The 72,089-nt window shown below is 24.7% G+C and overlaps 2 protein-coding genes and 1 long non-coding RNA gene across 3 annotated transcripts in view; all 3 read right to left on the reverse strand.

Annotated features, from left to right (window-relative positions):
- Window positions 1–212: 212 nt before the first annotated feature.
- On the reverse strand, window positions 213–39,385 carry LOC145849728 (myotubularin-related protein 12-like). The gene is made up of 25 exons (XM_082954767.1): window positions 39,298–39,385; window positions 38,692–38,787; window positions 37,887–37,981; window positions 36,855–37,129; window positions 36,174–36,328; window positions 34,456–34,619; window positions 27,302–27,358; window positions 23,268–23,387; window positions 21,813–21,926; window positions 21,411–21,480; window positions 20,237–20,376; window positions 19,197–19,299; window positions 13,948–14,080; window positions 10,376–10,463; window positions 10,078–10,214; window positions 9,820–9,905; window positions 8,145–8,294; window positions 7,356–7,494; window positions 6,506–6,626; window positions 5,828–6,007; window positions 4,817–4,995; window positions 3,039–3,292; window positions 1,889–2,070; window positions 1,406–1,577; window positions 213–364 (listed from the first exon to the last, which is right to left on the reverse strand). Exons 1-25 carry the CDS (start codon window positions 39,383–39,385, stop codon window positions 213–215), a joined length of 3,450 nt encoding a protein of 1,149 aa, XP_082810893.1.
- A 10,548-nt stretch (window positions 39,386–49,933) lies between these two features.
- LOC145849002 (uncharacterized) lies at window positions 49,934–51,462 on the reverse strand. Its single transcript, XR_014372271.1, has 3 exons — window positions 51,378–51,462; window positions 50,717–50,898; window positions 49,934–50,199 (listed from the first exon to the last, which is right to left on the reverse strand). It is a non-coding gene; the product is annotated as an uncharacterized LOC145849002 (long non-coding RNA).
- A 2,287-nt stretch (window positions 51,463–53,749) lies between these two features.
- LOC145841138 (uncharacterized) overlaps window positions 53,750–72,089 on the reverse strand; it is an 18,635-nt gene continuing 295 nt past the window's right edge. The window contains exons 2-10 of the mRNA XM_082948513.1: window positions 64,552–64,616; window positions 62,458–62,674; window positions 61,141–62,018; window positions 60,855–60,965; window positions 60,525–60,659; window positions 59,858–59,955; window positions 58,660–58,757; window positions 57,672–57,804; window positions 53,750–54,574 (exon numbers count right to left, since the gene is read on the reverse strand). Coding sequence (XP_082804639.1) covers window positions 54,467–54,574; window positions 57,672–57,804; window positions 58,660–58,757; window positions 59,858–59,955; window positions 60,525–60,659; window positions 60,855–60,965; window positions 61,141–62,018; window positions 62,458–62,674; window positions 64,552–64,600 — 1,827 coding nt within the window. The 5' untranslated portion in view covers window positions 64,601–64,616 and the 3' untranslated portion in view covers window positions 53,750–54,466. The remainder of the gene's footprint in view (window positions 54,575–57,671; window positions 57,805–58,659; window positions 58,758–59,857; window positions 59,956–60,524; window positions 60,660–60,854; window positions 60,966–61,140; window positions 62,019–62,457; window positions 62,675–64,551; window positions 64,617–72,089) is intronic.

The raw sequence follows: 72,089 nt of genomic DNA on the forward strand, positions 1-72,089 counted from the left end.
AAACTTTGGTAAATTAAAAAAGTACGTCACAGTTAAAAATTTGTAAATTAAAAAAAACAAAACTCTAGTATGTTTAAAACTGAATTAAGAATATAATAATTAAAAGTATAAAAACAATATAAAAACTCAAAACTAAAAAGTACTTCAAAATATAATGAAATCTTGTTATAAACTCTAATTAAATATTTTGAAAATTTTACTGTATGTATTATCTACACAGCAGACAGATAGGTGGTGTTTCTTTTAGTGGAATTACTATCGGTAGGTGGCGTAGTTGTCAACACTATTTGGTTGTTAAGGTGATTACTTGTTGTTAGGGAGTCCCTTTTGCGGTGCTTCGAATGTATTATGCTGGCTACACGACCTTTTAAGAAATAACTTTAAATTTATAATATATATAAACAAAACTCTAAATTAAACTTTTTTTGATATTATGACTTCTAGAAAGAATATTTTAGTTTTAAGTGTCTCAAATCTTCCCTTGGTTGTGTGAAGTTCTTTGTGATTTTTTTGCCTTTATCGATCGTTTTAAATAAAAAAGTTATTTTTATTTATCAAAAAAATCTACAAATTTATTAGTAAACGTTATATTGCCTAAAGTACTTTCAAAATCTTCTTCAGTAGACAATTAGAACTGATTAATTCAAAATTTTCTTGCATATAAAAGTTCAAAAAAGGACATTATTACGTAACTATAAATCAAGTTTTAAGGTAAACTATGTTTTAAAAGTCTGTCTTTCAAAAGTTTTTCAAATAGTAAATCTTATTAGTATCTCTAGTTTAAACTCGCAAAAACTAATTGAAATAAAATAAATAAATAAATATGAAATAAAATCAAAGACAAAGAACTAAAAGAAATTACATTGTTCTTTGTCTTTGATTTTATTTCATATTTATTTATTTATTTTATTTCAATTAGTTTTTGCGAGTTTAAACTAGAGATACTAATAAGATTTACTATTTGAAAAACTTTTGAAAGACAGACTTTTAAAACATAGTTTACCTTAAAACTTGATTTATAGTTACGTAATAATGTCCTTTTTTGAACTTTTATATGCAAGAAAATTTTGAATTAATCAGTTCTAATTGTCTACTGAAGAAGATTTTGAAAGTACTTTAGGCAATATAACGTTTACTAATAAATTTGTAGATTTTTTTGATAAATAAAAATAACTTTTTTATTTAAAAAGACTTCTAGAAAGATCAAACACTTTCAGAGAAACTTGACTAAAATAAGATAAAATTTTTTCAGGGTCAAACTAAACTTAATTCTGAAAAAATCTTGAAACATACACTGGAATATTTTTACTTAACCTAAAATGTACTTCAAACTGAATATTTACAACTAAAAGCTAAATTGTAATCTACCAAATAGCAAATAAGTAATTGAAAGTAATATTTTTACCAATTTTTCTGGATTTCTTCAATCTGGTCAGTGTTTGCGCGATGTAAGGAAAATATGCTGACGTCACGTCATATCTGCTTAGTGATTGTGACGTAATAAAACTGTTTTCCACGTCATCATCTGAAGGAAGTTGATCCAAATCTCCTCTCAATATCAGTTCCAAGTTGGTTATCTGAATAGAAATTATGAGTTGAGTTATAAGTTTTATTTATGATTCTTAATGTTTAATGATTGGATCTGAGAAATTGATCTTCAACTTAACAACCGTTTATACTAGAACAGATGTTTTAAAAGGTTTGTACTAAAAATTAAAAAAAAGTTGCAAAAATAAATCAATTCATTAAAAATTTGATTTATAAACAAATTAGTGCTTAATACAATAGAATATTGTTTTACAACTTAAAAAACTATAATTAAAAACAGTTTTATAACAAATGTAACTTTTTTATCTATTTGTAAAGAAGAACTGATACAAGATCTAACTTTATCTTCCAATTTTTTAATCTCATTCATAATCTCCCCAGTTCTTCTCACAACAGGTAAACTCCCGCAATCGCAACCTTGCAAATGTGGGTTCCACCTGTAGTAAGCCTCGCCCCAAATACTAAGTTGCGATTGTTGCGTCATCAACGTGATTACGTCATCATTGTTTGGTGGCGTGTCGTCTGTTAATGTTCTTTGTTAGAAACAAGAAAAAGATACATTATTAGCATTTTAATAACACAACAAATCAAATTTGCTATATTGAAGTTTTTATTTTTATGTTTGGTCTCAATTGAATACAAACAATAAATAAAGATTGAATTGTTGAAGGTTGTTTATCTTAGCTTAGTTTTGAACCTGTACTTTATAAACAAATATATATATAAATTAGTGTAGAAATGGTTTCAAATATGCTGAAGAACTTGAGCAACAAAAAAAATATTTTTTAAGTCAATACTTTACAGTTTACAAATTATTTGTGCTCTAATTAAAAAAATCATTATTTTTTCGCTAAACATTTCAAAAATAAAGAAATTATAGTATGAATTGTAAAGCCTTAGAGAAATAATGTATGATAACTTTATTTGAATGAAACTTAATAGATAACAATATTATTAAAAGATTCATTTTACACTTAAAAAGAAACAAAAACTATAAAAAGTCTCTATAAGTTTGTTTAGGTCCTTAATAAATAAAATTTCAAAGTGACTGGGCATTCCTAACTCTTCATAAAACGTTTGGAATTTTGATCCTGTATAAACCTCTGTTGTTGTTGCAACTTTGTAATTTTATCATATCAAATATTCCACATTTATTAGTTCGATATTCGCGATTAACTTTCGGGTAATTTCCCTGACTAAGATAAAACATAGACCTACCCACTAAAGTACAATACAGAAATTCTTAACAAACTATCTGACAATGAAAATATTACAAGAACTATAAAGATATGGGGTATACGACTTAATCTTTTAAAACAAAAGAGATGAGATAAAATGATGGTAGTTTTGACTCTTTGGCTAGAATAAACTAATTTTTTAAACTAAACAGCTTTTTGTTAAAATCTATTGTTAACTATAATATTTACTTGAAAATCTTTTTTGTAAATACTTTAAAAGGGTTTACAATATATTAAGCTAAATAATTAAACCTTCAATATCAAAAACTTGATCATGCATTTTGACCACTTCAGAAGCTCCACATTTGATTGGTCGATATTCCCTACTTTCATTTTTCCCGCCATTTTTGTTGTTGACGTAGAAAGTGGACCGGCCCTGCTTTTGTGATGACGTGTCAACTTGCTTCACTGTTACGTCATTGCTAGTTGTGACGTCATCATTGTTGTTAGGTATTTGTTGTTGTTTGTCAGGTGATGTGTTGTGCTTTGCGAGTTTTTCGTCCCATCTAAAAATTAAAATTGTTAAAAGAATTTACAAAAAGTTAAAATTTCATGTTAAACAAATTTAATTTAAACTGATTTCTAATATAAAGTTTATACAGTAAAACGTTTTTACAATTTAAGAGTATTCTCTCTTTTAACCCACATGGTGTATGTTACTTATAAACTGAACGGTAGTAAAGTACAAGATATGAAAATGCAAGATAAGCTAATTCATAATTTAATCATGTAAATGTTATGAATTTGACTTTGTACTATAAGATTGATACTTTAAAATAATTGATATAAACTATACAAAATAATTGATATAACTTCTTTCATAGTAGTAAGTTTGTTTGTACTTACTAAAATAAACTTCATGTTCTAAATTTGCATCTAACTTTTTACAGTTTTGCATGTATTTAACCTTTTAAAATATAAACTTTTGATTATTTTTCTACTTTTAAAGGAAAATGTTAAGGCATTATTAAGCTGTATTAAACTAGTATTAAAAACACTATTTAAAAAGCTATAGTTGTTTGTTTATTATATGAAATCAAAACTTCAGTGATAAAATCTAAAGTATTCATACAAACATTTTTGACTTTATTGGGTGTTAAATTTTAAAAACCTCTGTACTAAATGAACAGAAACATGAAACAATTACGTATTTTAATCTATTTCAATGCCAATTTTAAATATGTATACTTCGTTCACATACAAAGTGCCTATGATGAAACTAATAAACTTTAAATAAATTATTTAAAAGCAATTTGAAAGTTCAAGTTCACATAACTTATTTATGTGCAGAGAAGTTTTGTTCATCGTAAACTTTACTGCATTTTATAGAAGTACGATACTTGATAAAACAGAGTTGTTAATAGTTGTTTTAAAAAAATTAAATCTCGTGAATTTTAAAATATTTTTTAGTTCCAAAAATATAAAATGGCAGTATAAACTTGTAAATTTACATTTGATGTTTTAAAGATATTTTTTCAATTTGACTATTGTGAGTAAAGCCTAAGATTACATTTATTTATCAAATATTGATATTTTAAATTAAGTCTAATTAGTGTGTAAATTGATAAAAAAAAACTAATGAAAATAAATATAAGTTGTTATGCATATAGAAAATAGCACAAGATTAACATTTTATTTATATTCTACTTATAGACAATTTTTAAATTAAAATTAATCAGTAATTTGACCTGTTTTCTCAACCAAGTAAACTATAATTTTTTGTTTGTAAACTTTCGCCTTAATTTATATTATTATTCAACCAAACAAATTCGTTAAGTTCAAATTGATTTCATAATTTTACAACTTCAATAAACGAAACAAACTTGTCAAGCGTAATTTATTTAAAGATGTAAATTCAATAAGTAATTGTAACACATATATTTCTATTCGTTGACTAAAAACTTATAAAATCATAAAAAAATATTATCTTTGCTTTAGTTAAAAAAAAAAATAATCAAACAACTTTTTAAAAAAACTATGATGCATTTTCAAAAAGGTCATTTACTATTTTACAACTTCAATAAACAAACCTGTAAAGCGTGTTCTTGAACATGTTTATGACGTCACAATCGTACTGATGCTTCCAACACCAGATGGGGAGGGTTTCTACCACGCGGTGTCGCTGTTTCACGAACCCCGTTATTATGACGTGATTGTTCACTTGATTGTCGTCATTTTGTTGAGAGGTTTCAGTGTCTTGCAACTGGCTCTGTTTTGGTAGATAAAAAATATTTTTTATTCAGATCATAGTTGTTTCTTAAATTAAACGTTTTTATTTATCTTTAAATTAAAAAAATTTTAAGGAAGTTAGTATAACTAAATTATTATTATTGTTATTATCTATTTGGTTTTGTCTTCGTATAAAAAATAGTATAATGGGTTTGATGAGATTATAGTGCAAGTACTTTTAAGATAACTTAAATTTTATTTAAAAACATTTTTTTGGTAAATACAAAAAATAATGGTATACTAAGAGTTTTTATTAGTTATGATTACAATATTTTACTCGTACAATTAATATGTTTTGGCCTTATACACAATACCCTTGAGCTTTGTTCTAACCAAAATTACACTTTAGATATTACAACTTTCTGACATAATAGCCTTAAAGTATTTTAACCTTTTACTTATTAAGGCTTTATTTAGCTTAAGAATAAAAAGCAATTTTTAAGAAAAGCACAAACAAAACAAAAAGTACGCTTAAAACACAAAAAACATACAAGGTATAATAAATTAATTATATGTAACAAGTTACCAAGAAAGCTTAAGTAATAGCATGACTAAAGGTTTTTTAACTTAGTAAAGATATAGACTGTCAAAATTTATTCAGGTATTTTAACACTAATAGGGTTAAAATCTACAGATATTATTAAAAATAAAAACAAACAAATTTGTATGCATATTTTTTGAAAATAAATGAGTTATTTTGTTATTAAGGTTTGTATCAAAAAATATATTAATATTACATAACAATTACAAACCATACTTGGAAAATGAAAACATATTAGAAAAAGTAAAACCAATTTTATCAATTAACAAACTTGTGTGCGCTGTAGATTAGTGAACCTATCTCTCTCATGATTAAATACAAACGAATCAAACACAGGAACATACAATCCGTCCAACAAAGAAGTAAGAAAGAACGAAGTGTATTCAACTTTGCTGGGTTGTTGCGTTAGTATTTGGTATAAACAATCCAAAAATAATGTGTATACTGGTGACTGTAAATAAAATTAAAATATTGTTAAATATATTACAATCCATAAATGTGTATACTGGTGACTGTGAAAATTAATAACAATTATTATAACATTATTAGTATTTGGTACAAACAATCCAAAAATAATGTGTATACTGGCGACTGTAAATAAAATTAAGACTTGTAAACTGTTGTTCGTATTAATTATTAATTCTTGGTAGATAAAAAAACACTTTCCTAAAGTTTGTCAAATTTAAATCTATAAGATAATAGTCTTCAAAATTAGTTATAAATTTAATAATATAAATTGTATGGTTTTTATTAAAAGTTTATATACATTTTTAACAAAACTAAAAAAATCTGCTGTAACTATAGTAAATTTAATTCTGTAGTAGCAAAAAAAAAATTATAATTTTAGGCGAGCATAACAAAAAATCTTGAAACTTTGAGTTAAATTTACACTAGTTAATGTATTAAAAACATTGTTGAAAATCAGGATAAAATACAAATAAAATCACACCTTTCCATTCATATGGTGTTGATTAGCAGCTTGCATTATTGAATTTGCAGTATAATAGCTATTAACACTTCCAAACTTATTAAAAGTGTTTTGTTTTACTGGCTGGTCTAAAGTTCCCAATCTGAAATTAATTTAATTTTTTAGAGTATAAACAATACCTTATAACATTTTAGGTGTCATTTTGACCCTATTTCTAACAAGGTTCAATTTAAACAAAAGTATTATATTAGAATTAGTTTGGTTTTGAAATTATTCGAAAATTATGACTAGATTCCTTGGATCACACTTTTTATTATAGTTTTAAGGTAAAGATTGTTATTATAGATGTATAAGATACCTTGTAAAATAAATAAGAATATAACCAAAATAAAAAATACAACATTTCAAAAAATATTATATCAAATTAATACTTGTTAAAAATGGTGTCGATTAACAACTCATTAGCACAATTAATAATTCAATAATTAAAAAAATACTGATTGAGCTTTGTAAAAAAGAGTGGAAATTAAACACTCCTTTGCACTAGTTATAAACTTAAAAGTAATAAAAGTGTAAAAACAAATACAGAAAATTGTTTTAAGACAAAAAAAAAAAGATGTACATACATAGTAGAAAAGGAGTGACAATTAATTATATACTATTTCAGTAATATTTTAACGAAAACGAACCTAATAGAAAAAGGATGAAAATAAATAGTTCATTAAAATATATATAAATATAATAAACATTATAACACGTACTTAAAACAAAGCATACCTAGTTGGTAAAACGCGACAATTTACAACCATGTAAAGTAATTGTAATTTATTTGGTAATAAATAATATAAATAAATTTTAAAACAAATTAAACCTAGTAGAAAAAGGATGACAATTAACAATCCATTCTCTTTGTATTATTTCGCTCACACCTTTTACAGTTCTCTTTGTTGGATCTAACATTATCTGGGTAAGTGAAGATATTAAACAAGTGAAATCTACTCCATTGGTTTCTGTAATTAATATTAAGTTTTGTTTTTACAAAAGTAGAACATTATTTGGATCAGTGAAGAAATTAAAGAATAAAAATTTACTTCATTTGTTTCTGTATAAACAATTTAATTTTATATTAAAAAAATTAAATATTATCCGGGTTAGTAAAAATATTAAATAAGTGAAATCTACTCCGCTTGGTGTAATCAATACTTGGTTCTATAAAAATTACAATATGTACTACGAAAAATGATAAACCATAAACAACCAAAAAATATCGAAAAAGTACTATCTAGCTTTAAAGTTATTTATAGGAGGCTGTAATTAGTTAAAAAATATTAAATTTAGCATTGCAAATAAAACTGAAACTTTAAAAACCTTGCAGTAATAAATTACACATACTAATGTTAAAAGTACTTAAAATTTAATTTTTGACTGTTGAAATTAGTCTTTTAACTAATTATAGTTTGTTTAAGCGTGTGGTGTATGACTCAATAACCGAGAGGTCTCAACAGATACTTAGACTTAATTTCTTTGAGTGTTTTTATTTTTAATAAACTTATTATTCTTAATATGAACCTTGAAATAACAGGTTAATTCTATTAACATTTATTGTTACGAACCTTGTAATAATCTATTACTTTTACTACTAATTTTAATTAATAAAAACCTTGAAGTAGTAGATTACTCCTATTGTTGTTTATATGTTCCACACAACTGTTAGCCACTTGAAGGCAAGTACTTATGTGTTGGTAGTATTTACTAGATTGTACTTCTGACAGATATTTATTATCGCTATCATCAAACTCTTTGTTTGTACCTATGAAATAAAGTTTTAAAATATGTACTATTAGTACTACGTGGAATGATTAAGCTTTCTTTCGAAAAAAATCGAACTAAAAAAAAACATGTTAGTCTTATACACAGGGTTGCCAAAGGTTTTGAATATATTCCAGACTTTTTGTCCATTTTCAATATGAAACTAAATTTAAGGTGAAAAGCTGTCTAAAAAAGTGTAATTAGTAAAAATTATTGTTTTTGATACATTTTCGTATCTATCAATATTTTATTATACTATATATAAATATTGTTTGAAATTTAAAGTTTTTTCAGGTTTTTAAAAGATTTCTTAACTTCAAGGTTTTTTGCCTGAATTTTCAAATTCCAACAGGTTTTTTGGCAAACCTGTTTATGTATATATATATATATATATATATATATATATATGTGTGTTTGTCATGAAAAAAAGTTAGTTTTTATTAGTACAGTGCTTAATAACTTATCCGGACTTCACTTATCCGGACAGTTTCGGTCAGAAGAAAATTAAAAAAAATTTCAGTATTAAACACTAACATTTTTATATGATACAAGTATTTAAGCTTCATGCTATTAGAAAATTTTAAGTTATTATATAAGTTCTTCAATCTTGTTCATTTTTATTACGTAATAATACTACTAAAGATTACATTTTATTTTTGTTTAAAACTAGTATAGTTATCAAAAAACATTTACCTGTAAAGTAATTCAGTTTAAAAATTTCTAAAACAATGTTATTTAAAACATAACTTTTAGTTTTTTATTTAAGCTTTCAAAGTTTTTTTTATAGGTAATTAATTTCTGATTTTTAAGAAAATGAGTTTATAACAGTTATTTTATGTTTGATTTTAAATTCAAACAACATTACAAAAGTTGTTAATTCAAACATTTTTTGTTTAAGGTAAGATGCATGACTAAATATATATTTTTTTTAAATAATATAAGTTTGATACACTTAACATACCAAGTTTTAGAAATGGACAAGAGTTCTAAAAAAAGAAAACGAGTTGCACTAACCATTAAAAACAAACCAGAAGTTTGTAAAACGGTAAAAACCAATGTGCCAAAGTCTTTTATAATCAAGCAGTACAGTATAGGCAGGTCGACTTTGAGCAAAGTTTAAAGCAGAAAAGGAGGAGCTGGGATAAATCAAAGCCAAAAAAACAAATAAAAAAGTAGAGGGAGGCTGGTTTTAAAAGTTGGACAGCGCCCTTTATATCTGGTTTTGTCAGGAACGTGAGAAGGGTTCCATAACTTGTTCAATAACTGGTCAAGCAATCTTAGAAAATACCTCTGAATTACACCTCTTAATTTACAGTTAACATTCCAGGTAATTTTTAGCAAGCATTGTTCAAATTCATATTAATATATAAAAAAATGATTAATTGTACTTATCCGGAAATTTGGTTATCCGGACATGTTTACGGAAAAATCTTGCCCAACGTGTCCGGATAAGTGAATAAGCACTGTAGATATATACTTTACAATTTATCAAAACACTACTTTAATAACTATAAAATAATACTAACCATTAGACATATTTAAGCTTTTGAACTTTTTGAAACTTTGTTCAACTTGATAAATGCTCGGACATAATTCTGATAAGTCAAAAGTTCTGTAGACAATAAAAACGGGTTAAAATTCTCTATTTAAACTTTGGTAGCTGAAAGATCTTTGAAAATAAACATTTAGCTTAAAGTATAGTAGTATAGGTTCTTTTCCAAAGACGTTTTAAGAATGAGGTTTTTATTTGGCATATCTATTTTCAATCGTAGTCAGCAACTAACTTGGATGGTTTACCATAGGGAGATGTTTTGTTAATAGCATTTTTAATTGTGGCATCTATTTTTAATTGGACTGCTTCCTCTCTAAATGGAGTACATCTTATTATACTGCATTTATTTGTATGTGTGTAACTCCAAATCTGTAAAATACAACATTGTAAGTTTATAAAATTCAATAACAATTGTTAATTAATAATAAATTTTTATAACATAATATTTCTTAGTTATAATAAAAAAAAAATTCTTTGAGTTATTGTTTTGATGTTTGATAAAACATAACAATATTTAATAATTAACTAACAGGTAGTCTGTCATTATTATATTGGTGAACAGCTTCTTTTAATTGGTAATCAGATAATGAAGCTGGTACAATGAAATAACCGGGCATTCTGTAGAAATTTATAATTATGCTACAAGTTTTTACAAACTGAAGAAAAAGTCGTGTCTTAGAGTAGTCTTTAAAAATGTTAAAAAAAATTTGTTACATAAATTGCAATAAAAAATCTAAAAAAACAACAAGCTTTAGAATTTAAATATGTAATACAAGTTTAAAAATACAACTAATTACTAAGTGAAGTCGAAATGGTACGCACCCATGTAATCTCTAAATCTCGAAAATGAGTGGAACCAAATAGTTGGTAAAAAGAAACTTTTCATGATATCATATTAAGCAAAAAATTTAATAAGCAAAAAAAGAATGTAAAACGGTTAATTCAATTAAAATACAATAGTAATATTTAATGATTTTACCGTATGTAACAAAACAAGTAAACACTTATTATTGCTCAATTTGAAACGTGCAAAATTATCTTAAAACTTTGAGGTACTTAATTTCAATTGGATTAAAGGTCGTACCTTATCGATGTCCTAGGTATTAATTGTACTTAAAACTTTAGTTTTATTCATCTAGTAAAAGATATTCTCATTTATTATAAGATTCATCACAATTCAACATTTACTTATACAGTAATAGTTTAAACATGTTTAGAACTTTGAAACTGTAGTTAAATGTTGAAAACATTTTTACTTTACTATGAATGTAAATAAATAATCTAGACTTAAACAAGAAAATGATAGAAAATCGGTTAAAATATCAGAATAGTTCGCCATAGGTGTTTTATATATAAAATTACACTATATTTTCTTGTAACAACATCAATTACTTTAAATGTCGATTTTTTAATATTTACAATATTTTACTTCATTCTATAAGTTGAAAATATATTTGCAGTGTTAAACATATAACAATTTACTTCAAACTTAATTCGTTTTTAAGTGTATAAGTTTTAAGATTAACTTAACAATTTAATAGCTTAGTTTTAGTTAGTTTTTAACTTAAAAATACAAACGATTTTAATAAAAATTTAATTATCTCGCGATGTAAGTAATTCATCTGTTTCTTCACAGTAAAGACATTTGAAACTTAACCTTTGATGACTACAAGTTTTCAAAACACAACAAAATTATATAAACCAAATGAAAAATATAAATATCTTAGTATATAAAATTATACACAATACAAAAATATGAATAAATCACAACTTCAAAATAAAATTCAACATTTAAATAATTTGAAGTAGATTTCACAATTTACATCTTTCTAAACAGTTATAAAATCACTCATTCACTTGGAAGTCGCAGAATCTTTTTCAAATATCAAAATGGTTTTCATCTGACTTGGACTGAACATTTTTTGAAATTTCAAGTTTACTTTAAGCAGTTGCAATGTGGCTAACTACCGATCCCGAGACAATGTTCTCTCGAGAATGTCGGTCTTTATCAGCTACTTTCTCCTTCTTGTTTTCCTTTGCAGAAAGAACCTTATCAAGCCTCTTCTGTCTTGTTTCAACCCACTCCTTAGACCTTTTTTTAGACTTTTTCTTCCTAGGTTCAGTCGGAGACCTTTTCTTCGAACTTTTTTTTGAAATTTTTCTCGGAAATTTTTTTAACTGAGACCTGTCAGGATGAAATGTCACCAGGATTGTTTTGGTCGGGGATTTCGTAACCACTTCGTCCAAAGGGTACTTATGGACGCATTTGAAAGCTGACATTAAATCGTCCCTCAAACTTTCAAGATTTCTTCCAATTTCCTCTTCACATTGACAGCAACTTAATCTTTTTGGTGTAGAATTTCTTGAAGTGTTTTTTGAAGCAACTTCTGAATCAGTAATTAGCGCAACTGCAGGTCCAGCTTTTTCCAGAGAATTTTCTTTGTTTTCACCTGCAGCTGACACAGTTTGAGAACCTTGAAACTTTTCAGTATTGCATCCATTATCAGTATGTGAATCTGGATTTTCAAACTCAAATGTTGTTTGATTTTCTGGAATTTGCTCATTTGGACGGTTTTACGCAGTGTTATCGAACAACTTAGGTCTGATGTTTGAGAACATTTTGCTCGATTACTACCGTCAGAGATCACATTAGGGAGTTTTTTGTCTAAAAAACCAAATTGTTCTCTTCGTAGCTTCTTAGAATTTTTAAATTTATTTTCACTTGCAACATTTTGATCTGGTTTATGAGAATGTTCTGCTTGCTTCTCAAGGGTGAGATCATATAGCTTTCGGACGAGAAAATCAACTTTTTTTGTTTTATTTTTAACATCACTACCTTCACTTGAAATTAAAGCTGGTGTTTCATCTTTTGGAGACATATACGGATTCATGACTCAAAATTAACAAAAACACTAAAAATAAAAAAACACAAAAAAGGTTTTGAAATAAAAAGTTCCATCAATAATTCAAATACTTTAAAATGTTATGTTAATACTTTACAACTATGAATTTTAATATAGATTTTACTACTATATTCTAGTCAGCCGTGTGTTTAAGTTAGTTTTAAGAAAAAAATCTTTTATATATCCAAACATAATGGTTGTTATTATTATCAATGCTACACTACTTGCAGTTTATATTATTACATAAATATTTTTAAATAAAAACATGCAAAACATTATCTTTATAATTTTATTTGGTCAAATATTTATTTGAATGTAGAGTTAATAAACTATGTTATAAATTTTTGTGAGCTAGTTAACATTTATTTAAAAACTTATAATAAAAAATAAAATCAATAAATTTAATGAAGAATACTTTTTATCAAATAAGTTTTTTTTATTAGTTCAGTAATTAACAAAACTCAATTAAATATTTTGGTATTTATTAATCTTTCTACAATAGTGTAATTAAAGCAATAATATTTTAGTATAAAAAATATAGTTTTACAAATTAAATAAACTGTAGCAAATATTTACTTTAAATTAAATACTGAAATATTGCATGTAACTACATAAGGATTACTTTACAAAGAAATCAAGTAACTATCAAATAACTTTGTTAGTAATCAAGTATTTTGTGTTTACACTAGAGTGAAAATATTTTAAATTAATAGTTTTTTATATTGGTAGTTTGCTACATGCAACTAAATAAAGTTATACAAATACTTAAAAAGACTTTAACTAATGTAATTTATTTTGATAAGCTTATTTCACTAAACAATTGTGGGAAAAATTAAAGTATTAGAGACAGTAAAATAAAAAGAAAACAATAAGTTTTACTTATAAAACTTTGTTGACTAGCTTAAAAGAAGCACTTAATTGGTATACTTTAACTAAGAAAAAATAATTAAACTTAATACATTTTTATATACCAGAATGTGTTATTTATGTTACAAATTTATTAAAATAATTCAACTAAGGAAGCTGAATGTCTGAAAGTGTTGTTTATAATACAATTTAATTAAAATAATTTAACTAACGAAGCTGAATATCTGAATGTGTGATTTATATTACAAATTATATAAAATAATTCAAGTAACGAAGCTGAATATCTAAATGTGTGATTTATATTACAATTTATATAAAAAAATTGAACTAACGAAGCTGAATATCTGAATGTATTGTTTATGTTACAGACTCTCCATCTACCATTCATTTTATGTTCATTAATCAGTTCGTTCAAATCTTGTTCGTTTCTAAACATTCGAATGTCTGTAGTATTCATTTCTTCTACTGTAAAATATAAATTGTTATTAATATATTAATTTGTACTTAATTAATTAGCATATTTTAATTTTGTTTGTTCATAAATATTCGTATATATGTACTGTTCATTTCTTCTACTGTTATATATATATATATATATTCAAATATTGAATAAGGTTTTGTAATATAAAAAAGTAAATGTCTGTTGAAGCTGAAATTAAAGCATTGGTTGAGTCCTCCAAAATTGGGAAACAGCTGAAAGAAAAACTGATTGCCATTGGAAGTAAGAAGGACAATGAATTTAGTTGTTTTCAAGCTGAGATGCTTAAATTGAAGGAAGATTATAATGAAAAAAGTAGAATTATTGAAAATAACATTGATCAGATTCAAAAAGATGAATTCAGCAGTAAGAGAATAGACAATATAGAAAATAGAATTACAGAGTTACAAAAAAGTTTCTCAGAATTTAAGTCTGATTTTTCTTCTAAATTTAACAAGTTTGAAACTAAATTCTCCAAATATGCTGATGCTATGCAGAAAAGTGAACCAACAGAAATTATCACAAACATTAGTACCAAATTAAATTTAGTAGCAGAAAAAATAGATGCTGAAAATGAACAAAAACTGAAAGAAAAAAAAGGCTTTAAATGTAATAATATTTAACATCCAGAAAGTAAAAATCCAACTCATAATGCACTAGAAAGTTGCAAAAATGATCTAAAAGTTATTCAACAAATATTAGGAGAAAATAAAATGAAAAAAGAAGAGTTTAAGTCACTTTATCGAGTTGGTAAAATTGCAGCTAACAAAATCAGACCATTTATAGTCAAATTAAACAATTTAGCATCCAAACACAGACTGTTATGACTGAGAGATTTGAAAATGTTTAATGGTGAAATTGAATCAAAAATCTACATCAACCCTGACAGAACTCTCTTGGAAATTGAAGCTTTCAGAACATTGAGAAAAGAAGTTAAAATAAAGCAAGCCATCGCTGATGAGAATAAATTGGACATAAAATATGTTATAAGGAACAACAAGATAGTTGAACTGACAAAACAGCCCTTTCGTTACCGCTTCCAGGACATCTGGGATTAGTGGAGGAAATCGTGAGTCAACGGGTATAAACTATATATAGGATTAATTTTAACACTAACAAGTTTTCCTATATAAATTGTAACAACAACTATTTAAAAGTTTGTTACACTAATATAAGATCTGTCTTAAATAAATTTTATATTTTAGAGAAGTATATTAATTTGAATAACATTGATTTATTTTTTTGACTGAAACATGGTTGACTAATAAGGTCAACGATGCCACAGTGTGTCCTTTTAACTATAACATTTACCGAAGTGATAGGTCTAGTAGGGGTGGAGGTGTTGCTATCCTTTTCAAAAATTCGCTTAAAGTTATTAAAGTTAAAAACGATTCTATCTCTACTAGCAACATCAATTTTGAATACCTATGTGTAGATGTAATTTTAAAAAAGATGAAATTAAGATTTTGTTGTGTCTACCTTCCTCCACTGTCTGCTAGGTGCGCACTGACTGTTCAAAATGTAATCAAAATGATTAAAATGGTTTTTCCAAAAGAGTGTTCTTTTTATGTTCTTGGTGATTTCAATATGCCAAATATAGATTGGAGGATTCCTAGCACAGATTTCAATAAACCCCATGAGTGTTTTCTTAATTTTTGTACAGACAATTTTTTAACCCAAGTAATTGAAAATCCAACCCATAAGAATGGTAACATTCTCGATCTCATAATTTGCAATCATTTTGGTCTAGATAGAATCATATCACACTCAACTAATTTTCCATTAACAAACACTTGTGATCATAACTTGCTTTCACTAACAATTAAAATTGAAAACAAAATAATACCTATTGCTAAAGAAGTCTCATATGACTATAAAAAAGCAGATTTTGAAAGCATCAATGATTTCCTGTCAAAAATTAATTGGACCTCTTTATTTAAAAATTCAGAAAATCTCCAGCATTTCTACGATCAATTCATTAGCTCAATCCAAATCTCAATCAAACGTTTTGTTCCAATTTTTTCTAAAAATAACAAAAGTAAAAAATATCCATCTCATATTAAAAAGTTATTAAAAGAAAAAGCGAATCTATACAAAAAAAGTAAGACAAATAAATCACTTTTGATAAAACACAAAAACAAGTCTAAAGAATATCAATTAGCTGTTAAAAAATACAACTTTGAATATGAAAACAAATTCTGCAAAAACCCAAATTTAAAAAAGTTTTATAGCTACGTGAAATCTAAACTTAAGTTAAATAATTCCATACATCTCTTATATGATAATGATTAAAACAAAACAGTAACCTCAGATTTTGAAATAGCAACACTTTTTAACATAATTTTTCAAAAAGTTTTTAAAAAAGACGAGAGTTACCAGTTTTTTAAGCTACCCCAAAAGAGTTGTAGTAAGATGCAAAATTTTTTCATAACCTATGAAGACATTATAAGTTCAATTAACCACTTAAAAGATAAAATCATAAGAACGCCAGAAAACATTCCACCCTATTATATCAAGCATGTTATCCAATCAATAATTTTTCCACTTTCATTAATATTTAATTGCTCTCTAGAACTATCTGATGTTCCTAAACAATGGAAAACATCTTTTATTATTCCTGTGCACAAGAAAGGTAATATACACGATGCATTAAATTACAGACCAATATCTCTAACAAGTCGCTTTTCAAGAATTTATGAACATATTGTATCTGTAAAAATTCTCAATCACCTCTTTGATAACAAATTATTAACTAACAAACAGTTTGGTTTTGTTCCAAACCGCTCATCAACCATTCAACTGTTAACATGCTTACATTCTTGGTTAGTTCCTTATCTCAAAAATGAATTTACTAAAGTAGTTTATACGGATATTCAAAAAGCCTTTGATTCAGTATCACACAAAAGATTATTAAAAATTTTAAATCAGTATGGGCTACATGAAAGCTTAATTGATTGGTTTGATAACTTTTTAAATAATAGATCACAAAGAGTACTCATCAATAATACGCTTTCTGACTCTTTAACAATCTACAGTGGAGTACCACAAGGTGGTGTAGTTGGTCCCCTTCTCTTTTTAATTTATATTAATGATATTTGTTTAAACATTGATATCAAAAGTGAGTTAAGCTTATTTGCAGATGATGCCAAAATCTTTAGTCAGTCAAATACTTCATTACAACTATCTTTAGATAATATTTACATATGGTTAAAAACAAGAAAACTAAACTTAAATCCTAGCAAATGTAAAATTCTAACCATTAACAAAAAAGAATCTTCTCCAACTGACCTCTTAATCAATAACATCAAGTTACCAGAAATTAAAGTTTTTAAAGATTTAGGAATTTATATTTCCAAAGATTTGAAATGGAATGAACATATCAACTATTTATATAAGATTGCAAAAACTACATGTTATCAAATATTGAAAAGTTTTAAAACTAATTCTGCTTCAATTCTGACAAAACTATTTAAAACATACGTTCGCCCTAAACTTGAGTTTAGTACCCAAATTTGGTCACCCCATTTAAAAAAGGATATTAACAAAATTGAATCTGTGCAAAGGAGTTTTACCCGTCATATTTGTAGTCGTTGCAACATATCTTACACGTCATATAATGATAGAATGATTAAATTTGGCTTGAAATCACTGGAATATAGAAGATGGGAATTTGATTTATTAATTCTTTACAAAATTATCAATGGCAAATATAAAAGTTTTTTTAACCAGTTTTTTAATTTTTCCCAAAATAAATATCAACTAAGAGGAAACAATTTGAAAATAAAATGTAAACATGATTTTCAAAACAGCCAGTGGCAAGGCGCATTTTTTCACAGAGCAAAAGCTATGTGGAACAGACTACCTCAGGATATAGTATCTTGTGAGAGGGTAGAACAATTTAGTTTAAAGCTAAAAAGATTTGATTTAAATACGATAAATACCAGTAAAATTCACTAATTTTCCACTGTAACAAAAGAAAAAATATTCGTTTCCCTACGCCTCCCCCCTACAAACTATTAGTTTACTTATATATTTTGTAGTTATGAATTTTGTTTTATAAGCCATGATTTTAGACAAACTTCTTTACTGTGTGTACTAAGTAATATATAAATTTGAATTTTTTGAACTGAATTTTCAATTTAGTTCATTTGTTTATCATATTGTGTTTAACTTTGTGTTTTCATTTAAGTTATGTTTGTATATATATATATATATAATTTATCTTAAAGTTTTGAATATAAGCTTATTTTCTTTTTCTCTTTTTGTGTGTCCTGTTTAAGTGGCTCAGGTTTTGATTCCTGAGTCCAACATTGCACAATAAACAATATAATAATAATAATAATATTCTATTATTTTACATAAATCTTCAAATATTTAAGTATCTCACAGCTAAAAACATTTTTGACTGTGAACTTTATACGAACATTTTAAATTCGTAGAAATAGTTGAAATAAAACAATCCAAATTCAAACTAAACAGATTTAAACATCATTGATGACAGTTGTAGACATAACAATTGATAAAAGTGTTATAAAAAGTCTAGAGGGTCGAAACTCACGGATTGACACTTTAATATAAAATATTAAAACTTAAAAGTTAAGGTCAAATATTAAAAGTAAGGGTTTAACTAAGGTCAAAGATATAACCTTATAATTTTTAGGATTTTGTAGAAATAAGTTTTATTGTAAATAAAGTACTAACGACTAAGAGTTAGAGACAAAGTAGTATTTAAAGGATTGAAGATTGGGGTTTTGAAGAAATTTGGGTTTAAACATCATGGGTATATACTAATAGGTGTTGTAAAATGATCACAATCATGATAACAGCAAACCTTAAATTGGGTTTGGTTTAAAACAATTTTAATAAAAAAAATTTAATGATAGTTAAAACTTTTTTTAAAACTCGATTAAAAACTTACAGCTCCTTTAAAGTAATATTAAATAAAACATTTTTGTTTTAAATGCAACTTTTTAGGTTTTCAATATTACTCAAAAGCTAAATATGAATATGTAAATATAAATTAAATAAATGTTTTCAATTAAATATATTTTTTAAAGTTTTTTATTAAAAACATTATACAATAAAACTAATATTAAAACAAACACTGTTGTGGGGAATGAAGTTTTTTAAGTTTTTCATTGTACTCAAGTGCAAATGACAAGGAACTTTTCTTCGGGTAGGAATGGTATAATAAGGCACGTACGATCTGTATATAGAAACAAAATAAATAAAAATAAATAAAATAAACAAAATATATATAAAGATAAGATTTTATAAAGAACATATAAAACATATTACCAATATATATATATATATATAAAGAAAGAAACTAAATAGTACAAAATTGTACGATAAAGGGCTTACAATCTGTTAACAACAATGTGGTTATAATATAACTGAAAGTGTACACAGTCAGTACTCTGTAATTTTCTCAAAACAATTTTTATTCGAAATTTTTTAATACATTCAGAAACTGCTATTCAATCTAAGTTTTATTTCATATACTTATAAACATACTTTTGCACAAACAAAATTATATAAACAAAATTTTTACTTGGAAGCTCTAATAACTAAACAAAATGTTAACCGACATTTAATTTTATTTGCTTTTTGAATAAATATAAACAAATGTAGTAGATATATCTATATACAATATTACCCTTAAGAAAATAAAAATAAGCTTCAAACCACAGTTTTACATTACTGTATTTTTCATGATGTTTAAGCCAACAATGTGTAAAGTTTACATTCTTTCAGTCAATAAAAATTTGTGTAACTATTTAAGAATGCACTATTTCAATTTATAAGAAATATCTAAAAAACTATATTTGAAAATATTAAAATGGACAATTGCAACGTAGAAAAATGTTAAGTAGATAAAATACCACAAACAATTAACTGCATACTAAGCTAAATTCAATGACTAAAATGAACAGAGTTTTAAAAGAACTTTGATATGTTACAAAGTATATATTAAACCAAATAATGAAAATATATTAACCCACAATGCACTTAAATGCAGCAAACTCATTAATAAGTCTTATAGGTTATTTTACAAGTTTGACAATGATTTTCTAAAAAAAAAATTATATAAAAAAAACTATATCTGTAAGAAATTTTTATTTAAAATACAACCAACTTACATTTTTACCTTCTCCTAATATGGAGAACTTGAAATTATACCTGACAATCCTGAAATCTTTGCAGTGAATATCAACTGCTTGTATGCCGTCTTTTACCGCGTAACTAGCAAATAATTTCTTCTTTTTTCCATTTTGTTTTTCTATAAAAAAAATGAAACAGCTTAGTTTATTAAATGTACTATAAATAAAAATTCAAAAATAAGAATTTGTTTTAAAGCTGTAAAAAATCTTGTTTGTTAAACTTTTTTTACTAAAAGGAATTTATTTTTCTAATTTTTTTTGAAACATTTGTTTGAAAAGTACCAAATTTAAAATATACTAAAGTTAGAAAGATATTTCTACATTTTATAATATTTAATAACCAATCTATGTATATATTTTTACTTATTTGCTGCATTGTTTAATTTATATTTTAAATAAAACGTTTTTTTGAAAGTTAGTTATCATAAACTTTCTAAAATAAATATTCAATATTAGAAAAATACACTGAGTTCAAACAATCTTTAAAAACTAGTCAAAAACGTAAAGTTTAATTTCATTTTTATTTATTTTAAAAGTACTGTTTTTCAGCTAAGCTTTTAGTTGAGTAAAAATACTTGGAATATTAAACTGTTAACTAAGAACAAGATTATTAATGATAGAACTTATCGAAAAATTGACAATTTTATTTCTAAAACTAAAACTTGTTATGAAAGCATAACTGAAAGTTGAACAACTTATATTATATTGCTTTTACGAGCTGATAAAATTTAAGGCATGTTTGTTTAACAAATACTACATCAATAATACATTGTTTAGCCATATTAGCATTTTAACAAAGTTTTGGGATGCTTGCTTTACGTATGAAAATTACATCTAAACACATGAGATTTAGCTATGTTAGCATTTTAACTTAATTCAAAGGTGCTTAAGTTTTAAAATTATTAATCTAATTTGTAAAAAAATACACCTAAAGATGATAATTTACTTAGCAATAGTAATTTATTAAGCCATTTTTTATAAACTTACTTTATTATTAGTATCAAAAAGTAATTTATATTACTTAAAGAACTATACAAATAGTAACTTACCAATATATATGGTTTCAATATTACTTAAGGTAATATAAAAATATTAACTTACCAATATAAATGGTTTCAATATTACTTAAGGTAATATAAAAACATTAACTTACCGATATAAATAGTTTCAATATTACTTAAGGTAATATCTTGAGGTCCTAGTAGTTTGTTCTTTACAGCCACCTGAAAACAAAAACACATATTTAAAAAAAATTTTAAAAATAAAATATCAAACAAAAAAAAGGCTATAGTAAAAATGTAAGTACATTAGTTTGTAAGAAGTATAGACATAAACAGTTTTTAATAAATTCAACTTAAAAAAAAGTATGCAAAATAAACTTAACATATATAAAACAATTCCATTTATTTTACAAATATAAGTGATATTTTTCCATATGTAGTAATTAAATATTAAAAAAGTTATTATTTTTTTTTAAATGTATTTATGAGTAAAAATGTATTAATAAACAAAATATGTACAAAAAATAGTTTATTTAACAAACAAAAAAACAAACCATGTTACAGTAGGGTGGGGATTTAGTTATAAACATCAATCTGAAATTAGTGCAAACTAATAAACCAGATGTTCCTTTGGTAGATGTTAGTTCTGGTAGGATGTAGTTTGTTACCTAGAAATAAACATAAAGTTTATTATTTGCTAAGTTAGTATTGATAAATTTTGATTACATAAAAAACTATAACAGACTTTCTTTGAAAGTTTATCAATTTATTTATTTTGGATAGTTTCAGAAACAAAGTAAAATGCTTTTCTTCTTACAGTTTTCCGCATATAGGATTTTTAATGACTAATAAGTTAGAACTTAACATATTTTAATTATTACGTTTAGTTTAAAAATTTATATTTGAGAACTTGAAGTAACCCATAAACTTAAATCAAACAGAGATTGTGAAACTTTAATACAAAAAAGTGTGTACTTTTTTATTGCAATATGTACTTTTTGCAACTAATCTTTTATTCTATTAGTTTATAGTTATGAGCAACAGACTGAAGTCAATGTTCTTTATTTACAATTTACTTTAGCAAAGTTAGCAGTATTTGCAAAACATATATGCTAGATAATCACATTTTTTGTTCATTAGTAATCAAACTTTACTTAATCTGATATTAGCAAGTATAAAATTAAATTAAAGATTAATGTTTTAGTTAAAATAAAAAGGATCAAACAACTACAACAGAAACTTGAATTGTAACAACTACTTTATAGCTATTAACAATATGCTACTTAAATAAATATGTAAACACACTTAATATATTTCAAAGTAATAAAAGTTTTTAAATGTTAAAATTACCACGTATTGAACGGAATTGCGTAAACATAAATTATATTTAAGATATTAAAAACGTGTATTTATAAACTTTAATTAATTTTTGATTGTTTTTAAGCTATTGCTTTATTAGTTTATATAAAAGGAAAGTGTGTTAACATGTTACTCTGTATTTAAGTAATTTTATACATTTTTTTTTCAAACAAGTAAAAATAAACTGAAATTGTTTTGTGAATTATGGTACAAACTAGTTACCAAAAAAATTTTAACAAATAATTTTATAAAAAAAAAAGAGATTTTAAAGCAATAAAAGTTTAATGATGACTTGTAACAAAGAAAGGACATCTTAAAAAACTAATCAAATTTCAACCGTTGACTAATTAAAGTAGAGTGACCTTAGAAAACTTCCTAAAAATAAAACAAAGTAGTAAAGGTAAAGTTTAAGTTTTGTAGATTTTTGATCATGAAAAGTAGCTTATTGCAGAATTACATACTAAAAACATATTGTGCTTATACTGGTGTAACCTAAAAAAACACTATATATTACTAAACTATACAAAAGACAATTGTATTGGAAAAACCTAAATTTGAAAAATAACAAAATAAAAATTATAAATATATAAAATTGATTTAAATCTAAATGTTGAAAACACAGTTTATTTGTATATTATTTTTTAACTAACGTTTTTGGCATGTCCAACAACTAATTCTCCTGGTAACAGTAGTCCTTCAACTTGTTTGGACAAACTTTCATCCATCTGATAAACTTGTTCATAAGAAGCTTCAGACAATTTTCTGTCTTTCTATTGGATGAAAAATACAACTCATAAAATTTAATTAATTAATAATGTATTTTATTAGTTTTTATTTGTTTAAAAAATTATTTTGTTAGTTTTTAGTCTTTGAAAAACAAACTAAATAATTATATATACAAATATACATTTGGTGATATTCATTGCTTCAAAATATGATGAGTTAGTTTATATGGTTGAAAAGTACATTTGGTTAGCTTTTATTAGCTTTATATATCTAAACTATTAGCCTTTGTTTTTTATTAGTTAAACAACAAAAGTGATTTTTATTTGACATAACAATTTTGATTAAATTTATCAACATAATGCTAATGTTACATTTGTTAATATATTTACAAAAATAACTTTTGTTGGTTTTTCTAGTAATTTTTTTTAAATATTTCAATAAGTAATTCAAAGAAGTGAATTTTTGTAAAAATGCTACAGCTGTTTGTGGCCAACCATAAAAATTCATTAAGTAATTAGAAAAATATGAATTTCAAAAATGAATTTCCATACTACCTTTTTATCAAAAATATGTAGAGAGCACCACATAATAAATCATTTATAAATAAAAACAAAAAGTCTGCAAAAAGTTCAAATCTGTTCAGAATACTTCGACTTATTTTATTTGCAGTATTTAAAACAAAAAAAAAAGTTAATTAAAGAAATTTTAGCTTTTGTGTAATATTTACACTTTAGTTAACAAAATAAAACATTTCAAATGAGAAGTATAAAAAGCTTTTTAAGATATAAAACAGTAAGCTTGTATTTAATTGAATTTTATTTATTATATAAGTAAGTCATAAGAGCTTTAATAATAAACAGAACTTAAAGACTTGTACAAAGCTACTTTGCTTTTATACATTCTTTTTACTATTACAATTTTGAACTATAAAACTTTAGATAAAATTAGTTCTGCAAAACATATTTTGTACTAAATTATAACAAACATTGCTAAAAATTTATACTCCAAGCCTTTTTCAAACAACTAAGAGACAAAAAAGAGACAATTTTAATATTTTGAACTGCTTTAAAACTACTAACAACTTATAAATCTAATAAACTTATGAAAGTACTCAAATTACAAAACACTAAAAGAAAGTTGAATTTAAAAACAAAAATAAACTTTAAACAAACTGAGTGCACAACAAAAAAAAACATGTAACCAAATGAACTATTAAAATGTGATTTATAAAACACAAGTATATTCTTTTATTGAAATACAGTTGTTTACTAATACAACTATTAAACACAATAAGAAAAGTAAGTAGTAAAAGTTTGTTGCAGATTTCAATTAAGTGGAAACCTAAAACACAAAATTAAAATTATAAGTATAAACATAATTACGTGATTAAATAGCAATAGTTGTGTAATTTGAGTTTTTCTAATTATAAAAGTATTTTTGTTATCTAAAAATAGAATGAGTTATACTTTTTATAATAAATACAAAAAAAGCTACAATACCTTAAGAAGGTAAGGTTTTAAGAACTTTGAACACTGTTTAAATTTAATATTTCAGTTAAATAGAAAACAAAGTAAAACTACCTTTAGATCTTTTACACAGAGGTTTTTTTATTTAATTTTATAATTAATGTAAGTAAAATATCAGCTGTAACCAAGTCTTATAAATATCAAAATTAAGAGTTTTTTTAATCAAATCATAAGTTTTTATACTATCATAAACTTAAGAATATTTTTTTTAACTAAAAACCATTTCTTAATCTTTTTATAGTACATGAAAAACAAAAAAAAAAGTTACTTTTGTTAATTGCAATATTAAAAATGTTATAGAAGTTTACGCATTTCACAGTTAAACACAGTGCAAAATTTTAATATTTCTTTAAAAACTATAAAACAAAACAAATGTTTGGGCACTTGTTTATAAATACAGTTTTAATTAAGCTACCAATTACTACTTCCCTACAAAACAACAAAACTTAATTTGTAAAGATAAACTAATTAAAAAAAAAATTATAACTTATCATTCACAACTGAATTTCAACTAGTTAAACTTGAAGAATCTATTATACTTCAAAAAAAATTGTTTTAAAAAGTGAACTTGACAAAACGATAATTCAGTTTATTGACCTTTAATTGATCATTAAACATCAAACAGTTGGTTGAAAATGAAACCAACTACTTTTAATAATGGGAATAACTAACTTTTCAATCTTATCTATTATTTTTAACAAAAAAAAAGTTTTTTTGGGAAAGCACTTTTTTAATTATTATTTTGCAAAAAATAAAATAAAATACTAAAAAACTACTCAAAAGTTTTTTTTAAAAACACTAAATATTTAAGAGTATTGTAATAAGTCTACTAAAAATCGATTATCCAAGTAAAACAGATTTAATTTTTGTTGTAATGGATTTCGGAAACACATTAAATATTTAGACAAAGAATATTAAATATTTAATACAAGTAACTTTTCATGTAGAAAATGGTAAAATTTTCAAATATTACAATATTATAAAACAAAAATTGTATTTAAATACTTTGTGATATAAAAACAACCAGTATATGAAATTTTAACAAAAAAGGATATATATATTTTTTTAAGAACTTAGTTTAATAGTTAATTTTATAACAAAATACGATCTGCAAAAACAAGTACAGTTAACATTATAGACAATCAATGGCTTCAAAAAACTAGTATAAAACTTTAAATTTTTACAAATTAAAGTTATGATAAATGATTAAGATACTTGAAATATAACTAACTTTTCGAAGTTTTACATTATTTTTAATAATAGAATTTAAAAATATTTTTTTAAAAACTTTTTTTTAATTTATTATTTTACGAAAATTAAAACAAATTATTTTAAAACTATTCAAAAGTTATTTAAAAAACACTATAGAATTAAGAATATTCTAATAAGCTTATAAAAATTGATTATCCAAGTTAAACAGATTTATCTTTTGTTTGTATTTGAAATAGATTTAAAAAATAGATTAAATATTTATACAAAGCAGATTAAATATTTAATACAAATAACTAATCAGGTAGAAAATACTAAAATATCCAAAAACTTATAAGATTATAAAACAAACTTTATTAATAAAAATTGTATTTAAATACTTTGTGATACATAAGCAAATAGAATATGTGTTTGGAACAAAAAAAAGCTTATATATATACATAAAAAAAAGTTTAGTAGTTAATTTTATAACAAAATGTAATCTGCAAAAGCAGATTTTTATTAACATTATAGACAATCAATGCCTTAAAAAACAAGTATGAAACTTTATTTTTTTCAAATTAAAACTATAAGAGATTACAATACTTAGATAAGTACTTTTAAGTGTAATAGACAATATTTTAACAATACAAAAAATACAAGCTCCCAAGCAGTATTATAAAGATGAGTGAGTTATGTGTGTGAATAAAATACTATAACATTCAATATTTGTTTAAGTTGAAACTTATTTATATTGATTTACAACTATTGCAAGTAAAAAATTTTCAAAAGTTAGCAATTAGGCAACTTCAGTTAAAATATGTCTCCTTAACTAATGCGATGACACCACTCAATTATTGCTTAATGATTTAAAAATTCAATGAATTACAGTGAATTATGATGTCACACCTTTTTACCTTTTTTATTTTAAAAGTTCTTCTGATTGACATTTTCTTTTTTATTATTTTCGAATACAAACAATAAATGACTGGTTACTTATTATATGTGCAACTGTAAACAATACATTAAAATCTGGTTAAACTCCTAAAAAACATTTATAAAAACAAAAATATTATATTTTAGTATTTAAAAACCTCATGTATAAACAGGTTTGTACTATAAAAAGTAAGAGTAAGTTTGTTATTGAAATAAAACAGAAAAAAATTCTAAGATGTTAAAAGTGATTTCTAATTTATATAATGTTATGCTGAACCACAATAAACAATGTTTGTAAAAAAACTTACGTCAGCAAATTTGTATGAGTACATCTGAATTTCCTTTTTATTTTGATTTAAATATTTCTGTAAAATTATATTTACAGATTGTACTTTATTAATCAAAGATTTCAAAAAAAAAAAACATAAACTAGTATGGTATTTTGATAATATTTACAAAATATATTTTGTCTCTGCTTCAATTAAAAAAAATTACACTTGTCTAAAAATTAGTAGAAAAGCTATCTTTTCAAAAAATTAGTCGTAGTTTGAGTTTAAATTACTCCAATTACTTAAAAAAAGTTCCCTTAAATATTTAAACAGCAAATAGTAAAAAAATACTAAAACAAATATAAAAGCTTTAAATACTTTCTGATATATTTACAATTTGGTATAAAGTATTTTAAACTTTTATAGATAACATTACCATGTACATTATAAATTTACTTTTCATTATTATTATTTTTTTTAAATTGCATTATTATTTAATCTATTTTAAAAACATTGCTTAATATAATTTTTCTCTCTATTTATTGAGCACATTTAAATCAATTAAGGCATAGGGAGGGGGAAGGTCCAACACTTTTTTACAAATAATCTTCTCATATGAAAGTACAAACTACAAGCCAGTTTTTGTAAATTTTAGAAATTTAATTTAACTTTTTAGATATTAAAATTTTTGTAAAAAGTTTCTGAAACAATGTATGAACCACAAATTTTTCAGGGTCAGTTTTTTTGGAAATTTAAAAAGTTACTAAAATCTACTTCTTAATTTTTTGAGCTAGAGACCTCAATTTTTCAGGAAACGTTCCTTTTATAGTTTGAAAGACCTTAATGTTGCGATTTGAAAAATGTTAAAAAATAAAAAAGGTGCTTTTTTATAAAATCTTAAATCAAAGAAAATCCTACATTAAATTGATTTAAAAACAAGTAAATAGAATTCTGTTAAAATTTGAAGAAATTTGGTTTAAAATGAAGAAGATAGATTTGTAGTGAAAGAGTCTTTTCTTGTGTTTTTAGTTTGGGCCTTTTATTAGGAACCTATTGAGTGTATGCGTCAACTTTGAGTGCTTCAGGTTTGCCAATTTTTTTGGAAAATTTTCTCCAGGTTTTCAAAAGTACATATTTTAGGGTCTGTTTTTACTTTTAAATTAACTTTATGATAAAAAGATGTGTTAAATTGTATACAAACATTGAAATGATAGTGTAAAGCTACTTTAAATATGTTATTTAATAAAAAAAATTTGATGATAACAAAATATTTATCTACATGATAAATTTTTTGTGTCAAATCAAAATTTTATTACTTAAAATTTAAAAATTGGTTAAAATTCCAGGTATTTTATATATTTTTGTTCAAAATTCCAGGATTTCTCAGGATTCCAGGTTTTTTGGCAGCCCTGGTAATTATATATCAAAAGTTACTTTGATTTTTTTTAATCTGTTAAAAATTTCTGATATTTCAGATAAAACTCTACAAAATTATATCAACTTGTAACAATCAAGATGGACCCCCATATGCCCATAATAGTTTTATATTCAAGTTGTTGCATAAAAAATTGTTTTGTTTTACTAGCTCTGTTTTTTAGTACATATAAAAAAAAAAACTTAGTAGGTAAACTAAAATGTAATGTTTAAGTCATGAAACTAAGTAATAGACCATAATCTATTTACAAAAATAACATTTCAAAACATTATAATGAAAATTAAGATATTTTTAGATTAAGTAAAGAATGAAATGTGTATACTTTTAGGTCTATAGACTGAAAAAAACTACAATCAAAATACTTTTTTGACTTTAATGCAAACAGTTGGTTAATAAAAAAGGTTGTTTTTATTTAATACAATAAGTTCAAAATAAAGAACTTTATTTCAAAGTAAAATTTGAAAAACCAAAAAACATTTGAGTTATATAAATATAATGAGTTATATTAATGAGAAAATAGAAATTTAACAGTAGCTATCATCTCAAAACTTATTATCTATCTACGTTAACAATTCTTTAATAGAATGCTTACTTTTTGTAATTTATAGCAATATCAAAAATAAGTTACAAGTAGATAAATAATATCTTCACACATAGAGTTAAAAATATTTAGTATTTAACAGGGTTGCCACTCGTTTTTTCAAAATTTTTTCTAGGTTTTTCAAATTTCTTCCAGGTTTTTAAAAGTACACATTTTTGGGTTTATTTTTAATTCAAAGCTAAATTTAAGGTAAGAAACTGTGCTAAATAGTATAAAAAGATTGAAAATATACTGTAAAGCTACTTAAAATGTGTTTTTTAATAAAAAAAATTTAGTAATGATATAAATTTTTTATCTATATGACAAATTTTTTGAGTAAAACCGAAACTTTACTACTGAAGATGTTAAAGTTCTGAAAAATTCCAGGGTTTTCCAGGTTTTTTTTGCCTAAATTGTCAAATTCCAGGTTTTTTCAGGATTCCAGGTAAAGTGGCAACCTTGATTTAAACACCAAGTATTTGAAACTGTTAAATTTTATTTTATTTACAAAAAAATTACTTTATTTAAAATATTTAAGTACATATAGGAAGAATCAAAAGTCAGGAAAAGTTTAATTTTGACCAACATAAGTATAAAAATAATAACATTACAGTTATAGCTAGAGTTGCAACTCTGATACCTAAACTGATCAAAAATAAAATATTATACACTGCCAAATTTAACTCTAAAACTTTTTGATAAATACTTTATTAGTACTTTGTCTGCTACTTAAATTTAGTGTAATAACATTCATGATAGGTTAACAAAGTAACTCAAAACTGAACTTATTATCTAGGTCATGCAGTAATTGACTTTTTTATAAATATAACCAAAATAATTAAAGAAAAATTGATAAATTAAGAAAAACTTGTGGGCATAGGGAGATGAATCAATGTTTTTACAATCTGACTTCATTTTGTAGAGCTTACAAATTGCTTTTTGGAAATTTTAAAAATTCAAAACACTTTTGAGGTAGAGCCAGTTAATGTTGGAGAGTACAACGGATTCCTAATGAGAGAAGCAAACTAAAAAAGCAAAAAAAAGACTATTACACTAAAAATCTATCTTCTCCTACCTTTTTTGAGATAAATACTTCTTAGGAAACTTACCTTCATAAATTTAGAAAAATATGCTGTAACAAACTAAAAAAAATGTTATTTTTAACAAATACAAGAGAGAATTTTTTAAACCCTGTTCTGGGCTTCAAAAAAAAGTATACCTAGAATGAAATTCACAACTAAAAAACTTATTTAAAGCTAAAAAACTACTTTTGAATATTCAAAAACTTTGCCAATAATGCCTCGATTTTAGTTAAACAACAGTTACAAAGACTCCATGCTTATTTAGTATAAAAAAAAAATTCAAAAAAAAATCTGATTCTCAATTTTCATTAAGAATCTCAGACATTTCCAAGCACATGTATCAGGATATACTGACACTAACTTCTGCACTAACTTTACTTGATCAAAAAACTTATGAGATGTAGTCATTTTTATAGAAAAATGTCAATCTAAATGTATGGACTGCAGAAACTTATGGTCAATCATTTAAGATATTGGGAACTAACAAAAACATTTTTGTTAATTTATTTTGAGCTAGAAACTTTTAATGATCAGGATATATCTATTTAATAAACTTGAAGTTTTCATGTAAAAATTAAAATAAAATAAAACTTTCTGAGCAAAACTACAACTAAAACTTTCTGTTTTTGAAAATAATAAAAAAAAATGTATTCAAAATCTTTTTAATTTTAACTAACAATAAACTGATTAAACTTATGGAAGGTTTGTTAAACATGTAGAACATAGATTTTAAAAAAATTGTCTTTTTTGAACCTTTTACAGTTAATATTTTCTATACTCAACAAATAAAAAAAACCAACTTTAATTGTATTTCAAAAGTTATGAAAAAAATGTATGTTTTTGTCAACCTTGGTTTAAATCTTGCAACATAGAGTTTTAAATGGTGTTGTTAGTGTTGTTAAGCTATCAGACCACACATATATAGGTTGTATAAAACAAAAGTGTCTGATTGTGGGAGTTTGAACTTTGTTGGAAATGTTTGAACATATACCAATAACAAATAATTTCAAATAACAAACTATAAAAATTGAGGACTTTTTAACAATATTCAGGGTTCATGATTAATATTTTTCATATTCAGCATTTCCCAATTTCAAATTAAATTTTCCTAAATTTGGAAACTTTGCAATTTAGGGGCAATTTTGGCTATCAGTGGGTCAGTGTTATAAATTAGGTAAAATGGGTAAATTAATTAGGATGAAACAGTAAATTGGTAACTTATAAGTAATGAAGAAACTTTTTTAACATTTCTGCAAAGGAGGCATTTATGAAAATAAGTTTTGAAAACCCTACTTTAACCTTTTTTGGCCAAGAACCATATGAAGAAACATAATATGTTGGATTAGCTTGGTGGTGCATTATTAACACAACTTTCTAGTTCACTTTTTTAATTTTGAATTCAAATATAACAGAAATATATAATCCTGAAAAAACATCAGGTAATTTTCATTTTTCAGAAATAAAATTATTATGTAATTGATAAAACATAACTAGGAGAAAGTACTGGGAAGCTATTGCTACAAAAAACAAATGTTTTATTAGAAATAATTTCAAATTTTAACAATCTACTCAAAACTAAACAAAAGACTCTCAACTTTTTTAAAACTCAGAAATTTTCAAGTATTTGTACAGACAAATACTGAAATTATGCATTCACAACCCAAATTATTGTTTAGAAATAAAATTACAACTTGATAATTAATAGTTTTTTACCTTAAAAAAATTACCCAAAAATTCTCAAAATTCAAAGATTTCTAATTAAAACATCAACCAACTTTTCCAAAAAAAAAACTTATTTAGCCTGACACACAAATCCTGAATAAAAGATACTAAAAAATTGTTGGTTTTGAGCACTCAAAGGGTGGTGTGGTAGACTAAGGGTGACAATAAAGAATTAAAGTTTGTTTTATTTTTTTATAAAACAAAAACATCAGACCCTCTACAATTAAACTTTAAATGAACATCAAATAAAAAATTATTATCACATGCAATTCTACCTGTCCCTTTGTTTGCCATTGTATTTAAAAAGATTGAAACGGCCAGACACATGTTCAAATGTTATTAATGACTTTATAGTTTAAGTAGACATAAGATAAACTTTAACAAATTCTATTTAATTATGTAAAAAATGTTAAACTCCCTCAACTTTAATACAGTTTCATTTGCAATATTTTAGTTACAAAAACAAGTTTTATTTTTAACTCAGGTGATTCCCATCTTACTACTGAAAATTTCCTATACTGGTGAAATAAATTTGCTAGTTTTAATTCGTCGACCTTAATGTTAATTTATAGCGCTAAAACATCGTAAAACTTTTTATACATTTTCGTAAGATCAGATAGGGGATCGTTTACATTATTTGTTGAACCAGTGTTGATGTTAGGTTTAGTTTTAACATGTAAAAGGTAGCTTAAAATGTTTTGTTAAGAAAAATATATTTTAAAATTTAAAAAATAAAAACAAAATTAAGTACTTTATGTATAAACTATATCTAGTAAAACATCAGATAACAAAAGTTTGAAATAAACATTTAATTTAGTTATAGCAACACAACAACTTTCTGTTTTAAATTTTTCTAAATGATAAACTACATTATTTTTTTGTTGTTTTAACTTTAACATGTCGTTTGAAAAAAAAAAGTTTCATAAAAACATAACATGTAAAAAAAAAAAAGAGTTCGACTATTTTTAAACAAATTAAAATTGCTTAATTTAAGAAATTACGAATGCCAAAGAAAAATAATATTTATCTCAGTTAAAGTTGTTATAAATTTTTGTCACGTTTTTTACTCTTACTCAAGTTTGTAAACTTTAATCTTATTATTTCTTAACATTATGAGAAAAAAAAAATTAAACATTTGATGGCTTAAACTTAATGTAAAATAGTCGAGTGATTGTTATTGATCAAACGGATCACAATAATGAAAACTCTCAACTGTACTCAGTTTAAAACTTTATTTAGTTGACAAGACACCTCAATTATTACAAATTTTAATAAATAATATAATTAATTTTGCGGCAAGCCTTTTTGGATCTTAAATGAGTAAACATTATTAAGCTTAAAAGTTTAAGGACTTTTTTATAATTGTTTGAAATTTTCGGATTTATAACTTAAGCATTAAAAAAAACTGTAAATAAATAACTAAATTTTTTTAAACTTTATAAACTCGTTGGACTTGTTGTTTTTAACAAAACGTACGAAAATCTAAGCTTTTAAATTATCCTAATAACTCTAAAACTTTACATAATGAATTAAGTAACAAAAAAATAATATACGGTTTTTAGTACTGTAAACCAGAGTTTTCAGAAAATCAGAAACAAAGAGTTATAACTATAAACTTTTGCTGGTTTTAACTTAATATTTTATGCACGAAGAACTGTGTGGCAATTTCAAAGTTTGCCAACTATTTAAAAATATAAATTAAAATATTTAAATAAAAATTATGTACAGTAGTTTGTTTAGATTTTTTCTTAAATGCTTTGCTTATGGGCGTCAAATGTATCGTTTTTGTTTTTTTGAGTTTTCTATTTTTAGAGTTTTTCAGCAAAAAATTTGAGATCAGATTCTAGGTATTTTATAAAGTTAATTGTTTGTGTTATTAATTTTATAGACAAACGTTATACAAAACTATTTTTTTTACTAATGCTTAGAATTTTATTTTTGCTAGAACATTTTGTATTACAAGTAATTGTATTAATTTATAAAACGACTTATAAACAGGATATCTAGGAACTACTTGTTGACTTATAGTTATTGAAACTTTACAAAGAGGTTTTAAACCAGAAACTAGTAGCTAAAACACATAAAAAAACTAATAATTTTTTCAACACCTTTTATTATGCAAACACAAATTATAAAAACGTGTCGACATGTTATAACTGTAAGATTGCTTAAAATGGTATTACTTTACTAGTTTATGACTTACTTGTTGACAATCTTACGTTAAAATAAAGTTTTTATACTACATAACAGTTTAGCATATTCAATATTCCTACCTAATTAACTAAGTTTAACTAAAATAAGACACAACTCCACTCTACACAAAACTTTTTATTTTACAATTGCAACATTAAAAAGCTTTCAATTTGTCACCAACATAATTGTACCAATCAGGACACACATGGAACACCACGTAACCAATAAGACACAATTTGACCACCACGTCCAACAAACTGACCACAACATTCCTCTTTTCACCATGTTTCTTCCAATAATCAAACAATTTGGACAGTAGGTAGAAAAAAATAAACTTCGGATGTACTGGTAGTATAAAGTACATGAATATTGCCGAATGCACTAACTTGCTCTTGTTAGATGTTGTAATTCGGTTGAATGCTTCTTTTACTTTTTCCATGTCTTTCAGTGGTAATAGTAGTTTTTAAATTAAAAAGTATCTGTTAGGAAGGCTATTGGCTTTATTGTTAAAGTAAGCAAAGAAGAACAATTAGAAAAAATAGGTTAAAAGCGTCCAAGAAGTTGAAAGTTTTAAAAAACAACAATAAAAAAGAAGAGATTCAGAACAATTTTAAACTTTTTCAATTATATTAAACTAGAAAGACTCTGTAAACTTGTATAAAAAATTGTTATTCCGAAATTATTAACAACATCATTTCAAAAAGTTAGTTGAGAAACATTTTTAAATCTTTTAACTAAGTTTAAGCGTTAAAAAAGGCTATAACTAACAATTAAAAAGTTAAAAAACACCCCTATAATTAATTGAAAATTAATGTTTTTCTGTACAATATAATACAAAAGAAAATAGAGTAAGTATTACTCTATTTATAACAAATAAGAGAATATCATGAACAAGTTGTGGCTTGTTTACTATGAGCATTAATTTTTTTACAACTTAAAATGATTTGTTAGAAATGCATTAAGAAAAATCTAATACAAACATTATTCTTTGTAACTGCATCAGAAAAAAAAAACTGAACATTTTATTCAGCAACAATAGTATAGCAACAATAGAAGAAAGTTCAAAAACATGATCTCTATAAAACACAACTATAAGTTTTTGAGTAAAAAAGCTTCTAGCGTCTACAAGAATCTTTAGAATGAGAAGACGCAAAAAAGTTTTAAGCTTCAGTGTTACAAAAACATCTTCTATATACAAAATACTTTATTAGAAGTTTATGGACAGAATAAGAAATTTTCCTAGACAAGTTTTAAAAATTGCTAAGTTGTTACTAACAAAGTGCTGAACGTCTGTAAAATGGAGCAGTTTATTTCCTAGCATGACAAAATAAATTTCAAGCATGAAACAAAAATGCAACAAACTAATCATACTAAAAAAAGAACAAACTAGTCAAATAGATAACTAATAAAAGAACATATGATTTACGAGTCCAAAAATGCAAACATAATAGATTGGAAGTAACTAAAATGTTGAAGTCTATCCAGACCCGCAATAGAACAATTAAAAGAAGTAGTATATTATAAACAAAAATGTAGTTTCTCTAAACACTTCACTGCAGATAAATTTCTTCAATTATCTAACTGAATAAACTTGATGTTTTGTTCCAGATTCCTTGAAACAAGCCCACAAATTTTTCTGTAACCCTAGAAAAAAAGCCAGAATTTTACATACAGTTTAGGATGTAAAAAGTTAAGCTATAACAATTGTAAATAAGTATTTAATCAAAAAGTTGAACAAACTAAGTTAAAATTAATTAAAATAATAAGCTGGTTATAATTGAAGTTGTTGTCAAATAGTTATGTACAAAAATATCACTTAATTTTGTTTTAAACTTGTTATCTATCTCTTAATTAAAACTTTAATTTATATTTACCTGTTTTTTACGCCTTCTACGAAACTGGCTTTTTTTTCATCTGAGTCTTTAACAACAGGATCTTCAATGGACATTTCATTGACCAGTTTTATGTTATTTTCATAAACTACATCCAAATCATAATCTTTTCCGAGTTTTTTAAGTTTTTCTTGAAGGTATTCTTTTCTTATTCCAGACTCCCTGTAAAAGAACAAATTATATATTGAAAAAAAAAAAGAAATAAATTATTTTCTGAACTTTGTTGTAGTTATATTTATAATAAATTAATCATTTAATGTTATTTTTAAAATGTAGCTTAGTAGTTTGGTTTTTATTCCTCAAAATTTTAGTAAGCAAAGCGACTAAAAACTACACTAAAAATATTAAATTAAGTTTTAAATGCATCAAATAAATCTAAAACTATTAAATCAACAAAAAGAAGTAAAAAAACTGCATACTCAAGTATATAAATATTTATTGTTAATGTCAAAACTTGCATTAAAGTCATAATAGATTGGATATTTAAACTTACTAACTCACATTAAAACAACAAAATATTTCATGTTGAATTTTGCTTAATGACAAGTCTTAAAACTTACATGAGAACCACAAGGATCTGATTTTCAGGTTTTTTCAAAATTTCTTAAATTCCAGGTTTTTCCAGGATTCCAGGTAAAGTGGCAACCCTGATAAGTAGATGGACAGTTATTAAAATGACATAACTCACATTAAAACCACAAGGATCTGATTTTCACTGTACTTCACGCTCTTCCTGGCTCTCTTCCTTGTCGGACCATGAATGTTGTAGAACTCGTTCATCTCCTCATCCTCCTCGTTCAGCCTTGTCACGTAAACTTCCTCCTCTTCCGACGAGGTGTCGTTGTCGCTGTACTCAAAGGAGCGAAGGGAGGTGTTGGAGCTGCTGGAGTTATTGGAGTTGTTGGACAGGAAGGAGCTGTTGAGGCATTTGGACAGGAAGGAGCTATTGGAGTCGTTTCGCTGCTGAGAATTACAACAAATCTTGTAAGTGTTTCAAAAAAACGTCTGGACATAAAACTTGTTTTGGAATCTAACAAGTTTTGTGGGTGTTTAAAGAGAGCAATAAAAATTTAGCTAGTCTGATAGATTAATTAAAAATCTTATTTCATTATTGTTTTTATATTTTAATTTTTTATGAAAACATTTAAATTAATTCTCACTACTTTATATTATCATTGAATGTTATTATTGTTGTTAGTCTTGTGGGTATTTTAAAGTAAAAGTAGATTTTTTCCAAACTCATCTTTTAAATGTTTAAGTTTAGGTTTTTGTATCACATTAATTATTTACTCTTTAATATAACCTACATTTATTTTCTAATTATTTAATCAGGTTGGATATTAAAAATGTTGATCTGTTATATATTAAAAAAACAAAAATAAGATGTAACGTTAAAAGAGTTAAAGCCTAGGATCCTGATAAGCTAAGCTTATCGGAATATATACCACATATGTTTTAAAATTAAAACTTTATTCCGACTAACGGCGTTTCACTGCTCTCAAATAAAATTAAGAACAAATCTACGCCGTTAGTCGGAATAAAGTTTTAACACAAAAAAGTCTGTGGAAAAAATAAAGTAATAATTAATTAAAAGTTTTCAAAAATATTAAAATTAGATATATGTTTGATATATTATTACAAACTTTTTATAGTGCATTAAGAGAAATTATTTTAATAAACATATATTTCTATTGAACAAGTAAAAAATGACTTAACCAACCTTCTTTTTTCGTTTTCTAGTTTTTGGAAGAACCTCTGGAACGAACTTGTTGTCAAAATAAACTTTTTTAACATCATACGGGCGGTATGCACAACCTGAGAAAATAATTTTCAAGAATTTTACGGCTTTAATACGACAAAAAACTTATTTTTTTATTTTATCACTGTTCAATATAGAAAACTACTGTTATACCGTTACTGTTAATACAGGGTTACTTATTGGTTTTGGCAATATTTCTCCAGGTTTTTATAAGTATACATTTTGGGTCTATTTTTAGTTTAAAGTTAAGTTCATGATAAGAAAGTGTGATGAATAATATAAAATCATCGAAAAGGTATTCTAAAGCTTACAATTTTTTAATAAAAAAAAAAAAAACTAATTACGATAAAATTGTTTTATATGTATGATAGATTTTTTGAGTCAAAAGAGTTTTTACTGCCCTACATCTTAAAGATTCCAGGCTTTTTTAGTACTATTTTAAATCTCTCAAACTCCAGGCTTTTCCAGGTTTCAAGGTTTTTGGCAACCCTGTTTATAGTAATTAGAGACAAGTAGGATGGAGTACTTCATTGTAATACTTTACAATCTGTTTTTAGTTTTTCTTTTAGAGTAGACAAGAAAAATATTTCAAGCTAAAAAGTATTATCCTAATAATGCTGGTTTAGTAAGTTTTAAATTAGATTTAGGTTCCACAAGTTGCACCTATTGTAATTAATCATAGAAATACTCATGAACTTAGCTTAAAAATATAACAAACTTAACTCACGAGTGTAATATAAACAAATTTAGTAATGGATGTTTTTACCTAACTCAATTCTTTTGCGCGGTGTCACGTATCCAATACATCTTTCATAAATTTTATGTTCCACATGACTAAACTTCACCTTTTTGCTTGGTGTGGCTGATAATATTACTTTGATTATTTTGAGATAATGGAATATTAAATTGAGTCTAGTAAGAATTAGTATCTCAAATTTCTTTCAATGCATTTTTTTAATAATATCTAAATAAGGTAATTTGTTATTACCATGTAAGAAAAAATCGTAAGATTATACTTTGCATTCGTGAAGACAAATAGTTTTTAAATAAACAAGGATCAGACAACAATAAATATAGTAATTAAAAAAAATCTATCACCAATAAATCTTATAATAAACTAAAAAAATTGATTCTGATTCTACACTATTACTTTATAAACTTTAAGATTATCATAAAAATAAATAATACAAACAATTGTTGTAATAGAATTTTTAGAATATAGAAAAATTCAACTTGATTTAGTCTACATAATACTGTAGATAATAATTATACCAGTTTAAAGTGCAAAATTTGCTATTCAAACATTTTACTTTTATTCAAACTTAGCAATCGTTAGTTTCAGACTCAATTAAAAGTTTAAATAGAAAATAACCGAGATCTTTTACACTGTTTCTTTTCAGTATCTTCTTGGCACGAGTTTTCCCCCTTCCCCTGAAATATCTTTTCCTACTTGCTTCCATTGGAGTGGTTAACATTACACTGACTTTACTAAACTTTATTAAGGCTGAAATATTAAAAACATTGAGACTTGTTTTGAATTTAACTAAAAACTATTGCCAGTAAAAAATTGAAAATTAATGCAGGGTTGCCGAATGTTTTTAAAAAAATTTTCTAAAGGTTTTTCAAAGTTTTATTCAGGTTTTTAAAAATAAAATTTTTTTTGGTATATTCAGGGTTGCCACTCATTTTATCAAAAATTTTTCTATGTTTTCCAAATTATTTCCAGGTTTTCAAAAGTACACATTTTGGGCCTATTTTTAGTTTAAAGTTAAGTTTAAGGTAAGAAATTGCTTTAAAAAATATATAAACATTGATAAGATAATTTAAAGATACTTTAAATATGTTTTTGAATAAAAAGTTTTTTATAATGAAAACAATTTTATCTATATCATAGACTGTTTTAGTCAATTCGAAACTTTACTACTTAACTTGTTAAAGTTGATAAAAATTCCAGGTTTTTTCTAGTTTTATTTTCAAAATTTCTCAAATTCCGGGCTTTTTAGCCTAAATTGTCAAATTCTAGGTTTTTTTTTCTAGGTTTCAAGGTTTTTTGGCTACCCTTTTTATAGTAATTAGAGACAAGTAGTAATTGAGTAACAGAATGTTATTATAATACTTTACAATCTGTTTTTAGTTTTTCTTTTACAGTAGACAAGAAAAATATTTTAAGCTAAAAAGTATTATCCTAATAATGCTGGTTTAGTAAGTTTAATGATAAAATTTTTAAACTCAAACTGAAATTTTATTACTGAAAATGTGAAAAATCTTACAATTCCAGGATTTTCCAGGAGTTATAATGACTTTTGTTTGAAATTCCACATTTTCCAGTCATTTTTACAAAATTTTCAAAAGTCCAGGTTTTTTTGCCTATATTGTCAAGATTTCCGAGTTTTTTATTGATTTTTGTTCAAAATTTAAGTTTTTTTTAAAACTTCTCAAAATTTAGGTTTTTTTGATTGTCAAATTCCAGGTTTTACAGGATTTTGACAACCCTGTTAATTTTTATTAGGCTTGAATGAAGAATAAGAGTGTGCAGCCAAAAATAAAACTAAACAATAACAGAGAAATATTTTTTATAGCGTAAACAAATTGAAGTTATAAAAAATCATTACTAATTAAATAAAATGTTATATTAGACTTTTGCTATAATATTAATTTTAAAAGCATACAGCATAGTTTAGAAATTATAATCTGTATAAAAAATTGGTTTAATTTTGTTTAGCCTTTAGTATTTTCATTTTTTCCACACTATTTGAACTTTTATTTTGTAACATAAATATTAATTTGTTGTCTTTATTATTAAATTAATTAAGATTTAAAAGCACCAAAAAAAACAAGTATTAATCAGAATTGGATAGTAACAAAAAATATTTCTTGTGTTTATTACAGCTGTCTAATTTGGATTAATAAAATTTTGTTCTTTAAATTACATACTATATATGTTCATTATTTATTTGTTTTTGAAAAATTATGAAATACATTAGTCTTTAAAATAAATTTTAGTGTTAGTTAAGATGCTTATACTTTTAAACAGAATAAATTCTAAATTTAAGAAATTGCTTGAAGAAAGTTAAGCACTCAAAACCGTGATTTATGTTAAAAAATGTTCCAAGTTAAAAATGTATCTCAGTCAACTGATTTTTTTTGTACAACAAGAGTCTTTAGAACTTGTATTCATAAAAGATAGTTAATATAAATGATGATCTGACCTATAATATCTATTAGTTGAGTGACACATAAAAAGTAATTTGTAATAAGTAATTTTATAAAATAGGAGTATTAACAACCTACTCTTTTTACAACTCTATAAAACTGAAAGTAAATTATAAGCAACAAATTGAACATTTTAAAACCTATGAAACTTTTTAATGAACAAAAACAAATAATAAATTAAAACCTATTGTGTACTTTAGTAACAAATTATAAAATAAATAATCTTGTTGTTAAGTATACTAAACAATTTAGGTTTTACTAATAATAATAATAGTGTTAACAACAATTGTACAAAAAATAAAAAAAACACCTAATTTATCAATATAAATATATGATATCAAAAAGTTCTAATCTGGACAATAAAAAATCTACACTTGCACACAAGTTAAGCATAAATACAAACTAAAACTGATCTGTTTAAAAAACAATTATACTCTTAATAATAACTTTAACTATAAGACATGCTACTCCTCTGATTTCTTTTTCAACTGATGTAAAAATACATGTAAATACATCATGAGTTTTAGAAAAATCTAAATAACAAAATGGATTTTAAAATAGATTGGCTTTTTCACAGGGCAGGGCCTTTTTTTGAAGAAGGAGGTAATTTTATATGTTTATAAGTTTATAAGTGTCAAATTGTATGCTTTAAAGCAAGAATTTTAATTTGGTTTTTATAATTGTGTGTTTTTTATTAAATAATGATAATATTACAAGTGAAGATTAATATATAAGTTTTCAGTTTTTATGAACTAAAATATTCTTTTTTATATAATATATTATCTTACTTTAAGGGTTTTTACTTTTTTTTTTGTAAATTTTATTCAGGTTTTCTAAATTTTGTTAAGGTAAAAAAAATTCTTCCAGGTTTTTTTAGTGATTTTTGTGCCAGATTTCTTAAAATTCAGGTTTTTAATTGTCAAATTCCAGGTTTTTCTAAATATTTTAGCAACCCTGTTAATAAGTTTTATTGAAAAATAAGAGTGTACAGTAAAAAATAAAACTAAATAATAATAGAAAATAATATTTTTCAAAGCGTAAACAAATTTAAATTATAAAAATCATTACTATTTGAATAAAATGTAATATTAGAGTTTTGCTAAAGTATTGATTTAATAAGCAAAAAGCAGAAACTAGCAATATTGTAACCTACAGATGTAGGTACCTTTAATATCAAACTTAATTTATACTAAATAATGATACTAATAATACTTAGGCTACTCTATATAAAACTAGACATGACATGAGTTGACATATTTTATATAAAGAACAATTGCAAACACTAACAAAATATATAAAGAACATCAAATTTAGAAAACACTTTAAATGTGGTCAAAACCTTTACACAAGATTTAATCTAGCAAGAATATACTTTAAGAATGTATGAAACAAAATACGATTTAACTACTTAGAATGTAAATAAGAAATACTTATAAAAATAATACTAATCAAAAAACACTTTATATAACACAAGAAAACAATATAAATGTCTATTCTTCATTATCACGTTTACTGCAGCAGGCTGTGGCTAGAATCTCCCCGTCTGTCTGTTGTATCAGCTTATATAAAACATTCCATAACTCAATGTTGCATCAGGGTTTCTGGTATGCACTTTATTTTCTCCCTTTGTCAACTGTATTAAACTTGCATCAGTATAAAACTTGACCTTGCGAGTTTTTTCTTAACGCTTGAATGAAATTTTAGCTCTAAACTTCCAACCAAATCTAAACAGTAATCAAGTGCAACTTGATATCCTGTTACAATATAGTCTGATTTAATATTTAATTGTTGATTTAACTATGTTCTGCCTTAGTTTATTTTTTAATACTTTTTTTATACACACTAGTTGAAATTTAGTTTCATAACAAAAGGTTTGATTTTGTTACTTTTTTTATGAAAACTGAGATTAAAAAAAAACAAAATAAATTAAGTTTTAAACAGAATTAACTACAAACAAAAACGATTTATTTTGCTAATTACTAATTAGCAAAATTTTTCTAATTTTACTAATTAGGATTAATAAAACTTTCTCTAGATTATACACTGTACACACTCATTATCTTTTTTATTGGTAATAAATTAAGTTAAAAAATTATCTAAAATTACTTCTAAAATATTAAAAAAGTTTTAGGAAAACTAATAATAGAACTTTTTTTAAAATAATGCATGTTAAACAACATTATAAACTATACTAAGTTTAGAATATACTTTAAGTATACATTAAATAAAAAATAATTTTAAAATTTTAGAAATTGGTTCATGAAAATTAAGCACCAAAAATAGTTATGTATGTAAAAAAATGTTTCACACTGAAATATATATTTAGTTAACTGATTTTTACTCTATAAAAAAAATCCTCAGAAATTCCACTTAAAAAATATATATTATAATTAAGGTTCTCAATAAAGTTATTCATTAGTTGAGTGACGGGTAAAAAGTAATTAAAAAAAAGGACTATAACAATCTATTCTCAATGCAAAACCTATAAAATTGATTATAAATAACAAACAATAAATTGTACACTTTAAAAGTGGACAGAAATATAGTAAATCTAAACCTATTGTTGTAACTTATTAACTTTTTCAAAAACAAATGATTTTATTGTCAAGTATATCAAAAAATGCTTATGCTTTATAAATATTAATAATTTTACCAAAACTAAAACCTAACATATAAATACAAATTAAAGATACCAAAAAGTTCTGATGATGATAATAAAAATCTAAACTCGATTACAAATTAAGTACCTATTGAAACTGATCTGTTTAAATAAATTCAAATAAAAATAATCATGTACTCAAAAAGTCTATAACTATAAGACATGCTACTCCTCTGAACTTTTTTTTCAACTGATGTAAAATGTATGCTAATATATTCTGAATAATATAATAGCTTCTTTTCAAACAAAATGGCTTTTTCACAAGGCAAAGCTTTTTAAAAACAAGGAGGTAATTTATGTATGTAAAAATGTCAAACTAAATGATTTAAAAGAAGAATTATAACTTGGTTTATACAATTGTGTAATTGTTTATTAAAAAAATACTACTTTTATACTGTTTATTAAACGAAAAAAAGCGTTCAAATATTTGGTCTAAGGACTTGGTGTACGAAAAAACCTTTCGGTTATCGAGTCATGCACCAGGATACAGTTTAAAGTCATGTCCAGGACAGTTACTAATAAAAAAATTAGTTAAACAAAATAAAAAATGAAATAAAATAAAATGAATAAAATAAAACTGAACAAAAACTAAATGAATTTTGTGTTCAATAATGTACTATGAATCTTGTTTAGTAACTTAAGAACAAAAAAATATATATAACTTTAAATTAATTTTTAAAAGGAGATAAACAATACGAATAGCAAACGTGTGGATATTTGAATTATAGGTTACAGCCTCTAAAAAGAAAGTAAAATGTAATACGCTGAAAGATTTCTACGAAATTTTTTTTTTTAATATTTTGTGCTAAAAAGGTAATTTTTATTTTATATGATAATTTAAGTTGAAAATAAAATATATTTCACATTTGAATTATTAAATAAACTATTGTAAAAATTTTCAATAATTTTAAAGAAGTTAGTTTTACAATAACTGAACTTAACATTTATAAATGAAAATATGAAGATAAGTACTGTAAAACTTATGCTATCAATAAGAAAAAAAACAATAACAATTTTAACAATAATGATATTAACAACAACAAATTTCTATCCATAAAAAAAAAACTCTTTTCTTTTTTTGAACACTTGTCAAGTCTTAATTGTAATAATAGAAAGAAAACAACATTTGCAAACATAAAAAAGAAGATTTTTTTTGATTTGTTCAAAAGAGATTTTTTCACATAAATTTACTTGAAACAGTTATCTCAACTTACTTTTTAAATACTTTTGTTTCTGCTAAAATACAAACATCTATAACTATTCTTTTTACATTGGCATGCAAAAAAAAATTATAACAATTATAGAAAAAAAAATTGTTAGCAGTGTTGGACACTTATGCAAAATTTTATTTTGCCTTGTGTCCAAATTTTATAATTAAAAGAAATTATTATTTTTACTTGATATTATATTTTTCCTTAAAAAAAAAACAACAAATAAATAAAGTAAAACTAATTCCCAAAAAAAATATTTTTCACAAACAAAATAAGTGCTAGTTAAAATTATTTTTGTTTTTGATTTCTTGATTGAACTGGAAATAGCTTGTTTGTGGGTGTTGGCTAAGGGAAAATGAGGGAATCAAATGAGAGATCAAGTGATCTACAGTCCAATGTCCAGGAAAATGAGAGAATCAAATGAGAGATTGCGTGATTTACGGAAATTCTAGAAAAAAAATCGATAAACTATAAATACGCCCAATCATAGCGTGAAGCGGGTATTCCACCTCAAAACAAACACGAAGCGACATTCTGCTCCACAAAAGAAATAACAGCCGCCGCCATTTTTGGTAGAAGATATTTACCGCCAATCTTCAAGCAAGAAGATTTCAACAACCACCTAATCGAAGAAGCCCACGCATTCTGTGGCATCGAGAATCTAAGTACTGCAAGTACTCTTTCATCAAATAACTCTATACTGAATTCCACGATTGAGTCCACAGCGTTCAAGGAAACAAACTTGAGCATTCATCTTATCGAGTACAAAGCTACACTTCTACGAACAAGTTGTTTTCGTATTTTTTAATTAATTCTGTCGTAATATTTATACATATTTATATTATCGTATCTACTTACTATTGTGCTTGTATTGTAATATTTTCACATATTTATATCATCGTGCCTATTTGATTTTGTATTTTATCGCCACGCTCCGATTACCGAAAGGAACCGAAAGAAGACCAAGCAAACGTTCATTAAGATTCTGTACACGAGACGGACCAACGTCGAGTGCCAGAAACTGAGCGACCGGAGACCAGTGACACGTCAAGGAGGAAATCCAGAGCACGTTTCCCTTCTAATTATTAACTTTAAGTGTTTAGACTTATTGTGAGCTGTCATTGCGTTTATTTGTACATAATAAAACAACATTACTTAGTTTTATTGTATTTAGCTATATGAATTATATAGTTATGTCCTTAAAACCCCTAAAAAGGCATTAGTCTTAAAAGTGCCACGCAAACGTTCGCGAACCGAAATGAGTTGTTCCGAGACTACTGCAAACCTGGAATCTGATGAGATTGTCGAGCCTGAGACCGAGGCATTTTCGAAGGAAATCAGTGAGGCTCCTAGTCTGGGTAACAATAGTAGAAAGAAAAAAGTTTGTAAGTATTCTGAACTTAATTTAAAATAGTAATCTTAAAGAATAAACTTAAAAATAACTAGACAGAAAATGCTAAAATCTCGACTAACACAATGTTAATGTAACCAAACAAATCTACTTTCAAACAAAAATATTAAAAAATAAGTAAAAGTTTGGATATTAAATGAATTATTGATACTATTAATTCCTTAAACAAAGTAAATAGGCGAGTAGGAATGATCACTAATGATCTTGAGAATCACTATTCAAAAGATAACTTTCAAGTTCATCCTGGAACTTCCAAAAATGACTTAAATTTTTTAATCATAATGGTAGCTTAGTCCATAACTTGCTACCTTGGAAGGATAGTTGTTTATGACCTATTTTGCTGTTGAACCTAGGTAGGAAAAAGTTTTTTTCTGAAGACCTGTTATGATAACAATGGACATTTTTTACACTTTTATAAAAATTAAAGTTATCTGGTAACAAAATGTTGTTAAACTTAAACATACCTAATTTATATAGATACATATTTTCAACATTTAATATTTTTTTTTTCAGTTTTTAATTTTCTTACACTGTCATCATATTTCTTTTAATGTATGCATCTAAGTGCTCTGTTAATGGGAACATTGATATCATTTATAAATTTTTTGTTTGCTTTTCCGTAGCACAACAATCCATATTTAACATTGCTAATAAACAAAGAATTAAAAATCAAATATGATGCTTTTCATTTAAGAAGTGTCTGGTTTTATATACTATACCCAATATTTTTTTTGTAATTTTGTTTTTATAATTTTTATGTGTTCTGACCGTTTTTAATTTCTGTCTATAATTATTCCCAAATATTTATAGCTATTTGTGTTTGATATAACTGTTTTATCTATTTTAGCAGTAAGATCTTTATTTTTCCAAAAACTACTTTTTGATTGGTGTAAAATCATGCTTCAGGTTTTATTAAGATATAGTTTAAGTTTGTTTCCCATAAGCCAATCTGATACACAGTATTGACTTGTAATAAAATACTTTTTATGAGTAGACTATTATAGACATCTATTTCTACAATGTTAAGAGTATTATTTTTATTATTAGTTTGTTGAACGACAAAAAAAAGCTCAAAATATTTGGTCTTGAAACTGATGAACGAAGAACCTTTCAGTTGTATCGAGTAGTACAATACGGATATCTTTTAACGTCTTGTCCAGGACGTTAAAAAACGCTCATAAAATTATAGAAAAAATCAAATCAAAAACTTTATACCTATCAAATACAATTTAAAATTTTATTCATGTTTAATATTATCACTGCAAAATACCATTAGGCTAAATGGCATAACATTTTAATTTAGTTTTAGGTTTTCAAGATGATTTCTGATCACTAATTAATTATTAAATATACTTTTATTTCAGTTACAGGTGCGCTCAATAAAATATATAGTTCTTTTACAGACATGAAAAATTAATTTGTTAACTGGTTATTGATAAAATAGACTTGCTTATGCAATGAATATATAAGATTTGAGAACAAAATTTTACACAAAATAATAAAAAATAAATACAACAAAATCTAAAATGGTTAATTTGTAAAAACAAACTAAAAGTGCTGACAACCTTTAGTATCTAACTTAAGCAAAAAGAAAATAAGATATATATTTGTAGAATTTGCATTGTTTATAATCAAATTTCTAAAAAGAAGCATATAATCTCCAGCTTGTAGGTTTATAAACTAGACTAATATAAAAGATACTTAAGTACAGGGTAGTCTTATCATATTATTTATCAGGGTTGCCAATGGTTTTTGAGAAATTTCTTCCAGGTTTGTGAGAGTACACTTTTTTGTTTAAAGTTAAAAAACGTTTCAAGTAGTATAACAATATTGAATAAAATTGTAAAGCTACTTTAAATCTTTTACCTAATAAAAAAATTAAAGATGACATAAAGATAGATTTTTTGTGTAAAATGTCAGTATTACTACCTAACATATAAAAATTGTTTAACTCTCAGATTTTAAACTGGTTTTTTTTTCAATAATTCTGACTTTTACTGTCAAATTCCAGGTTTTGTAGCGACTCTGATTATAAAATATATATTGCAGATACTGATGTAGTTTGAAAACTTAATTCATTTTTAATACATTTAAAGGAAAAAACTAGCGATAATTTCGAATAACTTAAGTTTTATTGGAATGAAGCATAACTTTAAGTTTAAAAAAATTCTTAATCTCATTGGAAATGTATTTAATTTGACTAACTATTTAAAAATAGAATTTACTTAGGAGTTGTTTTTTACAATTTAAAAACATAAAAATTATGGTCTTTTTTGAAACGCAAGTAAAATTTGTTTTTTCAGTCTAACTATTTATACTTGAACTAAAAGCAAAGCTTTATTTAATTATAATAACAAACATATTTTATTTTTTAGTATCTTAAATTAAAACTCACATCTAAATAAAAACAAAAATTTGTTGAAGACCTTTGTAAATTAGTTTACAAACTGAAAACTATTTTTTTACCAAAATTGGCTTAACTTAAAATTTTCATTAAAAAGTTAGATAAAGATCAACTAGCAATTCAGAGCAAAAGTTTATTTATCATAATACAATTGATTACAATAATGACAAACTGTGTTTTAATTAGTAATCACAATTTTATTTTCTAAAATTAAATTTAAAAATTAAACAATTTTTTTCGTCGTTACTACACAAAACATTTTTAAACGAGTATTTAAAATTATTAAGAATAACAAAATTTAATGTTGCAATACATTTCAAAAAATTATAATTTTAATAAAACAAATACTTTTTTTATAAAGACACGTAACGTATTCAACATTAAAGTAAATATTTAATTTTCTAGTAAATATTTTGTTTGCTTTTTATCAGCCAAAACAATTAATTTCAAAAAAAAATTGCCGAAAAGTCACTTATTTAAATATTTATGTTTTTTTTTAACTTTAAAAAACAAACAAAAATTTGATTACTATAAAAAAACTATTTGTTTGATCTAGCGACTTTTAAAAAGCAAGATCAAACATTCACATATTTGTTTTATGATAACTATAAACTAAATGCAAACAGTGACTAAAATTTATTGTAAAAAAAATAATAATCAAGGTTTTTATGATACAAAGGTTAAAACAATTTATATTAAAAACAAAACAAATTAAAGTTTACTGTTTTTAAAGATTAAAAAATTAAGCAATCTAAAAATTGTTTTCAATATAAAAATCATCAATATTGTTTTAAACGAAATAATACTCTTAATGTTTCTTACAAAGACATTTTAACATTTATGAAATAATTTTTTTCGTTAAAAGTTAATGATAATTTTTTCAAAACAAAAGTTTAATGTTATAAAGTTTTATTTAAACATAAAATTTTCATGTTTAAAGGTTATTTGTACATAAGAAGAACAAAACTATATGTTTCAAAGAAAATAATAGTTAAGCTGTTTTATTCACAAGAGTATCAAATAAGTGTATACCTTAATGTTTTTATATGAAAAATAAATATAAAAATTTGAGAAATTTGTATCTATTTAACATTTTATTTGTTAGCATTAAAGAAGCATTGAGATTCAGATTTATACAGAAACTGTATCATAAATTTTTAAAAATGCGAAAAAATAAAATTAAACCTAACTTAATGTTTTTAGTAAAAAAGTTTTAAAATGTCTGATCAAACTATTTTTTGGTAAAAATAAATTAAATAAACGCACACAAAACAAAGGAAACTTAAATATCCGGTCAACAACCACACATTTCCGCACTATTAGTTGAGTTAATACTTTGAAAAAGTTTAATCCTCAGGAAATTCCATAATCTGTTTCTGGAAAAATTTTTTGTTAGAAAACATTAACATAACTGTTAAAACTTTTGGTTTGTAAGAACAATGCTAACATCAAATAAAATTCCGAGGTATTGTTTTTCTTAGAAACCAAAAAAAAATTTTCCATAGTAAGGAAATTATATGAGTATAATTTCACTCCTTATAAATAGTTTGTAATTTTAATAAATATATATTTTTTAAATTTAATTATAAAAATTTTAATGTTATATTACAATATCTTAATAAATATTTAAAAAATCAGATTGTTTATGTAAAGAAAAAATTGAAATACACTAGATAATTTTTGAATAAGATGGTCTGTAGACAATATCTTTGAAGTATATCAAGAAGGCTGGATATTATTTTGTTATCTTTTTTATTTAGTAATTAAAACAATTTTTAACCCAAATCTTAAAACTCAAAATGGTTAACTTTTATTTTTATCAACTAGCAATAATTTTTATGGTGAGTAACATTAGCACTAATCGAAAATAAATTCTAGCTTTGAATAACTTACCAGAATCTAGTAAATTTTCACAAAAGCTTCTATTATGAGGTGCTATTGAAACTTTTTCTTAAATACTCTCATATACATTCAGTTCATCAGATTACTTGGCAATCATCTTGCATTGTATCTACGGTGTAAGAGCAAAGAAATGCTTTCAGTCATTTTTGTGTAGCCCATATAAGCAATCTAACCTAAATATTGAATTCAATTAAGTTTACAAACTCTAAAAATTTTTATTTTAAATCAAACATCTTTTTATTTTAAAATGTATATAACCTACAATAAAAGTTTAAATTCAAAAAAGTTTAACAAAATATACACACTCTAAAACTTTTGGTTGTAATTTAAAAAGTCACATTTCTCAACTTTAAATTTAAGAACATAATAACCTGATTTTACAATAAACTATAACACAATATTTTGGCATATTTTATTTATTCAACTTAATTTTTTTTCTTAAAAGCTAGAATTAATTATATACTATGTTATTAGTACTCAGTATTAGTATGCATTTGTATTTTGTTTAAAATTCAACTATGAATAGCTTCTCTCATAATTAAATATCTTAGCAAATCTTAAAAAAAATTTAAGTTACTTTTTTTTTTAAATTAAGGTTTAAATGTTATTAAACATAAAGTTGAAAATTTAGTTAATAATTAACAAAGCTTACCATAATTTGGGTTGATTTTGGAAAATATTTTGTTGATATATTACAAATTCTAAAAACACAATTAAGTTAGCCTTTAAAAATTAACTGTAAACTAAATAAAAATGAATTAAAGTTTATTTGACAAGTACAATCTAAGAGTAAACAATTAATAAATTAATTTTGTTTGTTTTTCAATTTATTTTATCAACTATTAGATAAACAGTTGATCAAACAACAAAAATAAATTTGTTAAAAAACTACTTTTAATTAAAAAAAGTTTATAAGATTATTTATTAATTTTAAAATGCCATTTAATTATATACATAAAATTAAATTATAAAAACACCATTATAATATTAAATTCCAAACACGATTAGAAAAAAAATTTGAACTTTACACAACAAAGGATATTTTTCATGAAAGTATTTATTCAAGTGATACTTAATAAACAAATATTTACTCATATATCTTTGATGTCCGTTCTATAAAATAAAATTTCTTCATAACAAAAGGTTTAAATTTAATCAGGAATTTGGAAAATTAACTTAATTTGATAACATTAAAATAAAAACTTGTAAGGTGTGTAAATAAAAACTTCAGTTAAACTTTTCTTCTTTACTAACAAAGAGTAATTCTTTGAGAAACAACTCAGTCGAATTAATTTTTCAGAAAGTCGAATTAATTTTTCAGAGTTTCAGATTTTTCGAAATTAATTTAATTAAATTTCAAACATGTTTTAAGCTTATTTTAAACTAATTCTTTTATAAAATACTTTATAGTTTATAAAATTTGGCACAAAAACAAACAATAATTGAAGATTGCATAAAACAAAAAGGCACATCTTAAATTAATCATTTTGATGTTAAAAGTGCTTTCAAACTAAAATAAAACAATATTTTGACAAAGCTAAAAGTACAATATATAGAAAATATTTTGAACAACAAAATTTATTTTGAAAAACGCTAATATTTATAACTAAAACGCAAGTATTTTGAGTATTAAGCAAAAATATTTTGTATAAAACAACAATAAAAAACGAGGCATTTAAAATAAGTTATATTTTGAATAAGCTACATTGTAATAAGCAGATAAAACAATAAAAACAATTTAAACAAAAATGCCTCATATTTGTAGACGGCCCGAGATTTTTGTTCATTGTACAAAATAAAAACATATTAAACAGTTCGAACGTAGGAAACCTTTGAAAAAATTTAAAACTAAGCTAAATGACAAAGATTATTTAAAACCTTATTAACTAGATTTAAGTTTAACTCAAACATTTTTTTTGGTAAATGACACTATTTTAAAATGCTTTGAAAAGCTGTTAAAAAAACTGCTATTTTTAATATTAACAACTCGGAATGGGCAAAACTGCATTTATCAAAACGAATCCGTATAAACTGATGTAAAAAGTAATATAATTCCCTTAGTAGTAAAAATAGTCACAAAGTTCCACTTGATGAGTTCTTATGACGTCATATAAAGTCCTTATGACGTCACAACACAATTGTGAGCTGCGTTCCACTTGAAAGTATTTGAAGTTGAGAGCAAAGCATGATTTACACAAAAGTCGATTGTTCTGAAACGTACTCTTTGGTCGTACTTGTCAACAAATCGTTGACGAAATCTGATGGATAACTTGATAATAAATTCTGATAAATTTGGTGTTCAGCTCTGATTTAAAAAGAAATAACTTGTTTCAAAAAACTGATGTACTATTTTCAACTACCAGCTTCGTATCAAACTAAACATTCTGAAGAACAAAATAAAAGCTTGTAAGATTTTTCATTAAAATGGCCCAATAGTTTGACGTAAGCCTTTGAAAATAGTTCGATAGTTTCAAAGACAGTTTCCGGAAATTTAAAAGAAAAATTCATAAAACTAAGGGTTCATTATTTTTGCTTATGTTGTTTGCATAAGCTCCAGAGCATATAGTTGAAGTGCCATACCGAATGACAAATATGCTGATACAAAGTTAACAGCAATTCAAAAGACTGAAGTATATAGATGGTTACTGCTGTTCAGAATTTCAGGTAGATAATTCAAACTTTTAAAGAAAATGTTTGGTTTCATTCAACAAGAGGTATTGAACTCTGGTAAACAAGAAATTTATTTCAGCTGAGAATGCATCATCAAAACACTCAAGTAACTATTTTTCAAAGACAAATTTACTGAGGAAGATTCTGCTTTGTATCTCATACGAACTTAATGGAATGAACTTTTTGAAATACATATCAAACAGAGATTTCGGTCAAACGTAAGAGACTAATAAATTTCATCCAATAGATAATAATTCTTTAGTTGTATACAAGCATATGAAACAACCATGTTTTCTACTGTTGCTATTGTTAAACTTATCCATAAAAAATTACGTGGAATATACCAAATTGATCATTTTCAAGAGAAAAAGAGTCAAGTTTTGAATGATAATCAATTATAATCTAGTTAGAAACGCCTTAAATTTGTATTCAATTTCAAAAGAGCTAACCAGAGATACATGATTCCTTGTTTAAAGAAGAAGACAAATCAAAACCAGGCCTGTTTCAAAACTGATTTAGTAGGAGCACAATTTATTCCGAATGCTCTTACCTTAACAATCCAAAATACTGAAAAACCACTTTTCAGTATAAAAGGATCAGCTAGTATAAGATAGACCATAAAATAAAACAAACGGTTTTGTTTTTAGAGGTTTTCTAAACTATTGATAGATAAACATGGGTAGAGTTACTGTAAATTAAGTGGATTATTGAACTAAGACTATCATTAAAATGTGTTGTGATTTAAGGTTAGAGGATTAAGGAAATTTTTTCATTAATCCAGACTGAATGAATCAGACAAAAATGACCATAAGATAAAACAAATGGTTATGTTTTTCAGAGGGTTTCTAAACTTCTGACAGATGTACAAGGGTAGTAAATAAACTGATTGGGTCCAACTAAGATTATCATGAGAATGTGTTCTCAATGAAGTTTGGAAAAAAATGTTTTAATTAATCCAGACTTAGACGGGTTCTCTGTTAGTAAGGTTTTGTTTAAAAGTTTCGAATTAATCTAGACTGAAATGGGATATCTGTTGATGGGAAGGATCAAAGTTTTGTTAGAAGTTTCGAACTAATCTAGACTGAAATGGGTTCTCTGCTGATGAAGTCTCAGATTGGTGGTTGTGTGGAATTTCTTGCCACACAATGTACATTCGTGTTTCCTCTCTCCGTGGAAAACCTGTGATAAAAAATTAAGATTGAAAATAACTAATAAAATATATCAGTGGTAATTTATCACAGTAAAAAAAAATAGGTGTGGTGAATAATTAAAGTTAAAAAAAGCACTTGTGATAAAGATCAGAACTAAAAATAAAAGATGCTAATTAATTAGAATTGGAAATAACTAACAGACACCTGTGGTAGTTTAATCAAAATTGAACACTTGATAATAATTAGGACTAAAAAACACTCGTGGTAACTAATTAGAGGTGAAAATTAACAAAATGAGCTTTTCAAGCATATAGTTTTGTTTAGATCGGAATAATATTTCTTAGGAGGTTAATGAGAACTCCACTCATAGAACAAAAATTGTGAAAAACAAGTAAAAAAATAAACCCAACTATTATAAACCGTTTATCCCAAAAACTTATATGAAAACAAACTTTATAGCCCGAGTAAAAAACACCAACTCTCGAAAAAATATTAAAGTACATATATATTAGCAAATTTTATAAGAAAGACTTGTTATGAGTTTGCAATTAATTGTCTTAAACAAGGTTGTTACAGAGAAGTTTTTAATTACATTCAATAAAACCAACCATATGTCTCTGCAGTTGTTTCTTGTTACAGAACAACTTGAATTAAATACAAGTAATAATAATATTTAAAACTAAACACATGCCTCTGAAGCTGTTTCTTATTACAGAACAACTTTAATTAAATACAAGTAATAATAATATTTAAAATTAACCATGTGTCTCTGCAGTTGTTTCTTGTTACAGAACAACTTTAATTAAATAATAGTAATAATAATATTTAAAACTAACCATATGTCTTTGAAGTTGTTTCTTGTTACAGAACAACTTTAGTTAAATACAAGTAATAATAATATTTAAAATTAACCATATGTCTCTGCAGTTGTTTCTTGTTGCAGAACAACTTGAATTAAATACAAGTAATAATAATATTTAAAATTAACCATATGTCTCTGCAGTTGTTTCTTATTACAGAACAACTTTAATTAAATACAAGTAATAATAATATTTAAAACCAACCATATGTCTCTGAAGTTGTTTTTTATTGCAAAACAACTTTAATTAAATACAAGTAATAATAATATTTAAAACAATTACAAACCATATGTCTTTGTAGTTGTTTCTTGTTACAGAACAACTTTAATTAAATACTAGTAATAATAATATTTAAATCTAACCATGTGTCTCTGTAGTTGTTTCTTATTGCAGAACAACTTTAATTAAATACAAGTAACAATAATATTTAAAACTAACCATATGTTTCTGTAGTTGTTTCTTATTGCAGAACAACTTTAATTAAATACAAGTAATAATAATATTTAAAACAAACCATATGTCTCTGTAGTTGTTTCTTGTTACAGAACAACTTTAATTAAATACAAGTAATAATAATATTTAAATCTAACCATATGTTTCTGCAGTTGTTTCTTATTACAGAACAACTTTAATTAAATACAAGTAATAATAATATTTAAAACCAACCATATGTCTCTGAAGTTGTTTTTTATTGCAAAACAACTTTAATTAAATACAAGTAATAATAATATTTAAAACAATTACAAACCATATGTCTTTGTAGTTGTTTCTTGTTACAGAACAACTTTAATTAAATACTAGTAATAATAATATTTAAATCTAACCATGTGTCTCTGTAGTTGTTTCTTATTGCAGAACAACTTTAATTAAAAACAAGTAACAATAATATTTAAAACTAACCATATGTTTCTGTAGTTGTTTCTTATTGCAGAACAACTTTAATTAAATACAAGTAATAATAATATTTAAATCTAACCATATGTCTCTGAAGTTGCTTCTTGTTACAGAACAACTTGAATTAAATACAAGTAATAATAATATTTAAAACTAACCATGTGTCTATGTACTTGTTTCTTGTTAGAGAACAACTTTAATTAAATACAAGTAATAATAATATTTAAAATTAACCATACGCATCTATAGTTGTTTCTTATTACAGAACAACTTTAATTAAATACAAGTAATAATAATATTTAAAATTAACCATATGTCTCTGAAGTTGTTTCTTGTTACAGAACAACTTTAATTAAATACAAGTAATAATAATATTTAAATCTAACCATATGTTTCTGTAGTTGTTTCTTATTGCAGAACAACTTTAATTAAATACAAGTAATAATAATATTTAAATCTAACCATATGTTTCTGTAGTTGTTTCTTATTGCAGAACAACTTTAATTAAATACAAGTAATAATAATATTTAAAACTAACCATATGTCTCTGCAGTTGTTTCTTATTGCAGAACAACTTTAATTAAATACAAGTAACAATAATATTTAAATCTAACCATATGTTTCTGTAGTTGTTTCTTATTGCAGAACAACTTTAATTAAATACAAGTAATAATAATATTTAAATCTAACCATATGTTTCTGTAGTTGTTTCTTATTGCAGAACAACTTTAATTAAATACAAATAATAATAACATTTAAAACTAACCATATGTCTCTGCAGTTGTTTCTTGTTACAGAACATCTTGAATTAAATAAAATTAATAATAATATTTAAAACTAAGCATATGTCTCTGCAGTTGTTTCTTATTGCAGAACAACCTTAATTAAATACAAGTAATAATAATATTTAAAACAAACCAAATGCCTCTGCAGTTGTTTCTTGTTACAGAACAACTTGAATTAAATACAAGTAATAATATTTAAAACTAACCATATGCCTCTATAGTTGCTTCTTGTTACAGAACAACTTTAATTAAATACAAGTAATAATAATATTTAAAACAAACCATATGTCTCTGTAATTGTTTCTTGTTACAGAACAACTTTAATTAAATACAAGTAATAATAATATTTAAAACTAACCATGTGCCTCTATAGTTGCTTCTTGTTGCAGAACAACTTTAATTAAATACAAGTAATAATAATATTTAAAACTAAGCATATGTCTCTGAAGTTGTTTCTTATTGCAGAACAACCTTAATTAAATACAAGTAATAATAATATTTAAAACAAACCATATGTCTTTGCAGTTGTTTCTTGTTGCAGAACAACTTGAATTAAATACAAGTAATAATAATATTTAAAACCAACCATGTGTCTTTGCAGTTGTTTCTTGTTGCAGAACAATTTGCTGCATAGTGAGCATTTGAACTGCTTGTGAATTGAATGAGTCAACTCATGTGCCCTCATGTTAGGTCGCTGACTGAACCTCTTATTGCATATTCTGTTGAAAGATCAAAATTTATAAAATTTGACGAGGTTGCACGTATGTAAGTTTGAAACCTGTTTACATAAATGAGCAAAAGGCAAATATCAGGGTTGCCACTGGTTTTTGGCAATTTTTTTCCAGGGTTTCAAAATTTCTTCAAGGTTTTAAAAGTACACATTTTTGGGTCTATTTTTAGTTTAAAGTTAAGTTTAAGGCAAGAAACTGTGTTAAATAGTATAACGACGTTGAAAAGATACTGTAAAGCTACTTTAAATATGTAAAAAAAAATTAATGATGACAAAAAAGTTTATCTATTTGATAGATTTTTTGTGTCAAAGCAAAATTTACTATTTAATATGTAAAAATTGTTTAAAACTCCAATTTTTTTCAAAATTTGTCAAATTCCAGGTTTTTTTAGCCTAATTTGTCAAATTCCAGGTTTTTTAGTGATCCTGTTATTTTTTACTTTATTTGTTTTATTATTTTTCATGAGCAAATAACAGTAAAAGAAGTTTTAAACATTTATTTCATAATCTATTCTTCATAAAAAAATTATTTTTCAAAACACCAATACATAACTCAATTTTAAAAGCTATTGAATTTATTTATTACAACTTTAACCAGTATTCATTTCGGCCATCATCAACAAAGTTGATATGTTTTATGCCATCGATAATAAACAATGAAGTTCACCGCACGATCAACAACAACTATTTCTGCCTGATGAGTTCTAATTAGGACGAAACCGGTGTCTCGGAAAATAGGATGTCTCGGATGCTGTTGTTATTGATCGTGCGGTGAAGTTCATTGTTTATTACAACTTGTTAAGCAAATATGAGAGTAATGCAAATATTTTTTTAAACTAAATACCTGCATTGAAAGGGTTTTTCACCAGAATGAATTCTGTAATGCTCGTCTAAAGTTGCTTTCGATTGGAAATTCTTGAAGCAAACCCTGCATTTGTATGCCTGAAATAGTTTGATTTTGTTACTAGTTGGAATTAAAATTATGATTATATAATAACAGAAAGTTCATGAAATCTTTTTGTTTTGTTTGTATAAAACTTTGTTAATCTACAAAACTTTTTTTCTTTAATATACAAAACTTTTAACTATTTTTGGCATATACTTTATTCACATAGTTTAAAACTAACAATTCAGTCTCTCTAAATCAGGGTTTCCCAAACCTTTTTTCAAAATGCCCCCTTTAAAGAATTTAAAAAAAACTTTGGACCCCTCCAACAAGATTTCTCAAAAAACCACCATTAAAACCGCATAAGATCTTTTTTTTTGCTCCTCATTATCCAATCCATGATAAATAGTGTAAGTTTCAAATTATAACCTTGTGCCCCCCTAAAATTTCAAAATTTTCCATAATATTTAAAGCAAGTTTCAAAACTACTATTGAAACCCACCAAGACCCTTTTTTTAGCTATTCATCATCAACTCCAGAATATATAGTGGAAGTTTTAAATTATGACCTTATGGCCCCCAAAGGGACTACAAAAACCACCATTAAAACCACCTAAGAACTTTTTTTGCTCTTCATCATCAACTCCAGAATATCTAGTGTTTCCAAGTTCTCATAGCCCCCCTTTGACCCCTTAAGTGCTCAAGACCCCTCGGCCCAGTTTAGGAAACCTGCTCTAAATAAACAAAACAAATATATCTTAAACTTATTGAATACAATATATAAATTTCACTAAATAATTTAAATCAATATAAAATTTGTAACAAAATTTGATGTTTCAAAATAAAAAGTCTGTTACCCTTTAACTTATTTGAAATTAGTTACTTTGGTCTCTCTATGTACATTTTAATAACCAATATGTTATTATAATATAATAAATAACCAAGAAAACTTTACTCTCACCATGTACGCTCTTATGAGTTCTAAGACCAATATAGTGTTTAAATAAAATAAATAAACAATTTTTATTTTAATCATCTACGTTCATATGAGATTTTAACCAATATAGTTTTAATATATAATAAATAAACAAACAAACTTTATTTTCATGGTGTACATTTATATAACAATCAAATTAAAATGTAATAAACAAACAAACTTTATTTTCATCATGAACGTTCATATGGGTCCTCAGACCAGCTCTTGACGAATATTTTCTCTTGCAAATGTGACATTCGAATTTCTTCTTTACAATTGCTGTTTAAGTGAATAAGGTTAAGTATCTAGCTACAAATATATTCATAAATACTTAAACTTTCATTAACTATTCATACTTGTTACTTTATATGTTTCAAAAATGACATTCAAATATCTTCTTTACAACTGATGTTTATGAGTTATTTGTTATACATACATGTTTACAAGTTTTATGTACTTTACTTACTTATGTTGAACAAACATTCGTTTTAAACATACATGTTAAGTTAAAAAATTTTTAGAACTTAAATTAACAATTTCTATAAATGTGAAGTATTAATTTTTCGAATATTTGGGTACTCTACATTTTTGGTAAAATTGTAAGTTTATTCAAAAGCTATCTCTTTGATTTAATTATAATAAATGTCGTTTTTAACTCTTAATATTTTTTCATACTTGCACATTTTGAAATAAATTATAGACATTTAATTTTTATAAAAATATAAAGGGCTTGGATTTCAAATTAAATTTTCTTCACCATAAAATATAAACTATTCACCATAACTATATTTTCAGACATGACAAAACATTAAAAACTTCTAAAAACTTCAAATCAATTCAGTACAAACCCTGATTTCTTTCGATATTGATGTGTTCAGATTCGATTCTTTCAACCGGAGGAAAACTCAGGTGGAAAATGTCTCCTATTTTTTTCATGTCACAAATATTCTTCAAACTTACATCTAAGTTTTTGGTCACATCACCTTTAAAAATGCATTCATTTAAGGTATTATTTGTTTTATTGAATTTAAAGCTGCTCATATATATTTTACTTATTTCATGATGTAAAACTGCGAGAATTTATTAAAAAATTAAAACTCAACTTGATTATGCATAAGCATTTTGCGATTAAAAATATTTTCAAAAATTTAGTGTTCAACTAATAAAACCATTCTTACCGTTTGTGTTATTTCGTACCAAGCTGTTGTCAACTTCTTGACTGCCTGTATTACTTGCTTTTGGCATTTGAAGGTCCAATGCCGAGTCCTCATCACTTGATATATTTATACCTGCAAAAAGAAATAAATTGTTTAATTGAGTAAAAAGAATTAAAAAGTGTTATTTAACAACAAAAGTTATCTGAGCTTTATTTTTTGGTTAAGAATATATCTTTCTCAAAGTATTATAGATACTAATGTTTAACTTATTAATATTATTGCAAAATTTATGTTTAAATCAACAAACTTTCAGTATTGTTCTCCAAATCACTGAACATGATGATGTCATTGCTTGGCGGCACCCCTTGCTGACTCTTATTGGTCGAATTGCCATTCAAACTGCTATTTGAGCCATTTGTTTCGCTGTTTTGCTTCCCATCACTCTTCTGCTGGTCTTTCTTCTGCACAAACTTCTTCTTGAGCTGCTGGTTGCTATTCACCTGGTGATTGAGTATGTGCGGTGGTACGTAATTATTCTTGTGCTTCTGAATCAGCTTCTGTCTCAATTGTGAGAACTGCGTTGGCGGGTTGACTATTTGAGGGGGCAGAATGAAATCTGGTTGTGAGGGCAAGTTTGGTTGTGAGGGCATGCTGCCAAACATGGGGTTCTTTGACAAGCCGTTCTGCACCATTGGTTTGTTCTGCATCAGTGGTTGTTGTTGTTGAGGTGAATAGTTCAAGTTGGCTTTGGCTTTTCTGTTGTTAGCTTGTATTTTGTTTGCAATTTGATTCAAATTTGCTTGCTTGTTTACCGGTTTCTGTTGGTTTTGCAAGTTGTAGCTGGGTGGTTGAGTCGACACAGCTGGTTTTGAAGCATTGGAAAACTGGCTGACAGAATTCAGACCTTGTGGTAAAGGCTTCATACTTTGTGGTTTATTTGGTAGAACATTGTTCATGTTTGTACTATTTGGTAGAACATTATTCATGTTTGTACTATTTGGTACATTGTTTACATTTGTACTATTTGGTAGTACAATATTCATGTTTGTGCTATTCGGCTTAATATTTGAGCTGTTCTGTTGAACATTAGAAGCTTGTTCAGTTTGTTGTGGTATGATTTGTTGCTGAATGTTCTGTTGTTGATCTTCAAACTCACAATTTTGCAGCACACTTTTTGATAGTTCCCTGATGATAATATGTTATTAGTTATATACAATTTTTTACTGTGTTTATTAAACCTTCAATTTGAACTTTAAAAAACTTACTGTTTTTAATATTACATACACTCAACAGTTTTTATCACATTACATATTAAGAATTACTACAAAATTCCAGTCACACTAATTCTAAACTGAGTTTATAATCATCAAAGTATACATATGGCTGTTATGATTAATTTAACAAAACAATTTATTATTTCTATAAAAACCAAGTATCTGCATTTAAAGTTCTATTAAAAATCACGAAAAAAGATTTAGCACTTGACAATAACTGTATGTTTAAATAAAAACATACAGTTATTCTTATCCATATCTTAACAATAAAGTGTTGATAAAATTCAAATATGTACAGTATTTACTATTATGTCATCAATTTTTATATAGTATAAGTGCAAAAAACAAACTTGTTATCATCTTCCAACTGTTGGTTCTTCAGGTTGAGCAGAATGTTCTTGTTGTTCAGGTCATCCACCTGCTTCAACAGGTTGTGAATGGTGGCTTCCAATTGGTTGGTTCTGTCGTTCTGGCTGTCGATCAAGCTTCTCAGTGATGTGAACAGGCTGTCTGCCTGATTGGCAAAACTCTGCGTTGCGTCGCTCAGTGGTCCCCGTGGGAACGCATCTGTGATCAAAGAAAATATGTTTAGTTTTTTGTATTATTTACTTTAAGATAATTTCTCTTATCACTCTATCAATGGGTGTTGAAATCTCTGTGTTGAAATGATAATATGTTTAAATCAGAAAATATTATATCTGTGATCAGAAAAAATATGTTTAGTTTTTTGTATTATTCACTTTAAGATTAATTTTTTTATCAATCTATCAATGAAACATTTTGGAATATATCTAAATTGTAAACACAAATAAAAATATTATATCTAATATATTATATTATAGTATCTGTGTTGAAATAATATGTTTAAAACCTTTTTTATTTCTTTAACTATGTTTCATTAACTATGTATTAAATTTGAACTTACTATCACTCTATGAATAAAACATTTTGGAATGTATCTACATTGTAACAATTGATAATGATTTTATGGAATATAGTAAGATGTTACATGAGTCAATTTTTACAAAAAATTTTCAACTTGATATCACGCAATACTCCTTGTGAAAAGGTATATAAAAAAATCATCAAATGTTATTAAATACTTTAGTAAAAATTATAGTTTAACTTTAATGTAAGTAAATACTCAACTTAGAAATGTTTCTGTACGTTTGAAAATTGTGTTTGAAAGTTTTGTTGTTTCAATGATGATCTTTATTATTTTAAAATTTTATTTCCACTTAACTCTATTTCCAGTTAAGAATGTGTCTAAGTGTGTAAACTTGAACTTAAGTTCTTACAACTAAAAACATCTAAACATCAATTTGTTTATTTATGCTATGATGTGTTTTATTAAAATTGTAATTTTCTATTATTTAGATTGTTGTAATAACCTGTGTAAAGGAGTTTGAACTAAAAAAATATATATAATGAAGTTACTTATGTTTTTATATTTTTAAAGTTAATAATGTTTCATGTTTTTATGCTTGAAAAACTGTTAATTTTATTTTAAATTTAATGTATAAGGTATATTTAACAGTCGATGCACATCAACTTCCTATTTCAGTTTTATATAATTTTGTGTACAGAATTAATAACTTAGTAACATATTAAGTATAAAAAAGTATAAACTTCAAATATAAAAACGAATTTTGAAATCTCTAATTAAAAAAACTTCAAATTAAAACCTATAGTTATAACAATATAACCACTATAATAGGAGACACTTAAATGTGGTTCATTCAAAACATTATATTTTTCTACTAAATCAAACTAAGCTAAATATTATTTTCAAAAAGTAAAAAACAAGTAAACAAGAAAAGAAGGTTACTTTTTACATAACAGTAATAACTATGTAGTTATCAGATTTTAAGAAAAATAAAGATTTAATTTCACCATACTTAAGTAACTACAAGTGTACAATTTAGCTCTAACCGCTGATGTTATAAGCTTTTAAAATAAAAACCTAAAAAGTAAAGTTTTTGTGGGTTAGTGGTAGCATGATGCTTGAATGAACTCGGATTATACATAAGTTGTGTTTGCTTGAAATATTTGCACTATTTCAATAGATGTAAAATTTAAGCTCTATATGGTTTCAGATGGAAATAGTAGTATCATTTCAATTTATGTTGAAATATTTGTATTGTTTTAGTTGACGAAAATTTTAAAAGTAACAATTAAAGTACTTTTTAAAACGAGTTTAAATAAACTCACTTTAAATTAACACAACCTTTATAAACCGAATAGAAATTATTAAAAAATTCGTATATCAATTTTCAAACAACCACATTTCAAATCAACTTACTTTTATTAAGCTAATAGGAGTTATTAACATGAACGGATATGTACTTTTTATCTTAACTTAAGCTAGTTTGAATTTTTAATAACAGAATGATTTGCTTAAATAAACATTTGAATAGTTTATATAATCTTTTAAATAAACCAACTTGGAATAGATTTAGAACTTGATGGTTCTGAGTTTGTTCTCAAATTCATTGTTCTAATTTAGCATCTGCAGAAAAGTTTAATTTTATATAAACAATTTACTTTAAATTAAACAAATAACAGTATTTTCAAACTTTTAGGCTGTAAATTTCTGAATACTAACTTAGGTTTAAAATAATCACTAGTAATTTTAAGACTTTAATAAAGAACAAATTTGTACATGATAATCAGAAACTTTTATAAATTGAACAAATTACAATAAAACAAATCTGTAATAAAATTTAAGTTTTATACTGTTTGCGTATAACAACTTAAATAAACACCTTTGATTATTGTATGTAACTTAAACTGTTCCTGACAAATTTCAGATTCTTAGCATGAAAAACGCTTTTAAATTTAGTATATTGTATCTAAAATATTACCACAATACCATAAGCTTAAATATTTAAGTAAACCAAAAGTTTACACTACATTACATAACATAGTACTTATGTAAAAAATAGCACTTTTAAAGTACTAGTTTACAATGTAGAAATATAACATTTGATATGTTTGCATAACTAAATTATATCAACAAAATAAAAAAACATTAACCAATAAAACAAAAACTACATAACAAATAAAGCATAACTTGACACTTTTCCAATACTTTATTACCACAATAAAACACTAAGACAGCTTAAAAACTTCAAAATATTTGACAGGTTTAAAGTGTTTTATCACAACAATAAAGTAAAACCTTTTACAACAAGTTGAAAAGCTTTGCAAAATGTTGAAACGTTTCACAAAAAAGAGCAGTTTAACAATGAATGCTGCTTAGGCAAACAAAAAGAAAACTTTATGTAAACAACCCACCCTGTTAGAGTGAGTTAGTAAAAAATGCATAACAACTAGGAATATTCACTGCATAGTTTACCTAATTTACTGAAACTTACATTTTGAGTAAACGCTCAAGTACCAACTACCAATATATAGCAACTTGATTAAAAAAAATGTTATTTTGAATGTAGCATAACAACAAGAAATATTCACTAATTTGTTTTACAATAACTTATTTAATTATATTAAAAAAATAGTTCAAAAAACATGGCAGCTCAATCGAAATGATTTTTATTCTGAAAGTAAAAACATTATGTTTATTCTAAAAACTTTAGAAAAAGAGAATGAAAAACAAGTCTTGATATATTGCTATAACGTTATATAACAATGATAAAAACAACTTGTTAACATTAAACTTCAACAAGTAGTTGTAAGTTCGTCACTAAAGCGTTTAATGTGGAAACGAAAAAACCAGTAAAAATACTAGAAAATATTATACCAAGTAGTTGAGATTTTGTCAGCATTCAAAATAAAAACAGCTTGCAACAATAAAATTATTATGTGTATGTAGTAATACCAAAAGTATAATAACTAGAGACTGAAAAAAAAACTTTACAACACTTTATTGCAACAAAAGTTTGTCATTACAGAACAAATGTTTACTGTAAAAACAAAACCATAAAACCAGTAAAAAGTTTTACAAAACATTGCAACAACTGGTTGAAATTTAGTCAGTTTACATAAACTGGCAATAAAAGTACCGCGCCGCTTAACCAAACAACCACTAAAGTTTTTTGTAAAGTAACTACATTTTTGCACGCTATGCGTTAGTGTGTTCATGGTTGAATTCGATTGTTTAAATTGTTATTATCAGTGATTCATTGTTGCATAGAGAAAAGCCGACAGTTTACTATCCTATTGTTGTACGATATATAAATTTCAAACAAGTTTTGTTGTTGGATATCTATTAACTTGTGAAATGACTAAGCAAGATTTAATACGTAAAACAGCACTAAAAACAACTATCTATTATTTGAGAAAAATAATTTAAATCTTTATACTAATAGTTTCAAAAAATTAAAACCATAAGAATTTTAATAAAAAGTTACATTATATTGTTGAACAATATAGTAAATTTCAAACAACTTTTATTGTTGAATACTTATTAACTTGTTGAATGACTATGCAAAATTAAAAACGTTTAACAGCATAAAAACAATTATCTATCGATTGGGAAAAATAATTTAAACTTAATACTAATAGTTTCACACAAATTCATAACTACTTTTTAAAGTAGAAAAGTCACATTGTAAATAATTGTATACAGGTTTTTTTAAAGCAAATACAATTTAAAATACACTGTAAGTATTAAATCATCACCAACAGTATCATTTTGATGTAATAATATACTTATAAAATTTATTAATTTTTAAGTTCATTCAAACTACATAATTTTATATTGATCTTTTTTCATCAGTTTAAAATTTTGATTATAAAATATTTAAGTTTAATACTTTCAGTATTTTTTTTAACTGAACAAACTTTACAATAGCTAAAAAGCTAGAAGTATGATATTAAGTTAAGTATACAAAATTCTTTTAAAAATAATGATTTAGTGTGAATTAATTTTGTTTTAAAACTCTTCAAAAATCATTCTAAAAAACATTAAATACACAATAAATTTTATTTATTAACGTAGACAAAAAAAAATTTCAATGGTGTTATTTTATACTAATGAACAAACACTGTATAATATTATTTGAACTAAAAAATAATTTCAAATAATTTAAAAAAACTTACATAACATATTTTTCAAAAACTTATATAGTAAACTAAATATTTGATGAAACATCATGTTGAAATGGGTGATGAGTCATACTAGTTAAAACAAACTCAATTCATCGGAAGTTATAAAGTTTTACTAAAAATTTCATAGTTAGTTCACCATTAAATTTTATAAAAAACAAATAATTTATTACAAGTTTATAAATTAAAAGCGAAAATATATGATTAATTAGTTTAGAAACTATATGACTTTAAAAGTAATTTTATACCTATATACTAATAAAACTTGTTTATAGAGAACTTAAAAAGAGAACTTCTTTTAACATGGCATTTATCTAATATTGAAGAACTATGAAAAAGTTCTATCACATAATAGACTTTAAAACATAATTTATTTAAAACAAAACTTTTGAAACAATAAACTTGAATAAGCAGTTTTAATAGTTTTAAATTTTCAACTATTTTTTCATAATCAATGAAACTTAATCAAATTTTGCCACCACTGAAGTGATAAAATATATATAAACCAAATATCAAATAAAATTAATAATAGAAAGAATTACACACGTTTAGGTATAATATAGGACTTAAACAATACATAAAACATTATTTACTTGAAATCTTAATATACAATTCTTTCAAACAAACTTAGTTTTCAACCTAGGAAAAAATGAACATTAAATTACAACAATAGACAAATCACACTAAAGTATTCATATTTTGATGAGTTTTTACTAAACAATTAAATGCCCAAAGCAAATTTTTACTTACCATTAGTAACTAAGTAAAATGTAAAAATTATGCAAATGGTTTCAAACAAAAAATTTAAAACCATTTATATTTTATTAAAAAGTTTAAACTTAAACATATTCAATTACTCTTGCTAGATAGGTTCAAGTTGATTTATCAAAATTTTAATTATACAACTTTTAGATATCAAAATCTTAGTTATAAATAAAATGTTGGACCCAGCCTATGGGCTTAAATAGATTAAATAAAAAGTCCATATACTTGCTTATATGAAAATTAACAACTAAGGAAAATTATATTGTCAGGGTTGCCACTCTTTTTTTCCAAATTTCTTCCAGGTCTTTATAAGTACACATTTTTGGTTTATTTTTAGCTTAAAGTTAAGTTTAAGGTAAAAACTGTGTTAAATAGTATAAAAAACATAAAAAAGATACTGTAAAGCTACTTTAAATATGTTTTTTAACAAAAAAGATTTTTGATGATGACAAAAATCATTTATTTATATGATAGATTTTTTGAGTCAAATCAAAATTTTATTACTTAACTTGTGAAAATTAGCAAAATTCCAGGTTTTTCCAGCTTTCATTTGTGTTTTTTGTTCTAAAATTCCAGGTTTTTTTTTGCCTAAATTGTCAAATTCCAGGTTTTTCCAGGTGAAGTGGCAACCCTGCATTGCGCAAGTGTAACCAAACCCAACAACTACAACTTTGTTGTAAATATAATATTGTCATCTTCAAACTTTAATTAAAACAACTATATAAAGACCATAGAAATTTGTAAGAAACTTATGAAATATTCTTACAGCAGGTAATTTTATGTTTGAGCAAAAAAATTGTTTTGATTTTTTAAGCTATAAAAAAAATTAAGAGGTAACTTCGTAAGAAAATCTTGTACCTGATTTATAATAAGTTTTGAAAAAACTAGTGAATATAAAGAGATATTCTAAAAACTTAAGGTGGAAATTAACTGTTTGTATTTTTGGTTAACTTTCCTCATAAGGAGCTTATTGAACTCACAAAAAGTCCCCTACATTCTATAAACAAATTTAAGTTTTGTAAATATATTTTTGTTAACTTTTAATCTTAACTAAAACCAGGGTTACAAAAATCTTTTCAAATTTTTTTCAAGACTTACTAAATTTTTTCTATGTTTTTGAAAGTACTTTTTGCAATTATTAGTATAAAGTTTAGTTGATAGTAAAAAACTGTCTTAAGTAGCGAAAAAAAAAAAAAAAACATACTAAAATTTACTATTTTCAATGTGTTTTATTAAAAAAAAATTATAAATGGGAAAGAAAAATTATTTTATATGATAGTTTTTACATATTTAAGATTTTATCATTTTAGCTGAACAATTGTTTGAAGTTCAGGTTTTTCCAGGTTTTTTAGTAACTTTGTTCAAAACTCAGGTTTTTTGATAACCCTATAAAACACTGTGTAGTAAATATATTTTAAAACACTGTGTAGTAAATATATTTTATACATTAAGTTTATGGAACAAAAACTAAACAACTTAATATTTTATTCTATTTTTGAACTATATCTTTTAAGATTTAGCAAAAAAAAGCCAAGTTAAGTTAAGGTGTTAAATACAGGCTTGCCACTCGTTTTTTCAAAATTTTTCCAGGTTTTTAAAAGTACACATTTTTGGGTCTATTTTTATTTTAAAGTTAAATTCAGGTAAGAAACTGTGTTAAATAGTAAAATAAGATTGAAAAGATAATGTACAGCTACTTGAATGTGATTTTTAAGTAAAAAAATTTTGGTAATGACAAATTTTTTTATCTATATGATAATTTTTTGGGTCAAACCGAAATTTTACTACTGAACATGTTAAAATTCTCAAAAATTTCAGGTTTTTTGTTCAAAATTTCAGGTTTTTTACAATATTTCTTAAATTCAAGGTTTTTTCAAGGTATTTTTTACCTAAATTGTCAAATTCCAGGTTTTTCCAGGTAAAGTGGCAACCCTGTAAATATTCAATAAATAATACTACAAAAAACCCAAGTTTTTGCAAATAGCCCCCTTTAAAGAAATTAATAAAGCCATGGCCCCCTTCAACAAGATTACTAAAAAACTACACCTAAGACTTTTTTTTGCTATCCATCTGCAACTCAAGAATATCTAGTGTAAGTTTCAAATCATGACTTCATAGCCCCTTTGCTACTTGTGGTCCCCTGAGTATTCGTTATGGCCCCCAAGGAGGTCATTTGGCCCACTTTGGGAAACCCTGATTTAAACACAATAGTTAAAATTACCGTGACCAGGAAACTTGAATGAACAAAAATCATATTAGTCTATAAACAAAAAGTAATGTACTTTATATCAGTAATAAATTAACTATTTTTAGTACTTTTACAATGTTGATACAAATATATTTAAAAAATTTTTTTGTTTGGTACAACAAAGTATATTATTTTTGTGTTTCAAAATACAGGTTACTTTTAAAGTAATAAAAAAATTAAAAATCTGTTTGTTTTATATTTTTATACAGTAAGTTTAAATATGGCTTTGTAATGGTCTTCAGAATTTATAAAACAGCTTTATAAATTAAAACTTCATGATTTCAGACTCATAGAACTTAAAAAACTTTATAAATTTATGTAAAAGGTATTTGCTCTATAGAGGGTGGCCACTGGTTTTTTAGAATTTTCTTACAGGTTTTCTAAATTTCTTTCAGACTTTTAAAAGTACACATTTTTGGGTCTATTTTAAGTTTAAAATTAAGTTTATGATGAAAACTGTGTTAAATACTATAACAACATTAAAAAGATAGTGTTAACCTAAATTTAATGTATTTTCAATAAAAAAATCTTTAATGATGACATTTTTTTAAATTTTTATAATGGATTTTATTCTGTCAAAGCAAATTTACTACTTAACATCTTAATTTTTTTAGGTTTATTTTACATTCCAGGTTTTTTTTCAAAATTTCCCAAAATCCAGGATTCCAGGTTTAGTGGCCACCCTGTCTATAATTGTTACCAAAGAAATGTCAACTTAAGGGTTGCCACTTTTTGAAGCAAAAAATGTCAGCCTGAGTGATCAAAAACTAGCCTGAGTTTAAATTAACTTGAGTTTAAGATTAAAAAAAAATAGTACAAGAAAATACCTAAAAAATAATCAAGACTAGTTTCTTAGTAGCCACATTAATAAAAAATAACTTACTAACAAAATATTAAAAAATAAGAAGATTTTCTGTCACTTAAAACTAGCCTTTAAGTTAAGAAAAATATAAAATCTAGCCTGAGTTTAAAAAAAAGTTCAAACTAGCTTGAGCTGGTCTGAGTATGTGGCAACCCTGAAATTAAAAAAAACTATAAAGGCCAAAGAAACATCAGCATTAGAAGCTTTACAAATTCATAATCAAAAAGAGCTGCCCCTAAAATGTTTAACCATTAATAATTTCAAAATAAACTAAACTATAATGACATAATACAACAATATCCATAATTTTAAATAAAGAACATTTGATGAGCATATATATCAATTCAAGGGTTAAGCATTTTTTTTAAACACTCACATTGATTATTATATTAAAGCTTAAAAAGTGTGAGTTTTAAGACAACTGTTAAATGATTTAAATATTTTATTATTATTTTTCATATGTAGTTTTTTTATTTAACTCATTTTTCATTATAAAATGTAGAGAACATATTTCACTTTCATCATCACTAAATTTTTGTTAAATTAAAAAATTCACAAATAATTAGTTATATTTAAGCCATGTGGAGATCCTATATTTTGATCATTTAAATAAAAATTGGGTGTTAATTGAATTCTAGTTTATAAACAAAATGAAGTCAGTTGTTTTAAATATAAAATTTTTAATTAACTTATAAAACATAACCCTTGTAAAAAGTTCTGAAACTAGCCTAAAAACTTTAATCTTCAAGTGGTGATTTTTCTTTGAAACATTAGATTTTGCTAAAAATAGATCTTTTTTAAGCTATATACCTTAAATCTTCAATAAAGTTTATAAAATACATTTAACAGAAGAATGTACAAAAAAATACAATTATAATATTAAAAATATAGTGTTAATGTTAACACAAATTCTTTTTTCAAACTTTTCAGTTCCTTAAGAAATTTATAAAGATTACATCAGGCTAAGAAAGTTAAAAAAGGATTGCTTACAGTATGTAGAAGGGTACAGATCTTTAGCAAAATGACCTTTTTTGGTCTTT

The sequence above is a fragment of the Thalia democratica genome, chromosome 1, assembly GCF_965202585.1.
Source record: "Thalia democratica chromosome 1, ktThaDemo2.hap1.1, whole genome shotgun sequence".
Lineage (NCBI taxonomy): Eukaryota > Metazoa > Chordata > Thaliacea > Salpida > Salpidae > Thalia > Thalia democratica.

Coding starts and splice junctions, on each gene's coding strand:
- LOC145849728 (XM_082954767.1), bottom strand. CDS start 39,385: ATGGAAGCAAGTAGGAAAAGATATTTCAGGGGAAGGGGGAAAACTCGT. Junction 4,996..5,827: donor CTAATCTACAGCGCACACAA/GTTTGTTAATTG, acceptor CTACCAAAACAG/AGCCAGTTGCAAGACACTGA. Junction 1,578..1,888: donor TTAAAAAATTGGAAGATAAA/GTTAGATCTTGT, acceptor ATTTCTATTCAG/ATAACCAACTTGGAACTGAT.